This window comes from Pan troglodytes, chromosome 1 (assembly GCF_028858775.2).
Source record: "Pan troglodytes isolate AG18354 chromosome 1, NHGRI_mPanTro3-v2.0_pri, whole genome shotgun sequence".
NCBI classification, from domain to species: domain Eukaryota; kingdom Metazoa; phylum Chordata; class Mammalia; order Primates; family Hominidae; genus Pan; species Pan troglodytes.
In genome coordinates this window covers 28,168,432-28,231,684 of record NC_072398.2, presented here as the reverse complement: position 1 = coordinate 28,231,684, position 63,253 = coordinate 28,168,432, and the positions used below count along the sequence as shown (strand labels likewise).

The following is a 63,253-nucleotide window of genomic DNA, read 5'->3' as shown; positions in this document are numbered from 1 at the left end:
TAACTACAGGTATTTGGGCTAGGGAGGATTTTTTAAAATCCGAAATTTTGATTTAACTCATGCACTCATCTAGCTCACAGCCTCCATTTTTGAGGTCATGATGAGATTGGCTGGCGTCCCAAAGACAAACTAGTTGGCTTTCTCTGAAGCTTCCCTTCACACACTGGGATATTACAACCCACAGTGCCTACCCTCTGCCACAGCCACTCTTGGGGAATCCAGACTGCTTACACAGGGTGGGGAGCACTTTCTAAGATTCCCTTCAACTCAGGTTCTAACAGAGCAGCAGCCTCCACGAGGATCCCTGGGCCCTGAGGACAGGTGAGCTTAGAGAACCCCTGGCCCTTTAATCCCTTCCCTGTCTCTGCCCCCTGTCATTTTAGAAATCAGGAATAGAAGTCTCCACAGGTATGATTGTTCCCAACTCCCTCGTTTTTGGGTTGAAGTAACAGAGGCTGAGAGATGTGAGAATACTTGCCCAAGGTGCCCTGGAGAGTGAGTGCAAGGACCAGGATGGGCCTTGGGTCAGGGCCTCCTGCAGTACACAGGAACATGAAAGCTGGTGCCAGACACTCCTGAGCAACCAGATTCTGATCCAAATTATCAAAGCTCAATGGGTTTTCAAAAAGAGCATGAGGTTCAACCACTGCCTGGGATGTTGGGCTCCCATTAGCTCCTTCTCTTTCCCCTTGGTGGTTCCTGAGGGGTCTGGGAGTCGCAGGTCTGGGACTCCATTGGGTTGATACCCTGCTCTCCACTCTGCACTGACCTAATAGCAATGTTAGCCTTGCTAATAGTGTGTAGGATCCCAGCCACACTGTGCTCACGAAAGGAAGCGACATCCATGGTGCTTTTGAACTTCCATTGATCATTGCTGACACTTAGGATTCTGGGCAGAATGTGGAGATCGAGGCCCAATCATGCCTGCGTGGCAGCCCCTGCGCTGGATCCTTCTTTCTTCCTCTAGCCTCTGATTCAGCTGAAGCCATGGCAGATAGTAAGCCTCACTCTCTAGCACAGTCCACCCTGCGCAACACACGAGGAACCAGAAAGAGACCTTGGAAGTGGCAGCGGCAGCGTCGCCTGACATGCGCTCCGAACTTGCCTCTCTGGAGACCCTCAACGACTCTCTGGGTTGGGGGGGTTATTCGAGGAGACCGGCAGGAGGAGTGTGCAGGAAAAAGCAGGCCTGATCCCAGCCCAGCATAGGAGGTCTGAACTAACCCCAGAGGCATTCATTCATTCATTCCCTCACCCACCAATAACTAGCTACATGACCTTGGAAAATTCATCTAATCACTTGGTTTGTTTTCTCGGTGAAATGGGATATAATCAAAGGTACGTAACTCATAAATTGGTGTAAGACTTCATGACAGTTAAAAAAAAAGCCAAAATGAGAACAGTGGCTGGTATGCAATTAATGCTATAGGCTTAGATGTTACTGCATTCCTTCATCCATTCATTTTTTTCATTGCAGTATTTATTGGGATCCTTGTGAGTGTTTGCACCATAGAGAAAAAAAGAATGCAAGACAACCTTTACTCTCCAAGAAATTATATCATTAGATGAAAATGAGGATGCCTTGTCACCAGGAAATCCTTTAAGGAGTAGCCCAGAGAGTTAGGATGTGCTGCCTGGCTAGGTCAGGGGTTGCTGCATTTGGAAGGCCTTCTTCATCTTGATGCTCCTGGCACTATGCACAGGAGCACCTCAGTCTGCAAATTTCACAGCAGGCAGGCCATACAATGCTTGTGGGTGTGGTGGGGACTTACTCATGGGAGTTAGAAAGGAAGAAGTTAGTTTTCTGATACTTAGTTTTCTGGAGCTTAAGCAAGTGTCCAGGGGCACAGAAGGGAAAATTATGTTCCAGCTGTTGAGATTATGTTGGGACAAATAGCACTTGGGGAGTTTTATTAAGTTTTTAACTAATCACAATGAGGGCGGGCCCTCGAAACGGAAACAGGAGATTAACGATTCCTTCGAGGAAAAAGGCACCCTCGGCTTCTTGAGAGCAGGGCTGGACTCTGCTGCATGGTTGGAGAAGCTCTAGCACCTAGCTCAGTGCTTGGCTCAGGAAATGCACCCCCAAAAGTGTTTACTGAATGAACGACAAGTATAATTATTGTGGCCCTTGTGGTTATTTATAGCATCGCAGGGTAGGTAGCATTATAAACACAGTAGGAGGCTGTGCAACAGGACCCAGAAGTACCAGGTAGTAACCCCGGGAGTGGACCTGGAGCTGCGAATCATCTGGTCGAGGACCCATTAGGATCCCCGATGCTAAGGTCATCACAGAGGGGCAAGAGAACGCGTTCACAAGCAGGACTCGATGCAGGCGGCCGAAACTCTGGTCTGCGTACCATTTGGGCGTCGTTGTAGGTGGAAACCAACTGGTAGAGAGGTTGAATGACTTACTCAAGGTCACTTCCCTAGTGGTCAACGTCAAGAACCAGGACAGAAGTCCAAAGCTTTCTGTGCTTTCTCCAGTCCCTCACTTATGCGGGGGTGCGGAGCGCTAAGATCTGCCCGAGCCTCTCTTGGAACACGGAAGAGCACCGCAGAGCGGGTAAGAATGCTAGGCGAGTTGGTCTTAGTGCGTCTGCACCCCGCCGCCTCTCTCTGCGGAGCAAAAGTGCCTGTTCTGCGGAATTCCCTAGCCACCCTCAATCCCCACTGTCCTCGACCAGAGATTTCCCAGTCTGCAAATTTTAGCCTCGTTTTAATTTGTCGGGACTGTTTATTTTTGTTTCTCAGAATCCGCGTGACGAGTGCACCCAGCACGTGGTAGAAGCTCAAGAAATGAGCAAGTGAACGAAAGATCAAAAGAATGAACTAATGAGCGAATAGGATCCCCTATCTGGCAGTCCCGACTTGCATCCGTCATCACAATCCGGCCACTGTTGAATTTCACTACCTGCTGAAATGCGGGCCGCGCACGCCTCCAAAGAGGTGTCCCTGAGACTCTATACGCAGCCAGGCTCTCCTGGTCTGGGGCTCAGATCTCGCTCCAAGGCCTCCTACCTTCGGGGGTCACAGGGTCTCGCCCCGTTCTCAATGGCTTTGGGTGTAGCAGAGGAAGGTCCTGGGTCTTCCGTGGTCTCGGATCCCCAACCTGCCCGCCGAATATTCATTCAGTTCACGGTCAGCGCGGGCCCCTTGGCCCCGACCTCCCCCAAGCTGATCGCTACGTCAGTCGGTTGCCGGTCGGGAGCGCCCAGGAGATGACTCTTTGAGGCCACTTTGGGTCAGCTGCAGCGATCTAAGCCAGGTCTCCTTTTTCTTGCCTCCATCAGGGACCCTGCAGCCTGTGCTGACTACTCTTCCAGGCCAAGAGCACAGTTTTGTAGCTGAAAAAAATGGGGGTGAAAAGCTATAAAGAAAGAGTCAAACTAAAGACTTGCTGTGTGACACACAATTTTTAAATGGAATGTCACCTGTAATTTGAATTTTCCCATATCCATTGGTCTTCACTCTCCCTTGCTTTGTATGTCCTCACCATTTCTCACTTTTCATTTTTTCCTCTTTGCTCATTGAGCCCTGGGCTTCCTTTCGTCCTGGTACTGTTCAAGATTCCGTTCAGAATTTTAAGAGGAACGGGACTCCCCTGGCTTGGTTCCAGATGACCACCGTGGAGGACATGGAGGACAGAGTGTGTGACCTGAGACAAGGGATGACAGGGCTGCCAGGCAGCTCCAGAGGTGATGGAGGACAGCCTATTAGCTAAAATGTAATGAAAGGAAGAGATTTTTAAAAATTAGAATAGATCTGCATAATTTTTTTTTTAAAGCCCACAGAAGTGCCATCCTCCTCAAAAGCATTGCTCAGAGCCAAGGGAGACATGCTGGGGACAGAAGGGCCACTCACAGCCTCTATGTTACTCATCTACAGATGTGCACATCATTTGAGCCTCTACTATATGCTGGACCGGTTCTGGGTTAGGGACCGTCAAGGGTCTCCAGCTGAAACGATCCAAAGGTGCTCTGACACGTGCCCTCCAAGCTAAAAGTTTTAGCAAAATCAAAAACTTTCTTTCCCACCTCTTTCCTCTTATTTCTCTTTTGCTTTCCTCATCGCGGAGGAATGGTGGTGAGGAGACCATCCCACCTCCCTGTGTTCTCTCCAGCTAGCTCTCCAACTACGCCTTCCCACTTTCTTCTTGTCAGTTTGTTCAGCAACCCAGAGGCAGTTTTTAGGTTAGGGGCGCATATCTGATACAGGGCACAGTCACAGACAGAGTTCTGGCAAACAGAAGGCGCTCAGTAAGTGGAGATTGTTATTAAACTATTACTACGATGACACTGCGAGTTCATTCTGGCTGGAGAGAGTGTCTATACTCGTTTGAAATCACCTATGGGTGCGTGCAAGTAAAGAAGGGAGGAAAGAGACACAAGTCTTTTCCACTCTTTGAACAAGAGGTGAAAGTCTTATATCTCATGTAACCATCACAGCAACTCAGGGCAGAAGATATTCTTCCTCTCTTACAGATGGCCATTTTGAGAAGCAGAGGGGTTGGGTAACTTGATCAAGGTACTTGGCGGGTAAGGGGCGTGGCCGAGCCTCTGACAGAAATCTGCCTTTCTTACTCCAATCTCCGAACTAGTGGTCTGCGGCGATTTTCTACAGTCAAAGATAAAAAAAGTTCAAAGAAATGATTTGTTCTTTTTGACGAATTATTCTGATCATTATTTCAAATATTCACCTTACAATGTTAGTGTAGACCCAACCATAGAGAAATCTATTAAAAGTCATCTCGCTGCATCCCCAGGGAAAGCGCATTCATGGTATGCCCTGTATGGTATGCCCTGTACGGTATGCAAGGTTCACAGCCGAAGGAAGGGAGGGCCCAAGTGCAAAAACATCTTTAAGCGAACGTCGGTCGCCACGTGCACTTACTGTGTACCTCCCACCCCAAACCTCAGGATAGAAAGACACAAATGGGTCCAGAAGCCACAGAAGCGTCTTCCTCCCTGCTCCTAGTCATCCTTTTCGCTTTCCATTCTCACCTGGCCTCCCCCAGGCCTCGCCTTCTTCCCTCTTTACTCCATTCCCTAACTCCTGCCTCGTAGGCAGTGGTGGGGAGCCGCAGGCTGCTCCCCGAGTCCCAACGCTACTAGGGTGCTGTAACAGTGATGAGGCGGCGTTGCAGTCTGGCTAGGCGCTGCAGCGGGCACCAGCTACGTTTTGCTGTCGGCGGCAGTTACCCGGACGCGAGTTAAGGGGTAGGCGCGCAGAGGCGGGTGGAGGCGGGCGGCCGGCCCCTGACCTCGGAGAGCTGCGCCGAGCAGGGCGGGAAATTTATGGTCTGTGTACACTTTCTGGCTCCAGAGCCCCGCGCACCAGAAGGATGGGGCCCTGCGAGCATGCCCGAGGCCGCGAGCTGGGGCCGCAGGCGCCACGGCCATGTATAGTGCCCACCCGACTCTGTTCTGCAGCGCTGTGGTCATAAACCTTCCCTTAGAGGGCGCGGCTGTAAACGAAAGTCCGGGCGAGAGGTGGGTGCAGGCCTTGCCGCCCGGACCCTCAGGGATAATTCTGGAAACTTGCACGGAAGCCTGGGTCCCGCCATCTTCCCTGTTGTGGTGGGGTAAGAGGATTGTTTATACTGGCTGTTTGGAATCCGTGCGGTGGATGCAAGGTGGGATTCCAGCCCAGCGACGCGCCGCGTGGCCGGGAGTGCAGACAGGTCACCGGTCCCCGGGTGTCTGGACCGCGCCGCTTCCTACTGGGCTTACTTCGGGATCTAGACTTCGGCCTCCGTCCTTGCAAGGGCCCAGATTTGATTCCGGTTCGTCGAGGCGGTCTGTAGCAGATAAAGGGCCCATTAAAAAGCTGGACCCTGTGGGCCTTCGGTGCCAGAGGAAGCGAGAAGATGGCTCGGGAGTCAGTCCGGAGGCAGGAGGCCCATTTCGGGTGGAGGCCAGAGGTCTAGCTGCTCGCACTTCATTCCGGTAGTGGTAGTGTTAGCACGAAGCATGTCCACGCTGTTTTCCCCGGCTGGGCTACACCCACACAAAGGAGCTGTAAGTTAAGCTGGGCAGTCAGGGCTACGTAGGTCCCTTTACTCACGTTGTCACCAGAACAGGTGTCACGGAGTGTAGCTGCATAACAGCTTAATTTTTAACACCAGTCACGACTTTTCAATCTGTTCTTAGTAATCGTTGTGCCCATATACCAGGCACTGTTTTCACAACCTTTATATGTATTAGCTCATTTGCCTTTTACCAAATCCCAGTTAGGTCATTACTTACATTATCCCCGTTTTACAGATAAGTAAACTGTGGTAAGAGAGTTAAATTAACTTGCCTAAGGACATGCAGTTAGCAAGTGGATTTGGGAATAACTCGCATCTTCTCTGCACGGCCTAGATAACCTAAATCATCTGTAGCACACTGACTCGAGCATCAGGCGTCCTGCAGGCGAGAGTGGGCAGAATTCCCAAAGAACCTCGGGTCAGTTTACCCACTCGCAGACCTTCTCCCGAGGGGGAGTGCGCCCCTGCTCCGGCGCCGGGAGTAGCTGGCTGTAGGGATCAGCCGAGCGAGGTGGCCGAGTCCATAAACACGGGCCATTTAGCAATTACCCCCAGGGCGTGATAATTGCGCTGGGCAGTAGTGACTGTGAGTCGCTGTGACACTGGCTTCTCGCCGTCTGCTGTCTTTTGATTTACTGTCACACTGGGTCTCAGCACCCAGTCGCTCAGGGCTGCCAGGGTAAGCGGTGAGGCGCTAGCGCGGGTGCAGCTTCTCTCCGACGCCATCCAGCTCTTCTCGCGGTCTTTACCCTGCATGGGGGTGCAGGGGAGTCGCACTTCAGAAGGTTTTAGCCCCTCTAACTGGGAACGTCCAGAGACTTTTCCCTGGGGTAGGGACGTGGCATTGAGGAGTCGGCGATTGATTTGAAAATAGGAGAAGAGGCAGGATGAAAAGGATCAGGATGGACTATGAAAGCACAGAGTGAAAAAAGAAGAAGAAATAGGAACGGGAAGAGGGAAATCATCAAAATAAGTGGAATTTTGAAGCATTTCTCACATTGTTTTAGAGGGCGGGTGGAGTTGACACAACTGCTTTGGGTCTGAGCCATAAATTAATAGAAGATTTATCCCTCAATCAGGAAAAAGCCATTAAGATATTCTTGGCTTCGTCTGTGGGAAAATAATTTCTTTGATTGAGTTGCCCCAGAAGACCCTGCGAAGCCTTCTCTTCTCCGCCTCCGATGGCCTCCTCTTTCCTGCCTGCCGGAAGGAGGGGAGAAGCGGGAGACTCCAGGGAGAAGAGGCCTTTCCATCTTTTCCAGCATCTTGAATTTCACTTTGCGCGTTTCTTTCTACTTTTTGGTTTGATCTGCCTGCCTTGGGGGCTTGGAACCTCAGAGGGAAATTCCTCCCGCAGCAAGCCGAGCTTGCTGTGGCTGCCCTTCTTCCTTCAGGTCCGCTGCGTTGGAGAGTGGGTCCTCGGCCTCTCGCAGGACCCAGCACGTCAAAGGCCTTTGGTCTGTTAACAAGACTACAAACTACCAGGGCGGGGGCGGAGGTGGGGCAGGGAAAGTGGAAAGCCCCTCAAAGTGGGAGGCAGCAGTCCCAGAATAGGGTGACCAGTTGTCCTTCCTGGGCATGGAGGAGCTGAGCTCCCCTTGTTAGTCTGGACTCAAAGTGTGGTCCCCAGTTCCTTAAGGGTCCTTTCAGAGGGTCCCTGAGGTCAAAACTATTTTCATAATAAAAGGTTGTTGACTTTTTAACAAGTGTACAATGGAGTGTTCCGGAGGCCACATTCGGTGTGGTGATGTCAGGGCTCTGATGGCTTAGGGAATGCGTGTGCATATTGCAGTGTTTTACAAATGTTTTGGTTTTGTATTTTACCACAATAAAAATGCATTTTAAAAATGTGTTTTGGGGCCTGCACAGTGGCTCACGCCTGTAATCCTAGCACTTTGGGAGGCAGGTGGATCATCTGAGGTTAGAGGTTTCAACATAGTGAAACTCCATCTCTACTAAAAATACAAAAAAAAAAAAATCTGGGCATGGTGGTGGGCGCCTGTAATCTCAGCTCTCCATAAGCTGAGGCAGGAACATCACTTGAATGCTGGAGGCAGAGGGTGCAGTGAGCCAAGATCATGCCACTGCACTCCAGCCTGGGCGACAAGAACGAGACTCCGTCTCAAAAAAAAAAAAAATGCATTTGGTTTTATAGCTCTACCTATCTTATCTGGTTATTCACGTGTAAATTAATTAATATGAAACAAAATGAAAAATGTTATTTCCTCAACCACATCAGCCACATTTCAATTGTTCAATAGCCATATGTGGCTAGTGGCTGTCATTGGACAGTGCAGACACAGAATACTTCTATTCTCACAGAAACTTCTATAGAACAGCACTAATCCATGCCATAAATATAAATAGATATAACCAAGCAAACAACATTTAGCATCCTCAATAAATTTTTTATTATACTTTAAGTTCTGGGTTACATGTGCAGAACGTGCAGTTTTGTTACATAGGTATACACGTGCCATGGTGGTTTGCGGCAGCCATCACCTACATTAGGTATTTCTCCTAATGTTATCCCTCCCCTAGCCCCCCACCCCCAGAGGCCTCGGTGTGTGATGTTCCCCTCCCTGTGTTCATGTGTTCTCGTTGTTCAACTCCCACTTATGAGTGAGAACATGCAGTGTTTGGTTTTCTGATCTTGTGATAGTTTGCTGAGAATGATGGTTTCCAGCTTCATCCATGTCCCTGCAAAGGACATGAACTCATACTTTTTTATGGCTGCATAGTATTCCATGGTGTATATGTGCCACATTTTCTTAATCCAGTCTATCACTGATGGACATTTGGGTTGGTTCCAAGTCTTTGCTATTGTGAATAGTGCCGCCATAAACATACGTGTGCATGTGTCTTTATTGTAGAATTATTTATAATCCTTTGGGTATGTACCCAGTAATGGGATTGCTGGGTCAAATGGTATTTCAAGTTCTAGATGCTTGAGGAATCGCCACACATTCTTCCACAATGGTTGAACTAATTTACACTCCCACCAACAGTGTAAAAGGGTTCCTATTTCTCCACAACCTCTCCAGCATCTGTTGTTTCCTGACTTTTCAATGATCGCCATTCTAACTGCCGTCAGATGGCATCTCATTGTGGTTTTGATTTGCATTTATCTAATGACCAGTGAGGATGAGCATTTTTTCATATGTCTCTTGGCTGCATAAATATCTTCTTTTGAGAAGTGTTTGTTCATATCCTTTGCGCATTTTATGATGGGGTTGTTTGCTTTTTTCTTGTAAATTTGTTTAAGTTCTTTGTAGATTCTGGATATTAGCCCTTTGTCATATGGATAGATTGCAAAAATTTTCTTCCATTCTGTAGGTTGCCTGTTCACTCTGATGATAGTTTCTTTTGCTGTGCAGAAGCTCTTTAGTTTAATTAGATCCCATTTGTCAATTTTGGCTTTTGTTGCCATTGCTTTTGGTGTTTTAGACATGAAGTCTTTGCCCATGCCTATGTCCTGAATGGTATTGCCTAGGTTTTCTTCCAGGATTTTTATGGTCCTAGGTCTTACATTTAAGTCTTTGATCCATCTTGAGTTGATTTTTGTATAAGGTGTAAGGAAGGGGTCCAGTTTCAGTTATCTGCATATGGCTAGCTGGTTCTCCCAACACCATTTATTACACAGGGAATCTTTTCCCATTGCTTGTGTGTGTCAGGTTTGTCAAAGATCAGATGGTGGTAGATGTGTGGTGTTATTTCTGAGACCTCCATTCTGTTCCTTTGGTCTATATATCTGTTTTGGTACCAGTACCATGGCTGTTTTGGTTACTGTGGCCTTGTTGTAAAGTTTGAAGCCAGGTAGCATGATGCCTCCAGCTTTGTTCTTCTTGCCCAGGATTGTCTTGGCAATGCGGGCTCTTTTTTGGTTCCATATGAAGTTTGAAGTAGTTTTTTCCAATTCTGTGAAGAAAGTCAGTGGTAGCTTGATGGGGATAGCATTGAATCTATAAATTACTTTGGGCAGTAAGGCCATTTTCACGATATTGATTCTTCCTATCCATGAGCAAGGAATGTTTTTCCATCTGTTTGTGTCCTCTGTTATTTACTTGAGCAGTGGTTTGTAGTTCTCCTTGAAGAGGTCATTCACATCCCTTGTAAGTTTTATTCCTAGGTATTTTATTCTCTTAGTAGCAATTGTGAATGGGAGTTCACTCATGATTTGGCTTTCTGTCTATTATTGGTGTATAGGAATGCCTGTGATTTTTGTACATTGATTTTGTATCCTGAGACTTTGCTGAAGTTGCTTATCAGCTTAAGGAGATTTGGGGCTCAGATGATGGGGTTTTCTAAATATATAATCATGTTATCTGCAAACAGAAACAATTTGACTTCCTCTCTTCCTATTTGAATACCCTTTATTGCCTTCTCTTGCCTGATTGCCCTGGCCAGAACTTCCAATACTATGTTGAATAGGAGTGGTGAGAGAGGGCATCCTTGTCTTGTGCCAGTTTTCAAAGGGAATGCTTCCAGTTTTTGCCCATTCAATATGATATTGGCTGTGGTTTTGTCATAAATAGCTCTTACTATGTTGAGATACGTTCCATTGATACCTAGTTTATTGAGAGTTTTTAGTATGAAAGGCTGTTTAATTTTATCAAAGGCCTTTTCTGCATCTGTTGAGATAATCATGTGGTTTTTGTCGTTGGTTCTGTTTATGTGATGGATTACGTTTATTGATTTGCATATGGTGAACCAGCCTTGCATCCCAGAGAGGAAGCCAACTTGATGGTGGTGGATAAGCTTTTTGATGTGCTGCTGGATTCGGTTTGCCAGTATTTTATTGAGGATTTCGCATCGATGTTCATCATGGATATTGGCCTAAAATTCTCTCTCTCTTTTTTTTTGTTGTGTCTCTGCCAGGTTTGGTATCAGGATGATGCTGGCCTCATAAACTGAGTTAGGGAGGGTTCCTTCTTTTTCTATTGATCAGAATAGTTTCAGAAGGAATGGTACCAGTTCCTCTTTGTACCTCTGGCAGAATTTGACTGTGAATCCGTCTGGTCCTGGACTTTTTTTGGTTGGTAGGCTATTAATTATTGCCTCAATTTCAGAATCTGTTATTGGTCTATTCAGAGATTCAACCTATTCCTGGTTTTGTCTTGGGAGGGTGTGTATGTCCAGGAATTTATCCATTTATTCTAGATTTTCTAGTTTATTTGCGTAGAGGTGTTTATAACATTTTCTGATGGTAGTTTGTATTTCTGTGGGGTCAGTGGTGATATCCCCTTTATCATCTTTTATTGTGTCTATTTGATTCTCCTCGCTTTTCTTCTTTATTAGTCTTGCTAGCAGTCTATTTTGTTGATCTTTTCAACAAACCAACTCCTGGGATTCATTGATTTTTTGAATGGTTTTTCGTGTCTCTATCTCCTTCAGTTCTGCTCTGATCTTGGTTATTTCTTATCTTCTGTTAGCTTTTGAATTTGTTTGCTCTTGCTTCTCTAGTTTTTTTAGTTGTGATGTTAGGGTGTTGATTTTAGATCTTTCCTGCTTTCTCTTGTGGGCATTTAGTGCTATAGATTTCCCTCTACACCCAGCTTTAAATGTGTCCCAGAAATTCTGATACATTGTGTCTTTGTTCTCATTGGTTTCAAATAACATCTTTACTTCTGCCTTCATTTCATTATTTACCCAGTAGTCATTTAGGAGCACTTTGTTCAGTTTCCATGTAGTTGTGCAGTTTTGAGTGAGATTCTTAACCCTGGATTCTAATTTGATTACACTGTGGTCTGAGAGACAGTTTGATGTGATTTCTGTTCTTTTGCATTTGCTGAGGAGTGTTTTACTTCCAATTATGTGGTCAATTGTAGAATAAGTGCGATGTAGCATCCTCAATAATTTTTAAGATTGTTTGAGATTCTTGCCTTAGAACATTCTCTAGATTGTGCTCTTGACTAAGGCATTGGAACTAGAGAGGCTAAATATGTGTCTGGACTCTGCACTTGCTAAATATGTGTCGGGACTCTGCACTTGCTAGTTTCATAATCTTGGGCCACTTTTTAAATTCTGAGCTTCAGTTCCTGCTTCTGTAAAATGTGTGTAATGGTTCCTGATCATAAACTAGAGAGAGGCAACAGAGCTTCTTGGGAAGAGTATGAACTTTGGGGAGAAATTGAATAAGCGTTTATCTCAGCTCAGCCCAGATGACCCTGGGCTAGTTTAACAACCTCTCCATGGCTCTGCTACCTTATCAGTGAATTGGAAATATAATAAGAGTAATAATAATGGTAATATCTCCCTCAGGTTTGTTATGAAGGGTAAATCAAATAAGTGAAAAACACTTAAGAAATAGTAACTGGAATATTATAACTACTACTATATGTGTTAGATATTATTACTATCTAAAGTGTAAACCTTACTGGGCAACAATAAAATTTAATTCCCCTCCCCTTTCAGTAGTATCTATATCTACATCTATATACATATCAATATATATAGTAGTCAAATATACATCACATAAAATGTACCAGCTAAATAAGTTTTAAGTTTACAGTGCAGTATTGTTAAGTATTGGTTGTATTGTTGTGTAACTAACATCCAGAGCTTCTTTCATTTTGCAAAACTGAAACTCTACCCATTTAACAACTCCCTCCATCAGGAATATTTTTATGTTGATGTGAATCAGACTCCAAGCTTTAGATCAGAAGTATTTGACTAAGCATTAACCATTCCAGCTAAGAGATCAGTGTTCGTCATTCAGAATAGCTGAGGTGGTTGGTAGAGGACAGCCAGTATTCCCCAAATGTAATCAGGTTCCAATGAATATACAGTTACCATTTATTCCTCTTCTTTCCCCACTGTGAATCCTAACAGCTCCTCCTCACCAAGCAGTGAGTACACCCTTGGATTCCCCAAATGATTGCTGATTATGGGTCTAGAGAGTCAATGATGGCTGGCGAGTTAGGTCACTGAGTCTTTGAAATGATGTTTTCTGGGAAATGCCTGAAAGGTTGATGGTACAATAGTAGATAAAAATAAACTCAAGATTAGTGTCTGGTTGCATAGAAAGTCTTGGTGATGGTGAGTAATCAGGAGGACAAAAATCAGAACAAGTCATCCAGGCTCCTCACTTAGCAATTCTTTTCATAAGGCAAGCAGGAGGAGAGAAAAAAAAAATCCCCTAAATAACAGTAGTCACTAAAAAAAGCATTAAGTGCTTCTTTTTGGTAGAGTTTATCCCTCTCCAAGGATGTATTTTCCTGTAACTTTTCCTATAGGTGGATTTTGAAATGGAGACTATTAAATAAATACAACAGCCATACTGCATACGATGCTTTCAGATGCAAGTAAAAGAAAACCCAACTGAAGATGGCCTACTGAATACAGAAAATTATTGTATTGTATGATTGAAAATAATGAAGTGGTGGAGTAAGTTTCATGCATGGTTGGATCAAAGTTCTGTCTGTTTTCTGTGGGGTTCTTACCCCTGCAATGTTCTCTGCATCTATTTTATTCTCAGCCTGGCCTCCTTCCTGGTGTCAAGGTCTCACTCCTGTGCATACTATACCATCTAGAATAAAAAGCTGACTGTAAACCTGGAATATCTAGAAAAAGGCCCAATTGGATTGGTGTAGTTCACTACTTTTCCTTGCTGCAGTCATTACAGGCAGGGGAATAAAACACCTCGATTGCCTTAATCTCAGTTGCCTGTTCACTCCTGACCACAGAAATCCCTGGAAGGACATTGGGAGCTTATCTGGAAAGGAGAACAGGGAATGGAAACTGAAGATGCAATGCAGGAGTCCACTACAGTATGTATCTTCATTTAGAGCACAGTTAAGGTGTAATTTTATTTTTCATGATTAGATCACTTACTTTTGTCACCTTATCATGAAGCTGTATGCTGCATGGGCACTGGAGACAGTGCTTGACCACAGCTGGAAGAGCACACAATTGGAGACATCTTTCTAGTCCTGAGATGATGGCTTTTTTTCACATCATTAACACTGTTGCTCTTGTGAACAACCCCCATGTTTTTTTCTTATCTTATACAATTTGTGACTCATCTAATTCATCTTGGATATTTGTTAGAATCCAGATTCTTACTGCTTCCCTAGTAGGTTCTGATTTGACAAGTCTTGGATGAGGTGATGACTGGATATTTCGATGTTTGGCAAGGTATTCAGGTGATTCCTATTATCAAGCCAGTTTAGGAAATAGTAAACTCTAATTGATCATGCTTTTTAGTGCTGGCTGCTAGGGAACTTAGAGTGGAAGCTGCAGGCTAATTCTTGAAAAGTGTTCAGGCCTGTATGGCATGAATTATGGATACTAATAATTGTTTTGGCTTCATATTTTTTTATCTTTATTTTCTTTTTCTTCTGCATTTTCTCATTAGGCACAATTTTATTGTCTCGTTAAAAAATATGCTATCTTACATTCTTTTTGGAAAGAAGTAGAATATCTCAGGATTCCAGCAGAAAACAGAAGACACACTCAGTGAGGATTTTTGAATAGACTTTTTCATAAAGGACTATTTACAGAGGTGTGGGAACCAACAAGAGATGTTGCCATGATCAACAGCAGGCTGGAGAGGTTTATTAGTTTCCTAGGCTGCTGTCACAAATTGACACAGACTTAGTGACTTAAAACAACAGAAATGTATTTGCTTACAGCTTGGGAGACCAGAAATCCAAGGTGAGTTTCCCTCGGTTAAAGGGAAGATGTTGGCCCGGCTGGTTCCTTCTGGAGGCTCCGATGGAGACTGTTCTTTGCTTTTTCAGCCTCTGGTTGCTGCTGGCATTCCTTCGTTTGTGTTTGTGTCACTACATTCTCTGCTTCTCTGGTCACATGGACTCTTCTTCTGCATCCAGTTTTCCTCTGTCTTCCTCTCATAAGCATGTGTGTGGTAGCATTTAGCGTCCACCCAGGCAATCTAGATTAATCTCTCACCTCAAGCTCCTTAACTGAATCACATCTGCAAGTCCTTTTTGTCATATAAGGCAACATTCACAGGTGCCGGAGATCAGGAGCTGGCTATCTTTGGGTGCCGTTATTCAGCCTCCCACAGGAGGAATGTTGCTGCTGAATCCTGGAGCTGAGGTTGAGGCAGAGAAGGCACCCAGCTGTGGCTGTGGGTAGAGGGCACAGCCACTGCCATAATGGTGTCCCTTATCACCTTAGGGAGGGAAAAGGAGGAAGAAATATGCTCTTTCCTCAGCCACCTCCCACCACCTGCCCCAATCTCCTGCCGGTGCATCCCATCAGCTAAAGCAGAAGATGAGATCCACTGAAGTCAACCCCCTGGGTACAGCGTAGGTCAGAAAAGAGCAAAGAATGGATCTAAAGGAAAGCCAGTATGCGGATGGGCATAAATACCAGACCACTGTCGAGCTGTGGGCATGATCACAGTCCTGGGCTCTGAGCAGTGTTTCTCAGAGGAGCATCCAGTGCTAGAGTTGGCTGCTCGGTACACAGACACATGCTCCAGAGTTTTCATGGCATCTTGGGTCTGGGCCCTTCCAGTTAGGAGGAGACAGTCTGAGAAATTGGAGGCCGAGTTTCAGTCCAGGTTTTGGGTTTCTCTTTGTTATCCCCAGTGCCCCAGTCTATGGTGGAAAAGGCTATTTTGTTGATGCTAAAGGGAATGAGCAGTAATAAGATCCCAGGCTTTCAGGAAACTACACTCTGAAATCAGCACCAGCTCTTTCTGTCAGAATTTTCCATTCCCAGGAAATTACACTGGGAATGTACACTTCTTCAGGAAACCCATGCTGTTCTCGAGGCAAGTGGAATTGTGATATCTTGCATGCCATAGCTGCCATCTCCCTATAGAAATTTTAAAAGGGAGCTTGCATCAGCAAGGGACAGGGATCCGACCGTGATAGTGCTGGTGAGCCCAAGGGCTGCAGGCCCAGTCTCTGTCCCGAAGCTTTGGTCCACTGAGTCCACAGCTTTTCTTCCTCTCTGGCACTTCCTAACATGCACCCCCTCCCTTCCTCTCCTAGGGCCACCTGTCAGCCATGCCTGCAGCCATCAGTTCAGCCCTTTATCTCCTCCTCCCCCATATCTCTCCCAGTTGAGACTTGATAGGCCATTCCTGGCAAACCCAGCTGGGATTGACATCAGGTGTTTTGGGAAGTGCCCATGTCCAAATTCCTGCCTTCTAATGATTGCCCTGATTTTTTTAAATAGACATTTGAAACTAAAGACAAAACCAGCTGCTTCTTGAGAGCAAAAAAGCAAAACATGAAAAGAATCTCCCATATAACTCCCTCCCCCTAAAGCTCAAACCAATAAAATGAATCCAGCCAATAATTCAATCTTCCTGCCTTGTTCACTGTGACTAAAGCAGACAGAAGCAGCACAGCAGGGACCCCTCATTGACGAGGAATGTATCATTAGTAATTTTATTAGCTTTAATATAGCCAACAGGGGCTACTGATAGTTTCGGTATTCTTTTCCTGAGGGATTCCCCCCCTCCAAAGGACAAATGCTCTACAGCCCTGACATTTAATTGCCTTTATACTTTAGTGTAGCTTGGTTGAATGAAAAACTTTTCAAAATTCCATCACTGAAAAAGGATTCAACAATTTGTAATATATATAAATTTGCCACTGGTACTTTTCTTTTACAAATTTCTCGGTGCTTAGAAGCATACGTACTATAGTTATTATAATAATTCTGGGCAGGGAGACACTCATTTGTCATGGTTGAAAGCAATTTATTTTCAGTGGGAATGCTTTAAAATGTTTTGTTTGGACAGAAATGGCCATCCATTAATTGGTAATTTAAGCAAGTTACTCAAAGTCAGGCAATTAGGTTAATGAGAAGTTGGCCTTTGAAGTTGAATAGGAGCAGGGATGACCTCACCACTCCTTAAGAAGACATCAAATCAATTTGGTGTAAAAGGTAGAGGGACTGAGTCCCCTCCTCCAGTTTCAAGGAAAGATCATGCACATGCATATTTAGCTCCAAGCATGGAAATTAGATGGTGGGCCCCTCAGGCTTTCTGGCAACCACCCCTCTACTATCGAGGAATAAGCAACAGCTGCCCCAGCTATATCACAGGGAAAGATGACAGCCTGGATTAGGCCATGCATGGAGGCCAGAAACCGTTGAGGGAGCAACTCCAGAGAGACATGACAGAACCACAGACACATGGAGTGCCCCAAATTGAAGCAGATGGAATTGCTGATAAATGAGTTGAAATGGTAGAGGTCCCTACAGTGGATTTACTTGAGAGCTACTCCATGGAGGGGCAATTTCAGGGGGGCCCGGCTGCCTTTAGATGTTAATCAGAGGTATTCATATGTTCTGTCATTCACCTTTCAAAGGAAGGTGTCAAATGTCTTGATGAAATGCCTCCCGTGCTTACCTAGACACGGGGAATCAGCCACTCTGTTGACAAATGACTCAGGGCGAATCAATAGAATGAGGGTCAGGCTTGGCTAGACTCATGGTCAGAGGGCAAGAGTAATTATGTCATAAGAAGTCTATGGGGCAGAACCCAGCCAAGGCCATGGTCCACTTTTGAAGGTAAAATCTGGAATCAAGGGATTGTTATAAGGGATGGGAGTATAGGGGTGAAGAACTCAAAAGGACCAGACTCTGTTATAGCAGCCAGCTCTTGCCAAATCCACTTATTGCAACAGTCCCACCACCATGTATAAATGCCTGGGTATAGTAAGTAGCAGAACTGCCTAATACCATCAGTGCCTGCAAAATACAAGTGATCTAGCAGTGTGGGAGGTTTCCTGGGAGAAATGGGCCACCTAGGTCATGCTTAGCTGCAGGGAGGGGTAAGCCCTGTGGGGAAACAAATGATGGGTGAGTTCACATTATTAAATAACTGGGCTGAATTTAAGGAGGAGGGAAAAATATTACTGCAGAAACCAGGTTGATTTTGAAGTCTGCTACTGGCAGTTGCCACATGCCTGTGACGTCTCTCATGCACCTCAGAATAGACTCTCCCCTCTGGAAGGCACCATCGTGCATCCTCTAGATTTGGGGAGATAGATTTCTTTATGTTGCTGATAGGAGGAGGAAGAAGAAGCTGCTGTGAGGGAGGAGGTAGTTACTTTGGCAGGCGGTGGATGCTAGAAATGCCTGGGGCCACGTACAAATAGTTGGCTGGTGCTGCCAGGCCCTCCATTGTGGGTTACTCATCTCTCCCTGCTTTAATCCTTTCCTTTCCTCCAAAAACTGCCCAGTTGACTTCTTTCCCACTCTAGGGCTATCCTGGATGCCTCTTTTAACCTGATGTCACCTGGAACATGTGGAAGTGCCCAATGTGACTATCTAGGGCTCTGGGCTCTGAGTCCTGTGAGGGTTAATCCTTCATGCCTCATTCCTTCATGATTTTCTCTTCTTTTTGTTGGAGTTAGAGAATCAGGGTGAGCTCTCCCTAGAAAACGATTGTGCATGGCCTTGTTTATCTTGGTCAGCCTTGTGTTTGAGGCACCATACCCAGTTCAGTTACCCAGGCTGTTCAACATATGGAAGCATGCTCAGAGTGTGGTGTAAGGTGTGGGATAACTTGGATCCCCATAAACCTATGGCAGGTGGAGATATTGTGGCCAAAGTCGGCCCTGCCAAGATGGTGCTAGACTGAACGACAGCACTACTCTGGACCAAAGAAGTGTCAGAGGCAAGCTTCAGGGAGCTGAGGTGGGCACTTCTAGGGGAGCTACCTCCCCTCCTGAGTTGCTTCATTTGTAGGCTACTCAGATTAGGGTTTTTAGGACATCCTGCTAATTTCAGCTTAAATCGTTATGGACCTCTAATGTGCCAGGCACTGTACTAGGTTCTTGGGAAATAGCAACCAACAAGAGAATCATTGTTTCTGCTTTCATGGAACTTAGAGTCAAACCTAGATACAGGTAAGAGGACAACAAATCATAATGCGATGTGGTAATACATGCTAGGACTGTAAGAGAATTACTGAATGCTGCAGGAAGTCAGAGAAGACTTTTTGGAAGATGCCATGTCTCAACTGGGACCTTTAGAATATTTTTCAGGCATAAAGAGAAACATCTTTAAAGATCTGGAAGAAAGAGAGGGCATAGCACATCCCAGAATGTAGAGTAAGGTTGCAGAGTAGAGAGCTGGGTTAGAAACTTAACTGCATAATACAACCTCTGATCCCTACCAGCTGGGAAAATCCACTTAGCCATGTACGGAGCCTCTTCCAGGTACTGAGCTCTGAGTTAGGTATTGTCAGGATCCCCAAGATGGGTCAGACAGGACTGCTGTCTTCAATGGGCTCTGCCCATTACCCATATGTCTGAGGAGAAACACATTTCCACCCTTTCTGGAGCTCTACAGGGAGGGACTGCTCTTTGCTAGAATGATCTTACCTGCCTCCAACACCTGCCCATTAAAGCAAGCCCTGAACAAGAGGCCGACATCCAAGTTAGAGATGTTGTGCTTTGAATACTACCAGCTGGTTGTTGCAACCTCCTAGTGAGTGACTTACACCCAGTCCTCCCTCCTTGTTCTTCTGTGATTAAAGACCCTAAAGGCTTAACAGGCATGGCTGGGCTAAATGTTCCAGTTGACATTATTTGCCACCAGGACCTTCCTCTTTTGCTTCCGACTTTTTTTTCCAATTGTGCAGAAAATTGTTCTTCATTCTTTCCAATCTGTCCCCATCCTTTTTCCTCCACTTACATTTCAAAATAAGGTGTACCTCTTCCAGGAAGGTTGCCCTTGTTAATTCTACCCATCATCCTGGAATGGCCAATGGCCTCTATCCCAGAATAATTGTTGTATTTTTTGTATGATGCATTCAGTCATTTGTGTAGTTTCATTTTGCAGTTTCCTCAGTGGAAGTTGTATTTTCACCTTTGCTGCCGCTTATGCAGTTTTGAGACCCGTACACCAGGGGGTGGTAGTTTCCTCATGCTCTGATTGTACATTCTGAATAATTTGCAGAGGAGGAAAATGGAAGGGGTGAGCTAATTTTTAATCAAGTATCTTTCATGTGCCAGGCCTCTGCACAATGTTTGATTTAATCATCAGAAATAATCTATATGAGGCAGATATTGTTTTCATTTTAAAGTTAAGGAAACTAGGTTTTGGGGGGGAAGTAAAGTAACTTCCCCAAACTCACCATCCTTCATGGTGAAGTTGGAATTGGTATCAGGTCTGGGCCCTCCAGCTTTGGTTTTAAGACGAATACATGTATGTCTTTTCTATGTGGTTATACAAACAATAATGAAGTCAATCACCATTGCAGAGCAACTGTTCTAACAACACCTCAGGTATAATTTGGTATCTTCTTCACTAATTCTTGAATTGTGATAATCCAAGTATTTGTAGGTGGGCAGAAAAACTGACATGAACAGTCCTTCTTGGAAGAGGAAGAAAAATAAAAGCCTTTAAAGCATCTTATATCCCGAAAGTATGTTTCCCTGCAACCAAATTCTCTGTAATTTCTAATTTGCCATTTGCTTTACTTCGAGGAAGGAATTCCCTCTCCCAATGAGTTGAGAGCTGGGAGACTTGGGTTCTAGACCCAAGTAACTGAGTATATTCCTTGAAGTATGTCTCTTCTTTCCTCTGGGTTTCAACTCCCCATTTGTGAAATACGGAGGTTTTAATAACACCATTGCAACCCTCTTCTGTATCTGGTTGATTATTTGGCTGTTGTATGGCCACCACTTAACTCACTCAAAAATATGAAGACATGGCACCACCAGGCACTGCCTCTTCTGGGGTTGGTTCATGTGGTACTTCAATAATCAAAATAATCAAGCTTCCTCTAAAAGAATTTGTTTCACAACTGACGATAATTTTCTGGATATCCTACCCAAGTCCCCCTCCCCCAGTTTTGGCACTTTGTTTCCATGATCAAATTGTGTCACTTCTCTGGTGAATACCTTCCTTGTGTTTTTGGTCATTCTCAGACCAGGGAGAGTATGTATGTATGCATTTGTTCATTCATTCATTCATTCAGTCTTTACAGTTATGTTCTCTATCTTGCAGCAGGAGTGTCTGCAATTCTCATTTTTTCCCTGTCATTTGACTATGAGTTCCTATCCTCTGGCTTTTTTTGTAGGGATTCTTGAACATACCAAAGGGGTTAACTGCCTCAATGAAGCATCACACTGGCCATATACCAGCCTCTGTGCCAGGTGCTGTGGGAATTAGATGTGTTTTTTTGCTTTCCAGGGGCTCAGAGCACAGTGGAGAAGAGAGATGAGCAGACAGCTGATCATAGCACAATCAGTGAATGCCACAACATGTGGGGGTTGTGTAGTGACTGTGTGCCTCAGGGACACTAGTCAGAGCTGCAGTGAAATCTGCTTGGCCTGTGGAGAAGCAGAAAGGACGACGGTGGCTTCAGGGAGGCGACATGGGCGCTGGGCCTCAGAGGATACGAGGTACTGCTGACCAGGTGGATAAAGTGTGGAATGGCTCTAAGTCACCTGGGGGGTCTGATTAAGGCCTGCGTCTTAGGCTGGGTCTCTATGTCATATGAGTAGACGGGACAAAAATAGATCCGTATTATGAATTTGCTTTATTTTCTGTCGAAAGGAAGGATACTCAAAGTGATGGATGCCTCAAATACTGACTTGATCATTACACATTCTACATATGTAACAAAATGTCACATGTACCCCATTAATATGTAAATATTATTAAAATAAAAAATAGTTATTTTTATGTAAGAAAAATAATCACAACTTCTCTTATTTGAATATCACAACCAAGAAACATTCTGCTCCCAGTAATATTTCCTGTCACATTACTTCCTAGTTACTTCACAAAATTGACGCATGCACCTAACAAAGATAGGATGCTAACACAAAAAAACTATATCCTGCATAGATTCTGGTATTCCGTACAGATCATTCTGTACTAAGGTATCAGTCAGAGAAGAAACTTTATTGAGTATGATTCTGAACATGAGCTGTATTTTCAGGTTCCCTTGCTGGTCCTTGGCATAATGTTAAGGAGAAGGGCTTCAGGTGATGAGACACTGGAGACCAATCTGGCAGTTCTGGCTGAGCTATGATCTCCTGCTTGACTTGATTCCTACACAAGGCTTTGTGTCTAACCATGCTCAGCCCTGACCCATTCTGGCTCTCTATGAATGCTGTTCAGCTGGCCCACCCTACTGTAAGAGGAAGGGGCAGGTCTGAGCTCCGCTTTCCTATAGTTGGGGAATAGAGGCAGAGAGAGAGAGAGAGAGTCCAGGAGACCCCTTCAGGGGCATATGCAATGCCAGGGGCTGGGGGCTATGCAGAGACTGGAATTGGCTCTCAGGCTTTCAGTTCCTGGGGCCATAGTACTTGAAAACCATGCAGGTGATGGGACTCACTCAGGTCCATTCTTCCTTCATCTATAATCTTGCATGAAGGCCAAAGTGTGCAGTGAAGCCATTGGTCCTCAGGTGTGGCAGTTATTATTTCCTCCCTTTGACAAGTCACTTAGACACCTTGAGCCTCAGTTTGCTCATTCTCCCCCTTAGAGGGCTCTTGTAGGGTTATACAAAATAGTGTCCATGTAAGCCATTGTGGAGATGGACATTTTCTCAGTTTTATTAAACGGAATTTGTTCAAAAAAGTTTATTATTAATACAGTATGACTTCTTTTTATTAGCACTCTATCTTTGTTAGGTGTATGTGTCAATGTTGTAAAGTGACTAGGAAGTAATGTGTTATGACTTGAAATATTACTGGGAGCAGCATATTTCTTGGCTAGTGGTATTCAAATAAGAGAGGTTGTGATTATTTTTCTTACATAAAAATAACCATTTTTATTGATATACAATATTTTACATATTTATGGGGTACATGTGACATTTTATTACATACGTAGAATGTGTAATGATGAAGTCAGAGTATTTGAGGTGTCCCTCACTTTGAGTATTTACCGTTTCTATATGTTGAGAACAATTCAAGTACTCTGTTCTATTTTGAAATATACAATACCTTATTGTTCACTGTAGTCACACTACCCTGCTGTCAAACAATAGATCCTATGCCTTTCATCTAACTGTATGTTCATACCCATACCTCTTTTTATCCCCCCTCCTATCTACCTTACCCTTCCCTGCCTGTAATATCTATCAAAAATAACAATTTTTGATTATAAACATAACACATATAATTCACAGAAAACTTTAGAAACTTTAGAATAGACCCCACCAAAAAAATTCTGTGCTTCCATTACCTCATTACCAACTTCCATTTTCATGTGAAGGTGCTTGTGCTATTTCATGACTTGCTTGTTTTGCTTGTTCCGTTTACCACTAAGGTGGGGAGCATTTCTCCGTAGGAATATTTGCTGTGTAACAACACTGAACAGCTATACTATCATTTAGCAAACATTTAAAATTTATCAAACTTTTAAACTTCTTAAACAATGCTGCAATAAGTATATTTATAGATAAATCTTTGTATTCATCTTAAAAATATTACCTTAGGGTACATTCTGTAAAATAATATTATGGCCTGATAATATTATGGTTTTCTTTTCTTTTTGCTATTTTGTTTGCTGTGAATTTTTATTTTCTGTTTTCTGGTTCTAGCAGGAGCTTATGAATTGCACATGTTTCCAACCTCTCCCAAATGCTTGATATAATAATGAGAAAAAAATATTTCCCAATATGATAGGCAAAAGTGGTGAAGGAGATCTCATTTTAATTTGAATGTCTTTTGTTACCAGTGAGGTTCTATATTTTCATATGTGTATTAATCGTTGGTATTTTTATTTTATTTGAATCAATTTTGAGCTAATGTCTTCTGCACATTTGTGATTGGGGTGTTGTTTCTTTCATGATTTCTTGTAAGTTTCCTATATAAATTAAGACATTAACTCTTCATATGCAAATACTTTTTCCAGTGTTATTTCTCCTTTAATTTTATGTTTTTTTAATATTCAGAAAATGTAACTTTTTATGTAGTCAATATTTCAATTTTTTTCTTTATGATTTCTGCTATACAAAGTTCTTCTGAAGCTGACATTATATAAATATTTATTAATAGGCTCTTCAGATTTTTTAATGAAGTCCAGTAATGATTTACCTTATAATATGGTGAACTGTCATTTATCTGGAATTTATTCTGGTGTGTAGTACTGAATCTTATTTGATATTTTCAGATAGTTATTAGATTATTTCATCACTTATTGAATAATTTATCTTTCTTTTACTGATTTTGAATGTCACCTTTAAGAGATTCTATTTTTAAATAAGAAAAACATCTTCATTGCAGAAGCGCATTACTTTTTCAATGTTATGAAAAACATGTTTTTAGTTGTTGAGATATATGGAAATAGTGAGAACATTTCTAGGAAGGAAGGAAGAGTAATGGTAGCAGTAATAACAATGTTAACACAGAACCAACTGAAATCTCAGCAAAGACCCAAAATTCTACTTCACTGGTTCTGACAAGTTCATCACGCTAAGGTCTATCTGTTAGAAGTACACATTTAGTTCCTTGTTGCCTTTATTCTAGCAAACATATATTTAGTGACTACTTCTGGACTAAATTCCAGAGGGGTCTGAAACATAAATAAAATATAGTCTCTGTCCTTGAGTTTCTCATCAACTGGTGGGGAAGCATATTATCTCGGAGGGCTTTTACCTCCAGTAAACAAAATGCTCAACTAAAAATGGCTTCAACTAGATGTGTGGTGGAATGCAGTTGCTGATGCTAGTTTAGCAGCTTAAAGATAACAGGGCTCTGGGTTGTCATCTCTTGGATGTTTTTGGCCTTCTCTGTCTTTACTGCAAAAAAGTTGCAGCTGCTCTGGTCATCACACCCTCATTAATCCATGATGGAAAGCAGGGGACAATAAGCAATGTGTGGCAGGAAAGTTTCCCCTCATGGTGCTTCCCTCTTATCATAGAGGAAAATCTTTCCAGAAACCCTCTAGCTGACTTCCTCTCTCATCTTATAGATCAGAAATGGGTCATATGCCCATTCTTAGACCAGAAGTTGTGTCCACTTCCAGACTCCAGTGCATCTCTGGCCATACTAAATAAAATTCTGGTTCTGTGACTAAGGGGGCTAATGACTTTTGAAGAGGCAAGTAATAGTGTCTGCCACAGAGAGATACACACGTATACAAATCTCTCTCTCTCTCCACAAAAACGTAAAATAAGTACTTACAGAGGGATTCTAATATCTGTTGTGCTTCCTGCTGCCTTAGTACACCTAAACCCTCTGAGTCTCCATTTTCTCACCTGTAAACTGGAGAAATTAATAACTTTGCCCAGACACAGGGCTAAATAAGAATCATTTTAGATGAGTGCTTTGTGAATCATAAGGTGTTAAACACTTATTCCTGTTAGTGTCTTAATGTAAACACTGTCCCTTATGGGACAACCTGTGTGGTCCTGCTGATCTGTAGTTTGGCATGGTGAATTTGGGCATGGAAATGGGGCAAAGGACAGGGCCTCAACAGGGCTGGGACCAGGGTCAGTTTAGGCACAAAGCTGGGACATTGGAAAGAGCTGGAAGCTGATCATTACATTTCTGTGCACAAATCCAGAGCCGGATCAGGAACTGGGAAAGTGGTTTTCCTCGCTGGCAATGGTCTGTGTATGGTGGATGTTGACAATGAGGAATGGTGAATTCGCAGGCATTTACTTGATGCTTTCTCTGCTGGGTGTGGGCTTCTGAATAGAAAGCTCACCAGAGATAGATAGCCTGCTCAAGTCCTTCCGCAGGCTGGTGAGGGTAGTGGCAGAGGACTCGCCTCCCCTCAGACAAAGTGCTGTAGCTCAACCTTTAAAAACAACTTGGACAGGAGGAAAAATTGAGTTAGTTGGAATGGGAGGTCTGTCAAGGGAGGACTCAAAGGGGGACCTTGGTGATTAAGTTCAACCGTTTCCTTTTTGTGGGTGTAGGAGAGAAATATTTCTGAATTTGCCCTGACCTTTTAAACTTTAGCCTGCTTGCTAAGCTGGTTGAAGCCCAAGTTCCTCTTCTAACCACAAAAGTCCTTTGCTTTCTCCCTGGAAATGTGGAGCCCTGCCATTACCCACATCTGCCAGAAACTCCCCTCTGTAAACCTTGCTTGAACCTTGGTTCACGTTTAACCAACCCGCTTCCATTTACTGAGGCAGCTTGGTAAACAGACGGCCCTGGGTGCAGTTAATAATCTTGTCATTTTTACCTTGTGGTCTCTTATATCTACCTTACCCATCCAGTTAAATTAAATTACCATCAGTCTCTTCCCCACTAGGGTGAAGATTAATGGGCCTTCAGCTGTCCCCTTAGAACATATGCAATTGTCACGTACTGAAGAGAAATGCAGGGGCTAATAAATTATGTGCTGTCATCATAGAGGCTGGTGGGCAACCCCAGAGTCCTTTTCAGTTCACAGGGTTTTGAGCTAGGCATGTGCAGGGTCAAGGATGGGCACCTTGTTACAGTACCCATGAATGTTGATACCTCTGAGAGGTGCAGGAGAGGCTGGGATATTGTGACCATAGGAAGGGTATAGACTGTAAGCAGTTTCTAACGACGAGGCTCTGGGGGACTTGGAGGCAGATAGGTAGATTCCCAGAATGGATGACCTCTAACTGGTTTCTAGGGAACAGCCACTCATTGCTACTACCTATCCCAGTGACTGGAAAAACATGGTTTCACCTGTCCCAGGGACTTGTCTTCTGATTCCCCAGAAGGCTTGCTCTCTCTGCCCTTTAAATGTGGCTTTCTTGATCCTACCAATTCATTGAATCCTGAGTCCCCACCTAGCACCTGTGAGACTCCCAGGAGTTTTCCAAAGAATCACCATATCACAAGCTCCTAACTGGGCTTGGAAAATGTGTGGTGATCCCAATGTCAGTGTCCCCCCAACACTCACCTATCCCCACCCTCTCCTTCTGACCAGTTGTTGGGAAAGCTTGCAAAATCATCAGTGGAAATAAACCCACTTCTATACAGAACGGATTTCCTTTGCAGTTGTCCATTCTTTTCTTGATGGATGGAGTTCTAAAAAGACATAAAACATTTTAAAATAGAAATCTTATTGATACCAAATATCCTTTCTGATGTCCCTAAGTAAAACCAGTTGGTAAAGCAATTCTCTTAATTCAGTTTGTGCAGTTGAATGCTTTTCCTCATTTCCTCTCTTGATTGTTAAATCTCAGGGAAACACTGACCTTGGCTAATGACATACTCTCTCTGTTCTGGGAACCATTTCCTCTGCTGGTTGAGTCTCTCTGAAGGGAAAACTGGTTCCTGCAGGGAAGCAACCTTTAGTTACAAAACTGAAGAACAACTAGCTATTACTTTATCCGTTACTCATCAACAAATAATATTATGCTATATAATTTTAATTAGAATGTTCCTAATGCTGTATTCTGGGGTGCTATGTTCTTACTACTATATTCTGAGGAGCTATGTGACATTGAGTAAGTAACTTTGTTTTATTTTTGACCTTTAGTGTCTTCATATGTTAAGTGAAGATAGGAAGACCTGCCATATTTCTTCACAGTTCGGTTAAAAAAGTTGTGAAATCCTATCTAGTCACAGCATCCAGTACTAGCGGGATACATGGAGATTTTGAGGAGCTGTCTTTAGTTCAGGGGTTTAGTAGCATTTGAATAGCAGATTGCCTTGTACAAAGTGGTTATATGCATTGTCTTATGTTAGTTCTGACATTACCTATTTGTTGTATGTATGATTCTTTTACCCCCTTTACATAATATTAATTACTTTTATTGTTTTCTAAATGCCAAGGATTAGTTGAAACAATCTACATTTCAACCCATTTAATCTCCACATCAACCTTGTGAGGTATAGGTACTATTTTGATTCCATTTTGTAGATAAGGACATCAAGGCACAGAGAGGTTAAGTGTCTTGCCCAAGATTATACAGTGAGTAAAGAGGAGAGCTGGGAATCCAATGCAGGTGGTACAGCTCCAGAGTTCTCACTTGTAAGATGCTAAATTATATAATTAGGGTGAACCAGATGGTAAGGGAGAGACTCAGATCCTAGCTCAAATCTCAAGCTTTTTCTCTACTCATGCTACTTTTTCTTGACCCAATATCCGGGGCATTTATAAATAGTTTTAAAAATCGTTATGGAAACTATATGTACAGATGGCACATAAACACACACTTATCTCCATATATTTAGACAATGTCCCTCAAATATGTTTGTACTAAGAACCCAGAAGACACTCCCAATTCTGATTAGAACAGGGAAAAAAGTGATAAAATATCTCAAACTGGAAACTTCACCATCTTGACAGTCACCATTTATGCTGAAGTGTGCACTGTTTTCAGCAAGAAGTATGATCCCGGCTTTCAAAGGTCAAATAAATCACCTTTAAAGTCGTGAAAAGGTAAACAGACTGATGCCTGGGCAGCTTTCCTGAGTTTATGAGGTCTTCTGGCAACAGGGATATACAAAAGCCCCATCAATCACCCCCTCCCCGCCCCACCCCTGACTCCCAAAGCGTTTATTTCTAGAGGGGATCAATCCACCATCCAGGGTAATTTCCCGTAAAACTATTATTAGGAAATATTAAATCAAATGAAAATGGAAACCCCCAGAGTAAACATACCTTTACAGAAAAGCACTTTCCCTCTAGCCAAATTTTAAAACTGTAGCTGTGATTCAAAGGAGGCTGAGAGGATAGGATGGTAGGAGCATTGGGATGGGGAAGGGGAGGGAAATGAGGAGAGAATGGTAAGGAAGAGGAGTGGGGAGGTATCTAGGGCAGGCAAGCGTGACATGACATAAACAAAATAGTTGTCACTGATGACAAATAATTTCACAGTGCTTTGCAAGGCATGTTTGCCTGCCAGTCATTTTTCACATGCCTAGTATCATCTTTTAAGGTCTCTAAAAGGGGCCTACAAGCCTTCTTTCAGCACATTCTAAAGTTATACACATATATAAAAAACTCACTGTAAATCTATAAGTCATCCTGGAAATGACTATTCCGTACAAAAAAATAAATGTCTTTTAAAGACCTTTTTTCATCAGAGCACTTAAATTCTGTGTTACTATTTCACCATCATGTAATGAGAGCCTGCTTGGTGTAAACAAAAACCCTTTAAAGAAGTGATTACAGTTGTGCTTTGCAAGCTGCCGAATGGATCCTAGACTGTCCAGCCATATTAAAGTCCACACCAAGACCCCTCAGTGATTTAGTCTCTCCTGTTTTTCTTCTGGGTGCAGTAACAGCCCAACACCAGCCTTTCCTTTTAAAGAAGCTTCCCCAACCTTAGATGTGCTGAGGTGTTTTCTGCAACTCTAGATTTCATGGGAACGTTTGTGGAGGAGGCATACTGAATGCTTTTGAATTTTATAAGAATCTGATTTTAGAATTTTATTTGTTTATTCATTTATTTTTAAGATAAGAAGAAAAGTAAAGAAAAAATTTGGGAAGAAAGATGAAAACTCAATTTCTTTCAACTCTTGCTCCTTTTGAAATCAAGTAATGTTCTACTGAATCAATCTCATTTAAATTTGATTTTTGATTTCTTTTTTTTTTTTTTCGTGTGAACTTAGCCTGGAATTTGTCCAAGTCAGGCTGGAGAGACCACCAAGTGTTCTCATCAGCCAGAGACCTAATTGTGGTCATTTATTATAGTCACTTATCTGATAGTAGTTTCATTATCTGTGATAGTTTTACAGGGACAAAATCCACCAGGCATCCAATGGAGTATATAAACGTGTTACCTTGTGGCAGGGTGTCTGTTACTTACTGTCAACACTAACTGGCCCTAGCCACCTATCTGCAGCTTATATGAAGTAACGATGAGTTTAATAAGCTCCAGTGAAAGCTGCAATGTAAACATCACATCAGGAGCATTTGCCTTGTCAGGCCCCTTAAACAAATAAAGGTGATGGAGAAGTACAAACAGAACAAGATTGGAGCCTAATGAGATTCCATTGCTGCTTCAGTGCAGACTAAGTTATCATTACAGACAATACATTAGAAGGGATGCTGTCCAGAAAAATCTCTTCAACTGAAGTTCACCCCAAATTCTGATTTTGGGACTTGAGTGAATTTGCCATCCATTTGGGAGCAAATATATACTTAAAATGGGTACTGATTTCTCAGGATTATTATTTTTAGATAATACTTAGTACAGTAAATCACTTGGTTTTGAGAGCACCATATTCCAATGGCATCTTCCGTTGGGCATTATACAGCCACCATTACATGGACCCACGTTTTTCATTAGAAAAATTTTATTTATGGTGGACAGTAGGTTTCTGTTTAAACCTACTGGAATAAAACCACAAACTGAGCTATTAATAGATGGCAATGCATGTGGGCTCCACAAATCAGCATATCCAAAGTTATTTTTATGTAGCTCCATTCCATAGCTGTGCCTCCATGTAGATATGTGGCTGTTTGCATATCCTTACAACCTTAGCTTGGAGGAGGATAGGAGGTTCCCTTGCCCAAGCAGGCAGAGCTTTCCTTGCACTCATGAGGAGAGGGGACTGTGATCTGAAAGACATAAAGGAAGACTGACTTCCCCAAATTCTCTCTCCCTGGCTTTTTGAAAGTCTTCCCTGATTCCCATTAGTGGGGATTAATTTCATTCTTCTGGTATTAAAGTATTTTTTCTCTTTGACTTTAAAATGTAAACAGCTCTGGGGAGGGGAGTATATTAACTTCTTGTTTACAGAATGGCTAGTATTAAAACAGTCATTGGAAGATCGGGGGCTTGAATCCCAACTGAAAACCTACTGCTTGGGTAAGACTCAAGGCAGTTCCTTACCTTCTTTAAGTCTCAGTTTGTTCATCTGTAAAATGAAGACTGCTGTCTTTTATTCCATTGTATTTTTGAGAACAGGAACTAGTACCAAACAGACAATCAATGTGTGCTGTTATTATTAGCTCAGCATGTCATGATTAGTTCAATTGTCTAACTTTATCCTGACAGAATGAAACATACAATAGGGGAAATTTGATGGGGGAGAAGATCAGAAGAGAAAACTCTTCTGCAGCAGTTTCTCAAAATGTATTCTGCAGAATAGCAGGGTTTTTTTTTTTTTTTTTTTTTGCCATGATTAGGTATTATTAAAAAAGAGGGCTGTGGTCCAATGCATTTAGGAAATTAAGGTTTAATAAGTTTTTCTAATACAGGACTTCTCAGAGCCTTTAATAAAGGAATGTGATGAGTAAATTCTCTAAGAAGAGGATCTAATATGTAAACTTACTTAACTATGAACTCTCTTTTTTTCCTTAATAATTTTTCGAAGATAAGTAATCCTTAGAGCTTGCAGTTGGAAATTCTGGCCTAGAGCATCAAGTTTTCGGTAGAAAGCACAGGGCCTGGTGGTCCTCTTTATCCAGAGTCTAAGGTAGCCAGGGGTAGAATGTAGGTAGAGTTGATGCATGGTGGACGTCAAAAGTGAGGAGCAGTACCTAGGAAGAGAAAAGAGGGAATTGAAGGCAAACACTGTCTTCTTTAGAGTTATAATTAGGCCAGTTTAGTGACCTGGCTTGAATTCTTGGAAACAAGTCAGCAACCTCTAGAAACCACCCACAGGGCTACGCATGGCCTTAGGAGAGAAATGCATTTGGAAATAGTGGAATAGATACATTTCTTTATTGAAGAATTTCTCTTTGGTGTGCTTTTTGAATCTCTGAGAGGGACACACAAATCCTCTAAGGCATAGTTAAGTGAGAAGCAAAAGAGAATAAAGGGAATGAGGAAGCAGGGAGAGGAAGGGAAGGAAAATGAAGTGAGTGACCTAGGAATTGTGGAGAACCTGGTGGACTCTTCAGAGACATCATTGCTATCATTTCCCTGATTGACTCCTCTACTGGCACGTAAGCTTTGCCTTATTCCTGCTCCAGAAAACCGACTTGTAAGTATGGTTCCATGGTCAACAATCTTGAGTGTAGATGGCTCAGTGAAAAACTGCCCTAGCTAGTAGAGAAACCCTAAAGTATTCTACATGGCATTGATGGGCTGGAGGTGGAGAATGCCGTGGTGCTGGATACAAGGCAGTTGCACAGTTCCAGGATGGGTAATTGCCATTTGGATGCACTAGTCTGGTTCTGTGCAGCTTCCAAGCACAACCTCAAGACTCATAGGGTTTTGGGTAGAGAGAAGGAAAGACCTTTTAGTGTGGCAAATGATCAACTCCCTAAGCCTTTGCTTTGTCAGTGCCTAGAATGATCTTTGGCCTGTTGTAGCTGCTTAGAAAATATTGGCTGAGTTGAACAGGATATATGTGGACTTTGAGAGGCAGATGTAACCCTAGCCTTTTCCTCTCCATGGCTTTGGAGCACTATTTTTCTTTAAATGAAAAAAAAATGGAGCTGTACAAAATAACTCTAAGAATAGAATCACCAATGAAGAGCAGGTTGGCCTTGTTTTAGTAATGGAAGGATTCCCAAAAAGTAGGGTACAACTCAAAGTTCATCTTTGTCCTGCTTTACTATTTTAATTCCTCTTTATGTTCATTTCTAATAACTCTCTGATGGGCGGGTATCTCAAACTCTTCTCACTCAAATATTCCTACCTCTCTTAATTTGTAAAACATGTTATCAGAGAAATTCTTTGATAAAGTGACAATTCCTTTTAAATAATAAATCTGAATACTGATAAAGAACTCTTACAAAAGCCTGTGACCACAGAGGAGGTGAAAACTTGAGTTCAGGACTTCTAGTGAGCCACAGACCCCAGGTCACTATGTCTTGTGGTATGCAAAACATGCTAAGGATGACTCTACCCAGGGCATGGAAAGCAGCTTCAGATAGAGTTAGCTCTTTACCAGTGCTGTGGATTGAGTTGTTTCTCCCCGAACTCCTAGTTGAAGCTTTAAACCCTATTGTGACTATATTTGGAAAAAGAGCCTTTAAGAAAGTGATTAAGGTTGAGAGAGGTCATAAGGGCCCTAATCTGATAGGATTAATGTCCTTATAAAAAAGATACTGGAGAGCTGTGCTCTCTCTCTCTCTACCCATTTCTTTCCCTGCCGTGTGAGTACACTGCAAGCCAGGAAGAGGGCCGTCACCAGGAACTGAATCAGCTGGCACCCGGATCTTGGATGCCCCAGCCTTCGGGACTGTGAGAAATATATTTCTGTTTCTTAAGCCATGTAATCTGTGGCATTTTGTTATGGCAGTCTGAGCTGACTAGGACAAGCAGCAAAGCTGCAGTTTGCTTTTGAAGTTTGCCATGAAATCATCAATTCTGAAGACCCTTCTTCCTATCAGTGCTGGCCTTGAATGACAACAGCTTGAATGATAATGGACCACACTGGGCTGCACTTTGCTTGGCCTTTCCCCAAATTCTTTCTCTTACTTTTCTCAGTTCAGGAGACATAGCACCGCGGACACATACCCTTTTAGCCTGTGAAGGAGAACTTTTTCCCTCCATCTGTTTCCCCTCCTTCCGTAGTCTATTTTTCCACTACTTTCAATTATATCAACCCCCCTATAGTAAGCACATAGGAGAGAATATGCCAGAGACATATGGATGCTTTGATGTATGGGTAACATGCCACGTTTTTAGACTGGCAATAAAAAAACATGTGTGGAGGCTCTTCCCTGACAAGTGGCAAACTACCCATCCTTCCTAGCAGGAAGCCTAGGCCGAGGTCGTGGTTTAAAACTCAGGAAGGACATCTGTGAAGGCAGAGCTCAAAAAGCAGATGGTTTTTTGAGTTGCTGGGAGACTGCGTTGATTATTTATTAGGTAAAAAAGTATATATTTGTATATGTGGAAATGGTCAGTTTTAAAAAAATTTATTAACAGCAGCAAGTATACACCATGCTCTGCAATTTGAATAAATAATTGAGCTTGACATTTTCTTCAGGGTACTTGTATCTTCTTAGGTCCTTTGTTCACCTCATGCTTGGTCAGGGAATTTGGGTAATAGTTGAAGATCTGAATCAAGAGAGAAATGCCAACATCTCCAAAAGTTTTTAAATTTTTTATTATTTATTTTAATGGCAGTGGACAAAAAGAAATTCAAGATGGCACTCAATGCCATCTGTTTCCACATAAATGTCAGGTCAGGGTCCAAATGGCTTATTTTTAACAGTGCAAATTGTTGACCTGTCTCCAGAGAACCAGAGTTTTCATCGGAATTCTCAGGAGCAGGGCTTAAGGAGGGGGAGGGAGAGGGGAAGACTGGATGTCCTTGGCAGCTGAGCTACCACACCAATTTAGACTTTGGAAGCCTTAAGCAATTAGCAGATCATCGTGCCATCTGCAGGCATTAATTGGCTTCCCTGGCCACCTGCTGCTGAAGGTTCGCTTTATTTGACAAGTGGCAAATGAGAGTAGGTTAAAGAACAGTGATGACTATTACTAGCTTCTCATTTACTGAGTGTCTACAGCAGGCCAGCTATTGTACACAACTTTTGTCTAAGCTTTGTAACAAGATTTAGCATTGTTATTACAGTGTTGTATAGCAATGTAGGCATTACCATCATGCCCATTTTTATTTATTTTTGAATTCTTTCAAAAATGCTTTATTTTAATAGTTTTGGGGGCAGAAGTGGGTTTTGGTTACAGGGATGAATTATATAGTGGTGAATTCTGAGATTTTAGTGCACCGTTCACCTTAGTGTTCGTTGTACCTAATGTATAGTTTTTTTATTCCTAGCCCCCTCCCATCCTTCCACTTCTGTTTCTCTAAAGTCCATCATATCACTGTATGCCTTTGTGTATTCATAGCTTAGATCCCACTTATAAGTGAGAGCAAAAGGTTTTTGGTTTTCCACTCCCGGGTTACTTCACTTAGAATAATGGCCTCCAGCTCCATCCAAGTTGCTGCAAAAGATATTTCATTCCTTTTAATGGCTGAGTAGTATTCCATGATGTATATATACCACATTTTCTTTATCCACTCATTAGTAGATAGGCACTTAGGTTGGTTTCACACCTTTGCAACTGTGAATTGTGCTGCTATAAACATGCATGTGCATGTGTCCTTTTCATAAAATGACTTCTTATCCTTTGGGTAGATATGCAGTAGTGGGATTGCTGGATCAAATGGTAGATCTACTTTTTAGTTCTTCAAGGAATTTTCATACTGTTTTCCATAGAGTGTAGTAACTATTCACATTCCCACCAGCAGTGCATAAGCGTTCCCTTTTCCCCATATCCATGCCAACATCTATTGTTTTTCTACTTTTTACTAACGACCATTTGTCATTAGGAGTAATGTGGTTTCTCATTGTGGTTTTAATTTGCACTTCCCTGATGATTAGTGATGTGAGCATTTTCTTCATATGTTTTTGTCCATTTGTATATCTTCTTTTGAGAAATGTCTATTCATGTTTTATGCCAACTTTTTAGTGGGATTATTTGTTTTCTTATTGGTGAATTGTTTGAGTTCCTTATAGATTCTTTATGCTAGTCCTTTGTTGGATGCATAGTTTTCAAATATTTTTCCCATTCTGTGGATTGTTTGTTTACTCTGCTGATTATTTCTTTTGCTGTCATGCCCATTTTTAGATGAGAAAACTGAGGCTCAGAAAGTGACTTGTCCAAGACTATGTGGCTAATGAGTAACAAAGCTGGGATGAGTGCACCAGTCTACTTTTTCTACCCTGACACATTGCCACTGTAAATAAGCTGAATGACCTGTACATTATTCACTATTTTAACAGTGCATGAAATAATTAAAAGTCCTGTTTTTTTTTATTCTCCAAAGTTTTCAGACCTTATGGAAACAAGATCCACTTTTATAAGTATAGTATAGGAATATTTACATACAATAAAGACAATTGCCAAGTCGCAGAGTCTAACAACACAGGCACTGGCAGAAGCGACACAGAGCATAGGATGAATAAAACTCATTGGGTGTTGGGAACTGAAAGCCATGTGGTCACACCCACAACATGTAAATTCTATAAGGGCAGGGACCTCGTCTTATTCACTAATGTAAAATGATGTAATATATACAGCAGATGTTCAAAAATTAATTATTAAATGAATGAGTATATGAATATAGATGATCTTCTAGCTGATTCTTCAGTTGTCTTGATAGCATTTTGTTTGCATGAGTAACATTTACTACAGTGTCGAGCTAGTGCTCAGTCTTTCTGTGTTTGTGGTACACTCCGGAATACTAGAATATTTGGCTGTACACTTGAGGGGATTGAATGTTTTAAAACCACATTTGATGAGCTAGTAATAATTACTACACAATTACTACTATAGTACAACCAAAACAGTGTTTGAATAAGCATCCACAATTTCTGGATACTTCACTTACTCAATATGCAGACATTCTTGGTTACACACTTTTCTGGTTCAACTCATCTCCCATCTCCTAAAAATTCCAGACACTTGTTTTCCTTGAACAAGTGGCCTTGAAACTAGGACGTGGCCATATGGTTCAATATTGGCAAATGATATGTTAGGGAAATGTGACTCCATAGAAGACACTCATGGCACATTGTTTGCTAAACGTTACCATGTTTACCTGGGACTATGGCAGCCATTCTGTAGCCATGGAGATAGATGCTTAAGGACTAAGTCAATGTGCTTAGGTTTAAAAATTGAAAAAGTGGAATGAACCAGGGATTTAAGGACATAATTGAGCTGCTGAACCAATATTGGAATTGCCTTCCTCAAGGCATTTTGTTATGGAAGATAATAAATGTTCTTATATTTTATCCCTTCTAGTTGGGTGTGCTGTCAATAACAGACAAAAAGTACCCTTGGGTACTTTTGCTGTTTAAACAGAACTATTTGTGGCCCAGTAACGTTTTCTTATGTGACATTTTCCAGTAATATGTGATTTTTCTTTGGTGCAAACTTGACATTTTTCCTTCTTTATACAATATTGTCTCTCTATTCAGCTCAGTGATTTAGCTGATGAACATAGCTGTTGGAGTACTTATGTTCAGTGTAGCAAACATTCCTATTGTCCATTGTTCACAATGGGACAGTGTACCTTTGAAGCGCAAGACGTATATCAGTGTGTCATTGCAGACTGATTGAGAAATACTGCTGTGTTGAAATGCTCTGCTTCAGTCTTCTCTTCCATAGATTGCATTTTCCTAGAGGGCTGGAGGATAACTTATTGACCATTGCATCCCCAGGGTCTAGCCAAGAACCCACTGTGTAATCACAATACTGACCAATATGTATTCAGTGTTTATTTTGGGTCAGGCACAGTTTTTAACCATCTTGGATGTATTAATTCACTTAACTTTACAACATCCAAAGGGGTGTTGACCCAGGATGTGAACGAGGCAGAATGGCTCAGAGCTCATTCTTGAGCCATTATACTTCACCTCTCACTAATAAAAGCTCCCCAGTAAATCTTTGCTGAATTAAGCACACTGACATGGCTCCTTCACGTCATGCTCTCCATGTAATAGGCACTTGCTAAATATTTGTTGGTTGGAGTCCAGTCCCTGCTCGATTACTCAGGATAAACCAGAGAAGAGTCTCTGGAGAGCCTGTGCTTTGAGCAGGGCTCTGAAGGAGACAGCTGCTCCTGGGCATACTGGAGCCGTTTCCTTCAGGGTCACCAGCTCAGGTTCAGCCCGGGTCCTGACTCAGCAGACCGGGATGACTATGTGGCAAACCAGGGGGAATAAGTGGTGACTTTACCCTAGAGCCTAATGGAAAAAAAACATCTTTTGGCAAATCTAACTTCTCTGCTGGCAGCCTGATCAGAGGGCAATAAGAAATAGACAGTTTTCCCTGTTGCCTAGGGTTGGGATTTCTTTAAATTCAACTGAAGTGTGCTCTCACCTTTTTTGTCTATGCCAGAAGGCTGGGAGAGAGCTATGGGTGAGAGAGAAGAATAGGAGAGACTCTCTCCTAGTGTACCCTACTCATAGCATCAATGGGGAAGGTGGCAGGGGCTGTGTGTTCATACTACAGCAACATAAGGGCAGAGTTAGGGATGGAGAAGCAAGGGCTTTATTCATTTTGTTTTTGGTACTATATTTTGTATAATACTAATTAAATGTCATACATGGGGGCTGAATTTTAGGAGCTTATTATACAAGGCAGATAATGACACAAGGAGGATAATGACACAAGGTACTTTAAAACACCTATAGGAAAGATAGATATACTATATTTAGTTGGAGAGTATTTATTAGAAATAAGATGGAGGAGGTCACACAATGGTCAGTGGTTGACTGAGATGGAGAAAACTTGTTGCTAAAATAATACATATTTTTACTCCTACCTCCCCATGTCTGACAAATAGAAGTTGTCTTGTACAATTTTATTTTTGTCCTTGGAGGGTGGGTGGCATGCATCCTGTCATATGGTTGCACAAGTCAACAAGATGTCCCTTCTATGGTTTGAACATAGGGATGAGTAAGCCCCAAAGGGGTCCTATTATTCCCTCTCCATTTATTATGACCTCCTTAGTGCCAAACAGCTTTGATAGCTCTTCCATTTTATACATTACTGGAATGATTTAACACCTTTGAAATATGTGACAGTGGATCTAGCTACAAGTGACAACCCCCTGAGCTGGTAAGTGATTGCACTCGTAGCACTTGAGTGGTTGGGGCTGTTTTTCCAGGACGAACAGTACATTTCTATTTCCAACACACCGTCCAGGCAACCCCCCAGTGGGGACTGTATAGGCACAGGTGATTCCAGGTGCTGACCGGCAGCCCTGCTTGTGACCTTCCCTGCTGGGCTATTGTTTCCTCCCCCATGTGACCACAGCCTCTTTCTGTCTGAAGCTGATAACAAGACCATAAATCTCCCTTCTGGCTGCAACATGGCACCTGAAACCTCAGCCCAGGCTTGATGTGAGAAAACAAGATAAGACATTATGATGGGGTATTTTCAAGTTATCCAAGGAGGTACCAGGAAATCTTGGTAGGTTGCAGGCAGCGATAGCGTTCCTCAAGGCACTGTCTATCCTGCCAAGTAGATCTCTGTGTGAGATGAATGGCATTATTTGTTGATAGCATCTACCTGCTGGCACTGCATTGGCTTTCTAAGCTTGTCAGCAGGTCTGTGGATGCTTCTTCTTGAAATAATATCAGGCAGAATCAGAGAACTTGCATGAACCTGTGCTGGCCTTGCAGAGAGCTGGGGGACTGATGGGTTGCTACTACCTACAAGATGCAGTCCAGATGTCTTGACCCAGTCTCTAAGGACCCTCACCATCTGGCCTCTTTCTACCATATTCAGAGGAAAAACTTCTAGCAGCCAGGGCTCTCTTTAATGGTGTTGGCTGTCTTTGATGGCTGAGTTGTTCAGGTAGAAGTCAGTTGCTTATTTTTCAGGGTAGTGCTGGGAATTCATGGCAAAGAAGGGGGTGTTGAACTGGAAAAGTAGTCAGAGGCTTTTCTGTTGTGAGATTTCATGACCTAATTCTACAGCTGTATAAATCTTGAGGCCTTCATTAGCCTTTCTCAATTAGGGTTCAGTGAGACAACTAAGCCCTGATGTGTAGGGCATACATTGTATGCAATGATGCAATTTCTTTCCTATGCATGGAGAATAGTACTAAATATGAATAGTACTAATTAGGTACTTTTCTTGAAAGAGAGAAAGTAGTCACTCAGAGCTACTGTTTCTGCTCTGTGTTGTGTATTCCAGAAGAGGAACCTTGATTAAGAATGTCATGGTCTTTAGGGGAAAAGGCAAAGCTTTATCAAAAAGAGGAATTGTTACCAAGGATAGAACTTCTTGTAAGAGCCCAGTTGTATGGGATGGGTGTAGATAGAGAGAGAGAGAGAGGAGAGAGTAAAACTATCTTTAACTTGGAGGTTGTCTCAGTCTCTGAAACATAAACACACACACACACGTAGTCGTAGAGTTTGATGATCCCATTCAATGGCAAAGTATGGTCAGCAGAATAGCCTCCTGGTGGGTTGATTACTGCTGAATGTGACCAGCAAAGATTCACTAAACTCCAGGTCATGGCATCTTCTCATGTTAATACTTACTGTTTATTCCTTCTTCCCACTGTGGGTCTAGCCCATCATGACAAATAGTACGTTGACCTTCAGAAAGGGAAGCTAATGGCATGCCTCCCAGCAGGGCTGAACCTTGAAGTTATTTGACATCTTCATCTCAACTAGGTGAAGCCCGCAAAAGTAGTGTCAAAGGGGAGCACACCCAGAATGCTTTGGGAGATTATGATCAACACTCCTGATCCTTTGCAGCTGGGCTCATCATCTGTGCATTTCACAATAAAATTTTATGATGCATCCAGACACCCAGCTGCTTGTGTTCACAGGACAGCATTTCCTCTGCTACACCATCAGATCTGCCGCACCTGGGGCTCATTTTCCTTTTCCACCAGCCTCTTTCAAATGGCAACAAAATTTCGTTATCACACAGCTCCTAGGAGAGAATTTGAAGAATGCCATATCCAAGAAAATATTCTACAGAGGAAACTTCATTTTATTAGACAAGAAGAAACTGTCCCATGGTACCCAAAAAACAGCAGAGCTAAGTTGGAACTCTGGGAAGCATTTTAGAAAGGGCCAACAATCGTTTTGTTAAGCACAAAAACCCCAAAACATTTCTAGTGGGCAGAGTGCCCTAGCTTCTTAGACAATGTAGCATAGTGAGCAACAGAGTGGACTTTGAAATGAGACAGGCTTGGCTTCATAGCTCAGCTCACTACTTATTCTGAACTTGTTTTTTTCATTTGTAGAATAGAGATAACTATACATACCTGCAGCCTTGTGACAATTGACCAAGAGACTGCATATAAAGAACCTAGCACAGTGCTGGGCACATACTAATGCTTGTTAGATTGTGACTATTGGTATTATGTACTGGATGGTTATGCTGTATTCTAAGAATGAAAAACTAAAGGTTATCTAGTCTACCTTTATACTATGTACATGGCATCTCTTCCTAATGAAGAATTCTTGAAGTGAAGGCCTGATATTTTTGCAATGGGAGCATGCACAGTGGCCTTAATCAAAACATGTCACCCTGCCAATATAAAGATACAGTCCTGCCCCAGATCATCTCATAAATTCCAAGAGTTGCTGTTTCCCAGCAGCTCCAACTAATAGCCTTTCTTCTTTTACAGAGGTAGAAGGAGGTAAATTTTTTTCCTTTAAAAAATTTTTGATTTTTAATTATACAAGGTGTACATGAATATTTTCTCCTTGAAAAAAAAACAAGATATTATACAAAGCAAGACTATAATCTCCCAATACCTTCAGTTCTTCCCCCCTCTTGCTTTTCCTCTGCCCTCAAACCCAAGTTGAAAATTGTTGATAGATTAGTGTGTATCTGTCTGCACATCTTCCTTTTGATTTACATGTCTGGTGTTGTGCTCTTTGCAAGTGTTCAGGGTTTTTGTGTGTGTGTGCATGTGTGTGTTATGTGTTTTAAGCAAATTGGCTTACAGTAGAATGTGTTATTTGTACTTTTTAAAAAAACTTAATGTGCCTTAGAAATCTAGCCATCTTAGTACATAGTGGTTACTTTCATTTCAACTGCTGCATGCGACAAGTATTCGTAAGTATGAGTATATACGTTTATTTTACCATTCTCAGTTGATGGGCACTTAGTTTGTTTCCAATCTTTCAGTATTATAAACATCACAGTAACCAACCTTCTACATGCTTTCTTACCTTTATTATGATCTTATTCACTTGCATGTTTTCCAGGGGAGAAATAGAATTACTAGGTTATATAATAAGATCATTTGAAATTCTAAGAGCTGTAGTAAAATTATTCTCCAAAATTGCTCTACCAATTTTACTCTCATTGGCAGTATGAGTGTCTGAATCTTCTTTTATTCATATTTAAAAGGAAATGTAGCTTAAATCAGGTTTAGAATTAAGCTATGCAGAAGTTACAGCCATTGTGGACCCAACTGCAGGCATTTCTCTGGAACCCACTGTTGATCTGCTGACTTATCATCAGTGTATTGGATGACAATTGGAAGTCTTATTGGCTGACTGTGGCAGGAATGAGGATATAATAAACAAAATCCTTCCTCAGCTCCAGACTGTCTGAACCCACAACATTCTCAAGTTTTGCAACTGTGTTTTGGTGGAAACCAAACCTTGGCAGGTGGAAGGGGTGGATGAGTATGTAAAGTAGAATATCATGGGATGTTGACCCAGAATATCATGGGATGTTGGGGTCTACCTGGGGTGCTAGAGCTGTTTGGGGATTCAGAGAGGCCTTGAAGCCCATGTGCAGAGAGGCCAGTCATCTTGACTTTCATTGATCTGTGGTAAAACCAAACAAAAATAAGATCAGAAAACAAATGTCTGAGTCATGTAAACATTTGTTACATTTTCTCATCCAGGACGAGAAACCAGTTAGGTTTGAGTCTGCTGCCTGAACCAAGTATTTTGCACTTTTATTTTCCTCTGCATGATTCTCCACACAGGAGAGCAGGGATTGCAAAATTCAGATATTCCTGCAGTTATGCTTCTTCTCATTTCTATTAATTAAGTACTTACTGAGCACCTTCTCCGGTCCAGGCACTGTGACCAGGACTGGAAAACTCAAAGGTGAACAGCATACACACCAGCTGTTACACAGCTACAGTCAAATGGGGTGTGTGTGTGTCAAGATGATGCAGTACAATGTTATGGGTACAATGCATAAGAGAGGTACTTCTCCTAGGGTGTGGCAGGTCACTGTCCCCTGTCCCTGTCCACTGTCCCCTGTCAAATTCAAAAAATTTGAATATTTCTTTTTGTTAATTGTATACATTTAAGGGCTACAAGTAGAGCTTTGTTTCATGGATATATTGTGTAGTGTGAAGTGGGGGCTTTTTGTGTAACCATCACCTAAATAATGTATGCTGTACTCATTAAGTAATTTTTCATCCCTCAACTCCCCCATAATTTGAATATGTCTATCCAGTGTTTATAACAATGTATTAGAGCTGAAGCCCTCTCAACCTCTGACCCAGTAAAGTACTGTACCTTGGAGAAGAGAGGCAATGGGATTTTGGAGGAGATTCAGTTCTCCTATAAACATAGTTAGCAATAACATCTCACTTGGAGCCTGGACAGAAAGCTTTCAGAGGGTATTGGCAGTTGTCATGGCTCTTTCTTTCCTGAGGAGACTCAAAAGGTATCTCTGGCTAGGGCCATATTCAGAAGGGCCACAGTTCCCATTTGAGAAAACTTTCCTGTACTATCATTTCATTGCTGGAGATGCAGGCCCTGCTGAAAGAGTTGTAATTCCCTCCTAGGTCAGAACAGGAACCCTGGGTTCTCTTGGAAATACCAAGAGTGACTGAATTGTAAAGGTCAGCCGAAAGAGAACACTAGCCCAAGAGAGTCCCTGTGTCCATGGGGCTGGGGGTGGGGGGAAAGGGTGGGAGGTTGCTATGTTCTTTTCAGCATATAGGAGCAGGCAGAGCAACTTGGCAGCATAAAATCAGGGAGATACTGAGCACTGCTGTGAAGGAGGTGAAACACGATGAGTGCCTCTTGATGTATGAACTACCTGGAACAAAGTTAAACAAGCATTTCATTAAAACACCAGAGAAAGGAGTACTGGGAAAAGGGTCATGGTTCTCAACCAGCGGTAATTTAGCTCCTGAGGACGTTTGAAAATGCATAGAGACAGTTTTGGTTGTCATGACTGAGATGGGTGCCAACAGTATCTAGTGCGTAGAGGCCAGGGATGCTGCCATGCACCCTACATTGCACAGGACAACTCCATACACACAAAGCTTATTCTCCCAAAGTGCCGCTAGTACCAAGGTTGAGAAACGTGGTCTAGTGAGAAGATGGTACATGAATATTTACATTTGTGGTACTAATGATTAGCAATTTGAGATATTTAAAAATTATCAGTTTGAGATATTAAAAAATCAGTTTGAGATATTTACAAAATTTCTTTCAGTATGAACATATTTGGATAATTTTTTTCTTCTTTCTGTTTCAAAGGTTCTTTTGGAACCTCTGTCTCCCAGTCCTTTTTCTGGCTTAAAAAATGAAAATTTCTTTCTCACAGCTCTAGAGGCTGGGAAGTGTAAGATCAAGGTGCCAGAAAGGCAGATTTCATTCTCAGCCCTCTTCTCTTGGCTTGTAGGTGGCCACCATCCCACTGTGGGCTCACATGACCTCTTCTTTGTGTGATCATGGGGAGAAAGAGAGGGAGCAAGCTCTTTGGTGTTTCTTTTTGTAAGGACACTCATAGCATCATGAGGGTCCTACCCTTATAACCTCATTTAACCCTGATTACCTCCCTAAGGCCCCATCTCCAAATACCATAACATTGGGGGTTAGGGCTTTAATGTATGAATTTTGGGGGGATATAAATATTCAGTCTATAACAGTAACACAAATATATATTCTTTTTTTCTTGGTCTAGCATCTTTGAATCAGCATAATTAATTCAAGATTCCTCTATGAACTTGCATATATTAGTAGTGCATTCATTTTTATTGCGGGGCAATAGACTATTGTATTCATACAACAATTTGTTTATCCATTCACCTATTGATTGACATTCAGGTTATTTCTAGTGTTTGGCTTTTACAAATAAAGCAGCTATAAGCATTTGTGTACATGTCTCTATATGACTCTTTTTTTCCTAATAAGATTCTAAATTCTTTTATTTTCATACTATCAGGATTTTCATACCATCAGGGTTACAAGAATTTAATCCTTGCAATTGGTAAAGAACTACTGTTTAAGAACTGTGGATGAAAAATACAGAGCATCCTGTCTGAAACATTGTGGTCAGAGTTTGGAAGACAAATGTCTACCCATTGGGCCATCTAGTGAAGAGATTTTCTTGGGAGTTCAGATCAGCATTATTGTAGCATTTTCACAAAATAATCAGATTTGTCTTGTGTTGTGTACATGCCTGTCTCAACTCAAGTGTATGCAGGTATTCAGGCTCTGAAAAAACATTTTTTATAGGCCATTTCTCACCCTCTGCCTCATATTTTATTTTAAACACTTTTCCAATATAAATTGAAAGAGTTTTACAGTGAACATCAACTAGATTAATTTGTCTTGTATTTGTTTACCACCCATCAATCCAGCTCTCTGTTCATTCATAAATCCATCTTATATTTTGATATATTCCAAAGTAAGCTTCAGACATCAGTTTACTTTATTCCTACATACCTCACTATGCATCTATTGACTAGAATGCAAGGCTTAAGGTCTAGTCTGTTTTAGTCGGAGGGTGAATTTTGCACACAGGCAAAGGCAAAAACATTTAAGTGTGCCATTCGGTGAATTTTGAAAAATGTATACACCTGTGTAACCGAAGCCCCTGTCAAGGTGTAGCTCATTACCATCACTCCAGCAGATTCCCTCATGCATGTTCTCAGTCTCCGCCTCCTACAACTTCTGATTTTTTTCCACCATGGATTAGTTTTGCCTGTTCTTGCAGGCCATTTTTGACAATGCAAGAGTGAATGCTGTCTCTTGCTCTGAATCAGGTTGGCTACGCACGTCAGTACCCTTACATGGAAGTCCCTCCCCACTGGGCTCCTTCTCTCAACTCACCACTGCTCTAGAGGTTTCTTTTGGCACCGTCTCAGAAATCATGGGCTTTGTTTCCTGTCCACAGAGCATTGGCTTTGCATCTATTCTTTTCATTTATATTAAAAATTTTTGGTTTTTACTGATAAATAATAATTGTCTATATTTATGGAATACAATTTAATGTTTTGATACATGTTTACAATGCATACATTCTGGCTTTCCACCCTGTTCCCCAACCACCTCCTTCCTATTCCACCTTCATAGAAGGAGTACAGCCCTTCAGTGGCCTTCTTTGGCCAGATCCATCTCCTCCCTTCTCCTAGCTCCAGTTTCTATTGTTTGAGCCTGGCTCATGTACCCAAGAGGATAGTTTGGCAAGCGTGGTCTCAGGGCGTTCTGCATTGCTCCTCTGAGTAGGTTAGGGAAAAAAAATGCCCAGGACAATGCTAGGGCACACAGGTTTCTGGGGAGGAGAAGCAGCACAGACCTCATTGACTAGATAGGCTTCAAGTCCTCATGCACCTGCCTTCCCTGGCTGTGACTGCCTCTCCCCTATCTGGAGACTCAGCTCGTTTAAGGCATTGGGACCAATCCTGTCCTTAATCACAGGAAATTTAAAGAGCCCAACTTCTGGACCACCATGACTCAGTATTAGCCATCTTTGCTGCTGGACCCCCTCCAACTCTGATTTAATGACTTGGCAAAGTTGCTCTGACTGAACTGTTTCTTCATTTGTACAATAGAGATAATAGCTGTCATCATTGTATATATGGTTGAATGTCCAACCTGTGCTTGGTGATGGCATGCATATGAACTCATTAAATCTTCACAATAGCCATGCCATCAGGTACTATTATTTTACCAGTTTTACAGGTGTAATAGTTGAGGGTTAGAGGTTAAGTCATATCTCTTGTGCTGTGTACCTGACAAATGGTCATAAGAGTTAAATAAGATAACATATATGAAAAGACTTTGTGAACAGTAAATACTCCATAGATATAAGTTGGATGATTCCATCTGATTGGGCTCCAAATTGGAGAGCAAGGGAGAGGAAAAGACCAACGAGTAAACTTGCATCTTGAATTGATTGATAGATCATAAATAAGATCAATTTCCATACTCTGTTTTTCTTTTATATTTTTATTGGCGAAGAATCAAAGTATGCAAAATTTTGACTTTATTGTCTCACCTCATTTTTGACCTAATACTGTGGTTCCTGAGGATGTGAACTTTATCCACTAGATTAGCCTGTGTTTTGGTTGTTAATAAAAGACAAAAACAGGAATCAGGCATGGTGGCTTATGCCTATAATCCTAGCACTTTAAGAGACCAAGATGGGCAGATCACCTGAGGTCAGGAGTTCAAGACCAGTTGGGCCAACATGGCAAAACACCGTCTCTACTGAATTAAAAAAAAAAAAATTAGGCGTGGTGGCACATGCCTGTAGTCCCAACTACTCGAGAGGCTGAGGCATGAGAATTGCTTGAACCCGGGGGGGCAGAGTTTGCAGTGAGCCGAGATCAGCTGTTGGCACTCCAGCTGGGGCGACAGAGCAAGACTTTGTCTCAAAAAAAAAGAAACAAAAACCAAAAACCAAAAACAAACAAACAAACAAACAAAAAAACCACACACAAAATCAAATGAGCCCCTGTAAGAGAGAAATCTGCTCTCCTTTAAGACATTCTCAAGACTCAGAGGAAATCCAAAAGCAGCATCACCAGAAATTAGTGTAGTCTCATAAAGGATTCATGATGAAGGAACAACACTCACTTGGGTATTTAAGTCCAAATATATTATAAAGACAGTGAAATTATTTTATTTCATAATTCATTTTTATTGAAAGATAATTGTGATGATATTTCCCTTAGCATTAACAATTTTTTTTAACAAAGTTGGGATTTCTCCTTTAAGAAACACTGTCTGTGGGTCTCCCACATTGGCAATTTGAGGCTCATTGGCCAACATGATGGCAGATATCTGAGGGCCTAAGTGTCTTGAACCAACAATCTGAGGATTGGAAATCTTGGCTCCTTTACCAAGCAGAGGCTGGAGGTAGTTTTCCTACCCTAATCCAATTTCCTTCTATATCTGAAGGGTTCTATGAGCTTCTAGCTATCTATCAAGGAATCTCACTTGTGCTTACTTAGACCTCGTATCTGGGCTCCTTCCCTTAGTGTCTTAAGTGGTTTCATTATCCTCAGTCTTATCCCCATTAACGTCATCCTTCACTCTTCAGCCAGGATGAATTTTATAAAATGTAAATACAAGCATGCAACTCTCTTGTTTAAAAACCTCTTTGTCAGACATGGTGTTAGCCTACTCACAAGCCAATAGTCTACGTTCCTGTGGCAGCAGCATCCTGACTTTTTCAGGAATGAGACAGAACTGTGTTCAGGGAAATAGGTCTCTGCTCCAACTCCAGCTCATCTAAACCAGTCACAGTAATTCTCTTAGCCTATTCCAGTGATATGATTTGGAAGTGGGGTAGTGACCCAATTCTGGTCAATGCAATCATAGAGAAAGTCTATTGAGGACTTCTGAGAACTGTTCTGATGGAAACAGAGAGAGAGACACACACAAATAGAAGCTCTTCCTGTTGACCTCTGGCTATGATTGTGTGAGGATGTAATTTTTTAAATTATTATTTTATTTTTTATTTTTTTTGAGACAGAGTCTTGCTCTGTCTCCCAGGCTAGAGTGCAGTGGCATGATCTTGGCTCACTGTAACCTCTGCCTCCGGGATTCAAGCAATTCTTCTGCCTCAGCCTCCCAAGTAGCTGGAATTACAGGCACCCCCCACAGCGCCTGGCTAATTTATGTATTTTTAGTAGAGACGGGTTTCACCGTCTTGGCCAGGCTGGTCTCGAACTCCTGACCTTGTGATCCACCTGCCTCAGCCTCCCAAAGTGCTGGCATTACAGGTGTGAGCCACCACACCCAGCCAAGGATGTAATGTTTAGAGCTGCAGCAGACATCTTGGAACATGAGGAAATAAGCCTGAGGATGAAAGCCATGGGAATAGAAAAGAAGATGGGAAGAGACTATCTACAATGATGCCACTGAACTGTTGAACCAACCCTGGAGACATTTATCTCTGCACTTGCTAGGCGAGGTGTTTAAAATAACATTGTGTTCCCAATTGCTTTTCTCCTCTCTTTAAGAGGACGGTACATTGCCCACCCACTGCCACCTGATGTGAGTTGCCCCCATGTGGAGGAGTATACCCACCTATACCTCTTCTATAAGGCTTAGTTATCTCACTTGCATTCACCAATGGAATGTGCATGGAAGTGATACCATATTCATTTTTGAACCCTTTAAGAACTCTTGCATGGTTCCACCATTTCCCTTTTCCCTCTGGCATAAGAGAGGCAGGTATGTTGTAAGAATGGAGAGAAATCCTTCTTCAGCCTAGATCCTGGGATAAAGAAGCTACTTGGTGCAGGAGAAGGGCTACTGTCAACCGACAGCTGATATATGTGAGCAAGAAACACACTTTTCTGCTGTAAGCCACTGAGATCTTGGAGACATTTGTTGCTGCATCACAGCTGACTAATATGTAAGGCAATAGATGTCCTTATGATTTGAATAACTCTAGGATTACCCTTTTATACCTTTTAACCAAATATAGGTTCTCTATTGTCTTTAGAAAAACAAGAAATAATTTAGAATTAAACATAAGGCCCTCCTAGATCTAATATCTGTCTACTTCTCCTCCTCATCTCTTAGCCACTCTCCTACACCCTATATATATTCTGGCAATTACTGGTAATTACCCTAAAATGCCAAGCTCTTTCATACTTCCATAGCTTTGCATGAGTTAGACCCTTTGTCTGGAATATGAAAAGGAAAACAAGGTAATCTTTTCCTTGTTTTCTTAGGTAATTCCTATTCTTACTTCAAAATTAACCTCATGCATCACTTAGTTCATCTAGGATGCTAGAGAACTGAGAGAACTGAGAACTGTCCTGATGGAAACAGAGAGAGACACATGTACAAGTAGAAGCCCTTCCTGCCTACCTCTGGCTTTGATTGTGTGAAGATGTAATGTTTACAGCTGCAGCAGCCATCTTGGGACATGAGGAAATAAGCCTGAGAACGAAAGCCGTGAAAGTAGAAAAGAGAAAGATGGAAAGAGGCTATCTACAATGATTCCACTGGACTATTCCACTTATAAATGCACCGATACTATCCTGAAAGGATAAGCCAGTCTGATTACCTCTAAATCTGTAAGCTCTGGGAGAGGAGTATACTTATCTATACCTCTTGTATAAGGCTTAGTTATCTCACTTGCATTGGCAAAGGGAATGTAAATGGAAGTAGAGCTTCTTTATCCCAGAATCCAGGCTAAAGGAGGATTTCTCTCCATTCTCATGACACACCTGCCACTCTTATGTCAGAGGGAAAAGGGAAATAATGGAACCATGCCTGAGTTCTTAAAGTTTCTACATGAATATTGCATCACTTCCATTCACATTCTATTGGCCAGTGCAAGTGACATTAACTTAGCCTTATACAAGAGGTATAGGTAGCTATAATCGTCTCTCAGAGTTTACAGATTTAGAGGTAGCCATTATTATAAGACTGGCCTGTTCTGTCAGGATGTTATCAATGCATTTATACATAGAATAGAAATAATATTGTTTAAAAAAATCATAATGGTTGTAATATTCTATTATCCTGCAATCAAGTGCGTGCATAGTCTCCAATTCACTTCCCATATGATCCATCCCTGAGCTGCTTCCCTTGCATCTTTGGGATGTGGTTTGGGCACAGCTTGCCTGGGAGAACAATGAGGAAGAGAGGTTTCTGTAGTGTTTCCATCTTCATAAGTAAGTCAATTTTGGTTCTTGGCCCCAAATGCCTTTCCCCTCTGTATTTTCTGACTTCTTGAGGCTGTAGAAGGTGCTAACTAATAAACCACAAGGAAATTGGATTCGGTGACAGCATCAGCAGGCTAAGGTTTTACAGCACCCAGGAAGTGGATGATCCCGAAAGGCTGCCTGACAGTTACCACAGAGGCTGGTGGAGCTGCCCCTCCTCGGCTGCTGTCTCTCCTCTCCATTGGGCCCTGAGGCCCAGAATCATCTCCTCATACCTGCTCTGTCTGACCTGTTCACACAGCTCCAGGAGATCAATCTCACCCCCTTGCATCTGGCAGTTTCTTTTAAGATAAAAACAGATGGTCAGAAATAATTTTTTTCTATTTTATTTCATTATATTTAAAAAGCAACTACTTTGGACACTCAGATACTGCTATCTACATCTGTTCGCATCATTTAATTTCCTGCCAAAAATGTGTATGGTAAAATGATTTTAATGGGTAAAACCAAAGCTACAGTCCTCTTTCACACAAAGCTGTTTGATGACATTCATTTTCCACTGTCTCTTCTCCATGCCTCGGTCAGATGAACCCCATCTAAGAGTTCTCTGGAGGGAAAACTCTATTTTTAAAATTTTTAATAGAAGCCCAGGGCTTGAGGAAAACCAATTGGTCTAAGAGTTCTGGTTTGATTTTCTTCTTGAACTTGTTTGCTTACTTTGAAAATTTCTTAGAAACATGATTTTTCAGAAATATGCATGCTTATTAATATTTAAATAATTCTATTTAAATATGTTTTATAACTTCCTGAAGTTACGTAGATGATGGGGGGCTGGATGAAGCAGGCTTGCTGGGGATACTCCCATGCAAGCTATACCCAAACCACATCCCCACGGTGTAAGAGAAGCAACTCGGCTGGATTTTGTGGTCAGTGAATTGGAGACTACGTGCACACACTTGATTGAAGAATAATAGACAGAATATTACATCCATTATGATTTTTAAAGCAATATTATTTACTACACTCATCGTTGCCAAATTACTAAGCTTTCATCTTATATGGCGGCATCTTTAGAAGCCAACAAGTGTAGAAGACCTCCATGGTTCATCTGTGTCTATGGTAAAATTGTACTTACTAATTTAAAGCTCAGCCACCCTAGCCAAATACTTCTTTAAATACAAATCCTTAAACAATTGTTAACTTTCAGCCACACTTTTAGTGTTGTAGAATATCTGCCTCTTCCAGTGAGCTTTTCCTGAAGACCCTCAAGTTCAGTTAATTCTTTATGTCGTGCTGCAGTGGATCTGATTCAAGGTATGTTAAGTTCTCAACCACTGGATTTGAAGAGCTTTCCAGAGGAAGCTGGAGTGAGGAAGGGACTTTGAGCTGGGGAAACTGACCTAGATAAAGAAGAGCTGATTTTAACAAGAAATAGAGAAAGTCCAAACTTGAACATACAACAGAGACAACAAGTACAGGAATAATTCAAGGCAATAGTCAATTGTGGGGTCAGGGGCAGGTTAGCACTATCGCTCTGTCGTGCACCAAAGGAGGCTGGAATGGTGAGGACTGAATCACTAGTCTTTCAGGTGGTTGGGCCCTAATGGTAGGAACTCAGTACATGACAACATGTATTTTGGAGTAGGTACAGGGAGCAGGATATAGCTTTTAGGTGCAGGCAATTGGGATGATGGTGGCAGGTGTGGTGGTGGGGTGGATCCAGTTGCTTCAGGAACTGGAAAACTGGATTCAGAGAAATTCTCTTTAGAGTGGTTGTCCAGGAGCAGAAATGAAGAAATGTTTATTAAAGTATTTGGTTTATTTGTGTAATATTTTTCCTAATAACAAAATTGAAATCAAAACCTAATCAGTGCATATAGCTTGGAAAAATCTTATAGAAAAGCACAAAAAGGAAAACTTCACAATCCAATTAACCAGAAATAAACATTGTTCACAATAGATACATGTCCTTCAAATTTTCTCTCTCTCTGTCATTTAAAGATTGATATTGTATATATAATTTTAAGGTCTTTATTCACTTAGCAATACTGTTTTTTATTTTCCCATGTTAACAAATATTCTTTTTCAAAATTATTCTAATGATTTCATAGTATTCTTTGCATCATATAGGTAGTCCATAATGTACTTAATGAATCCATTACTCTCAGACATTTAGTGGCTTTTCCATATTATTTATTGCTAAGCAAGTTTTTAACATACAACTTTATACACATCACTAATTATCAGATTCTATTTCTTTAAGTATAGAAAATTTTCTCTATCAGAGGGAATACTTGTGTCATCCAGAAAGGTTATATGATTCTACATCTTTAGAAATAGTGTCCCCTTTGTCTCTGATAGTGCTTTCCTGAGCATGAGTCCACTGGGGACCTGGGATAAGATCAGGACGCTTGGGACTCGGGAAGCTTGTTTTGCGAAAATTCTCCAGGCTGGGGAATGAAGACTCCCTGAGGCTTCTGGTCTTGGCTCTGGTCACCTGATATATGACCTTAGGTGAGGAAATATTATTTCCTGGGTGTTGTTTCCTCGTCTGAAAATAAGGTGGTTGGATTTGATAATTTCTAAGCTCTCTTTAAGCTGATATATTTTCTTATTCCCTGTGGCAGTGGTAACAATGAGTGAATCCCTCAGATTTGGAAGCCAAATATTCACAATGACTAGTTAGTGAACTTGGTTTGTATTCCAGAAGAATCCTTGCTGTACAGATCAAGAAGAAGGGCAAGCTTTGGATTCTGGAAAATAAAGCCCACTGTCCCCACCAGACCTGAGATGCCAAGTAAGTGTGCTCAGTAGCTGTCAGACTTTCAAGACTGAATTACGGAATGACCATTATCCTTCGTTTGTCTTCCCACCGATGCGGATGAGACAATACATTCTTACTTCACGGATTTTTTTTTTTAAATTCTAACTTTTATTTTAGACTCTGGGAGTACATGTGCAAGTTTGTTACTTGGGTATATTTGCATGATGTTGAGGTTTGGGGTATGATTGATCCCATCACCCAGGTAGTGAGCATAGTACCCAACAGTTTTTCAGTCCTTGTCCCCTCCGCCATCTAGTAGTCCCTAGCGTCTATTGTTGCCATCTTTATGTCGATAAGTACCCAATGTTTAGCTCCCACTTATAAATGAGAACGTGCAGTATTTAGTTCCCTATTCCTGCATTAATTTGCATAGGATAATGGCCTCCAGCTACATCTGTTGCTGCAAAGGACATGATTTCATTCTCTTTCTGCAAAGAACATGATTTTGTTCTTTTTCATAGCTGCATAGTATTCCATGGTGTATAAGTACCACATTTTCTTTATCCAATCTACCGTTGAGGGGCACCTAGGTTCTGTATCTTTGCTATTGTAAACAGTGCTGTGATGAACAAATGAGTGCGGGTGTCTTTCTGGTAGAATGGTTTATTTTCTTTTGGACGTATACCCAGTAATGGATTGCTGAGTTAAATGGTAGCTCTGTTTTAAGTTATTTGAGAGGTGTCCAAACTGCTTTTCACAGTGGCTGTACTAATTTACATTCCCACCAGCAGTGTATAAGTGTTTCGTTAACTCTGTAACCTTAATGGCACTTGTTATTTTTTGACTTTTTTTTTTTTTTGAGAGAGTCTCGCTCTGTCGCCCAGGCTGGAGTGCAGTGGTGTGATCTTGGCTCACTGCAACCTCCGCCTCCCAGGTTTAAGTGATTCTTTTGCCTCAGCCTCCTGAGTAGCTGGGACAACGGGTGCATGCCACCACGCCCAGCTATTTTTTGCACTTTTAGTAGGGACAGGGTTTCAGCATGTTGGCCAGGATGATCTCGAACTCTTGACCTTGTGATCTGCCCACCTCGGCCTCCCAAAGTGTTGGGATTACAGGTGTGAGCCACTGTGCCCTGCCTATTTTTTGACTTTTTAATAATAACCATCTGACTGGTGTGAGATGGTATCTCAGTGTGGTTTTGATTTGCATTTCTCTGGTGATTAGTGATGCTGAGTGTGTTTTCATATTTGTTGGCTGCTTGTATGTCTTCTTTTGAGTAGTGTCTGTTTATGTCTTTTGTCCATTTTTAAATGGGGTTATTTTGTTTTTGCTTGTTCAATTGTTTAAGTTCATGAAATTAATTTTTAAGGTCTTTTATTTTTCTCTCTTATGTGGCTGCCTCATATAAACAGATGGGAAAAGGGCAAAAGAGAAAACAGAGAGCAGATGCAAAATCATAAATGTGAAAATATGAATGTGGTATTTGATGAATGGATACAGGCAACCAGAGGGGTTGGGTTGCTGCATGAACTCAGGGAAGTGGCTAAGCTGAAACTGACCACAAGGAATCATGGAGGCACCTTGCATTCTGGCTGTCTCTTTTGTTCAGTGCTAGTCTCTTTTGCTCTGACTCAAACACGAAGATAGTCTCTCAACTTCTCATGATGCCTTCTGCAGAAAACAAGGCACATGGTACAATCTGGTAATTGAATCAGTTCTTGGTTGATTGGGCCAGCAGATGAACCATGAGTGGTTCTTTCCTCTTGGTGCAGATAAGTTGCTGTTAAAAGATGCTTCTAAGCACTTAGAATAATGCAGTATGTAGAATAAACCAGTGGGAGCCTGGTGGGAAGACAGCCATCCACATGGCTAATTTATTTCAAATCACACCCAGGAAATCCAGCTTATCTAAACAAATCCTAGGCCAGAAGGGAGGGCTGAAGGACAGCAACTGGGGAGCAGCCATAAAATGTTAAGTATTGCATAGCTGGATAAAGCAGGACCCAGAGAACCAATGACTGTTTAAATTATTGTAGAATGTAAACTCATCAGATGACATCTAATCCAGCCATATTTCCCTCAATTATTTCACCCCAGTAGGGTTTGCTTTCCCATCAGTACTGGATCACAGAGCTGTCAGCTGGCGTTTTTTGAAGGGTGATTTGTTGCTCTAATGATGATACTGAAATCTGTTTATGGTTGTTTATCTAAGGGTCATCTTTCTTCTGAGGCATCTTCCTTCTCTCGGGATTCTATTTGGGTAGCTCTCTTCAATTCCCCAAACAGAACAACTGTTAGTATTTCACAAAGGGTAAGTATCCTGTCCATGTTAATTTTATGACCTATGAGTGTAGCATAGTTATTGAGCCAACTATGTTAAAAATTATGCCTTATATATTTAAGAGACTTTAAAGAGTACCCAGCATGTGCATATGTACTATTTTCTATGCTAGTTATATATAGCACTGTAATTATAAAAGTACCAATCATATGAATGGTTAAAGAAATCATTTTATATATCACAACGTTTACAGTATGCCAGACATTGTTCTATAATAAGTAACAATCCCAGGATGTGGGTACTATTATCATCTCTATTTTACAGGTGAGGAAATCAGGGTACAGAAAGCATGGGTAATTTGCCCAGAATTAAACAGCTGGTAATTTTTGTGCTACCCCCTAAAGGCAGGAGAATGAGAGCAGCATGGTGTGGAGCAGTGCTTAACAGAGTTTTTGACTAAAGTCTCCATTAAATCAAAGGGGAATGAATGTGCACTTCCAGGGGGAATCTGGCACCAAAATCAGCAGTGCCAGATATTATTGAGAAGGCTCAATATTTTCTCTAAATTGTGTGGGTTTTAAAAGATAATTTTTTTTTTGCAAAATCAGCCATCTAATCTATAATATACCTGAGTTTGTTTTATTCCAAATCTGTGTCAAACTTCTGAAGAAAATGAATGCTCCGGGATGTGCCTGGTTTATGTTGGGGTCTCTGGTTGCCCTTATATGCCACTCATTTGCTACTGTGGAAGTATGTGTCTTCCAGTTTGGGAAATCCAGGTATCATAGAGAGATCACTGGGCTGTCAGTCAGGCAAGAACTAGGGTCTGGTTCCAGTGTTGCTGCTGGGCACATCTGAGACCATGAACAAGTCACCTACACTTCAGGGCTTGGAATTCATCTTACGTAAAATGAGGGGTTGGGTCAGCTCCACTGTTCTTCAACTAAACTCCTGAAACTCCCTGGGGCTCTAGACAGAAGAAGAAAAGAGCGGAAAGTGAGGCCGCTCATCACCTTGGTTACATACTTTCCATTTTGGACTTTCCAGTACAATTTTGTAGAACAATTGCATTCCACTTATTTCAAATACATAATTCAAAATGTTTGGGAAAAGCTAAACAACTGAATGAGATGATGTCTAAGGTCAGCCCAGTCTGTAAGTCTAAGGAGAAGGGCCCAAATTCCAACCCTTCTTAGGAGCCTATGCCTACCTCTCTGCTTGATCTAGGTTCACTTGGGAAAGCTTCAATATATACATGGCCACTGAGTCATTTTGTCTTGTCAAGTTTTAGGCAGTGTCCCCTGAGATTTTCTTGTTACACCCAACCCTAGGCTATCTGGTTCTCCTTTTTGACTTAGGACTGGGAATCCATTGGAAGCATCAAGAAAGGTTACTCTCATTTTGATTCTCATACTTGTGTCTTTTGAAAATAGCACATACATTAGTGTGGGATGTATATCTCTCTATTCACTCTCTTGATTTTTTTTTTGTTTGAAGTAGCCTCATCTAATAAAAGTCTTACTGACACAAAGGTTATAAGGCTGGTGACTAAATTATGGGTCCTTCAGTGAGAGATAGACAGTGAGCTTTCAACAAGTGCCTGACATCGTGGAGACAAGAGAGAACCTATTGGAGGAAGCTTGGGGGCCAGGATTAAGTTCCTTGCCTACTATAGGCGTGCAGACCTTTTTAAAGGAGAATGCTTAAATCTTAAGGGACTTTGAGGCTAATTGCCATCCACTGTCCTGGGATCAATAAAAAATAGGCAAGAAGGGCCCACATTTAAAGCTTGTTTCTCCCAACAGACTTTGCAGAGAGGCTTATTTTATTTACATTTGCTGTACTCTTGTTCCTACTAAGTTGGGAATCCATATGGTCTCTAAGTGTGGGGCAGTCCTGGCTTATCCCTGTTATCTCAGAGTAATTATTGCTATTACCCTCTTTATTTTATAAATGTCCTGGAATGGACAGTGAGTTGCATGGTTACCTTACTGCTGAGAGAAGGGGCCGTAGGCAGGCTGTATGCATCGACAGTCATGTTCTATAACCAGTACCATGTCAGTTTGACTCGCTTTTAGCAAGGCTTCTCCAAGGGAGTGAAGAAAGACACAGCCACAGTGAGAAGAGATGAACTTTCTGCTTTTATCAGGGAAGACAAACACATGGGCAGGAAAGAGAGTAGCCAGTAGTGGAATTGGCCTCACTGATCATTTGGAGGAAATATTCCCCTTGATTTAAGAATTTGGATGGCCAAGAGGGTTTTCAGGAAAATAGGCAATGGGACAAGAAGCAGGAAAGAGTTAGGAGGTTTACATAACTCGGTACCCAGTATTTGGTCTGATAGCACCAGGAGCAGAGTGGATTTGAGTGGGATCTGACCTATGCTTGGAGGATTCCATTCTCCATTGGCAGAGGAGCTTTGCTTCATGACCATGCATCTGAGTTTGCATGGCTTTCAGGGCATTTATGAATCCATGAAAACTGTAAACATTTTGTTGTGTATGTATGCATATGCTCCATAATTTTCTGGAGAGAGGATCTATAATTTACAGTAGATTATCAAAGCATTCATGACTCTAACAAGTTAATACTGAGACTGGTGACTAATTTACATTGCCAGTTAATAGCTGAAGGAAAGGGGTGGGGCTTGGGAATCTTTGACACCAATAGGTAATTCTGGTGTCCGTTGGTTATTTGCTCTTTGTATCCCAAAGATAATTTTAAGCAAAAATCACTAAGACTTTTATAGTATTGACAAAATGAAAAGCTGACATTTATAAAATTTTATTGCTTTTTTCTATAAAAGTGTTCTACTTTTTATATAAAAAAGAATCGACATTAAAAATTGTTTTAAAAAATTGCCCATTATATCTTCACTTTAATCCAACTGTTTATTATTTTAGTTTACTTTCTTCCAATTTTTTTCATATGCTACTTATTGATACATAATTGTAATTATGATATCCATACAATTTCTATCCTGATTTTTATGTACTAGTACATCATAAATATTTTCCATGACTTTACATAGTCTGAAGTAAATATAACTGTTAATTATTTCAGAGTAATTCACCAAGTTAATGTTCCACAACATCTTATTTTTAATGGGGGTTTTGAACTATAAATTACATTCAGCCAAGTGCACAAATTATGATTGTACAGCTTGATGAATTTTCACAAAATGAACACATTTATGTAACCATCTTTCAGATCAAGAAATAGAATATTACTAGCTCCTTCTTAGTTACTATCTTCCCTTTCTTCTCAAAGGGGACCACTGTCAAGACTTCTAACACCATGATTTCATCATGCTTGTTTTTGAAATTTATATACAGAGAATCATAGGGTGATTCCAAACTCTTTTAGGTTTTGACTTTTTCATGCAACATAATATTTGTCAGATTCATCTGTGTTGTCACATGTAGCAGTAGTTTGTTTATTTTCATAGCTGGATAATATTCTATTTTAAGATTTTATCCAGTTTATCAAAATCTTATAGACATTTGTTGATAGACATTTGCGTTATTTTCAGTTTTAAGCTATTACAAATAATGCTGTTATGACCATTTTTGTACATATCTTTGGTGCACATATGTAATCGTCTTCTGTTGGGAAATATATATGGGAGTGTCATTGCTGAGTTATTTTGAATGTGCATATGTTCAGCTCTAATAGATACCACAGATACTTTTTCAAAGAGTTTACTGATTTATAGCCCCAGCAGTGTATGATAGTCCATCTGCTTCCCATCCTTGCCGTCCCTGGGAATTATTAGTCTTTTTCATTGTAATCATTGTGATAGGTGTATGTTGACATCTCCTTGAGGTAGTAATCTTCATTAGGCTGGTGACTTTTGGTAAACAGAAGTCTTAATTTTAATATAGAACCCACTTTATTGGTCTTTTCCTTTATGATTCATGATTTTTGTGTCCTGTTTAAGTAATCTTTGCCTACTTGTAGATACTATGTTATTTTCTTTTATTGATTCACCATTCACATTAAAGTCTATATTCCACATGAAATTGATTTTTGCCTATGGTGTGAAATACATGTCTAGATTCAGTTATTTTTAATATCTGCATCTTGAAAAAAACATTCTTTCCTTGCAGGTATTCAGTGCTTGCTTCCTTTTTCATAAACTAATGTCCACACATGCATGGGTCTGTCTCTAGACATTCTGTTTTGTTCCATGGGTTTATTTATTTATCCTTGCCAATCTTACACTTTTCACTCACTGCAGCTTTATAGAAAAATCATCATAGCTGGTAGTTTAATTCTCGAACTATCAAGATTGTCTTGGTTATTTTTAGCCCTTCACCCTTCCACATATTTTAGAAATAAGTTGCCAATTTCCTTTAAAAAGTGTTAAGACTTTAGTTAGGATGTAATTGAATCTATAGATTAGTTTAGGGAGTGTTAACATCTTTATAATGTTGATCTTCCAAATCCATAGACCTAGTGTATCTCTTAATTTATTTAACTCTTTTTTAATTTCTAAAATGTTTGCAGCTTTATGTAGAAGTTTGTACATTTTTGGTAGATTTGTTTCTATGTATTTGATTGTTGTTTTGCAAACAGTTTTATTAAAAAAATTAATTTTATAATTGTTGCTGATATTAAGGAAAACAATTTGTTTTTATGTATCATTGCCCTTTTTATTCAGTGATTTTACTAAATTTTCTTATTAATACTCATAATTTATCTGCAGACCTACTGGGATTTAAAAAATATATATCTTTTATTTTCTTCCTTTATAACATTTTTAATTGTGCCTTATTACACTAGCTAGAACTTCCAGTATAATTAAATAGAAATGATGATAAGGGGAGTATTTACCTCATTCTTAATCTCAGAGGGGGAAACTTTAAATATTTCACCTTAACTATGGTATTTCCTGTAAGCTTTTTGAAGATAATCTTTCTCAGAAGGATGTTCCTTTCTGTTTCTCATTCAAGAGTTTATTTATTTGTTAAAATCATAAATGGATATTGAATATTTTCACAAGCTCTTGCTGCATCTCTTGAGATAATCATTGATATTTTTCCTTTATTTCATCCATGTAGTGAATTACACTTTTTGTTTGTTGAATATTAAACCACATCTGCATTTCTTATAATGATATTGTGAATATGCTTTTAGGATATACATATTTGTCTCTCAAATCCTTTGAGAGGTACGTACTGAAATATTTATGGGCTAGATATTTATGGGATTGTCTACAAAATATTCTGGAAGTGGTAGAGGAAGTGTGAGGCTATAGCTAATGTAAGATTGTCCATGAGTTGATACATTTTAAAAATGGGGTGATGAGTACTTGGGGACTCATTATACTCCCTTCTTTACTTTTGCATATGTTTAAAAATTTTCATGATAAGTATTAGCTTTAGAAAGTAAATTCTGTCTTGGAGAAGATAATACCACCCACGACTCAAATTATCTCTATAAATTTTCACAGTATTTGATTTAAAAATGCCAGATAGATTAGATAATGAGAAAGGAGTGGGACATTTATCAGTTTATAGAAAGAGACTGGGAAATCTGGATTTGGAGGTATCACATACATTTTAAAAATTGTGATTAATATGTTCAAGTAAATAGAATTCATTAGTAAAACCATAGGAGTGAAATGTAATCCACAAAAAAAGAGACACATTGACATTTGAGATCTAAAATGAAAATGTCTGAAACTAAGAAAAGTAAACTGTTTTAATAGTAGGTTAAACACAGATGAAGACATGATTAATAAACAAGAAGATTAATTTAGTGGAAAGAAAATTGACATAAGTATGGAATAGAGAAAGAGTAGAAAATATAGAAAACAATGTAATAAATATGTCAAGTTTTTGGAAAAAGTCCAATGTAATTTGAACCTTGGAAGGAGAAAAAAACATGAATGAGACAGAAAAAATGTTCAAAGTGAAAGTTTTGGAAACAGTGGCGACGATTGCATAAGAGTGTGAAAGTAATTAGTTCCATTAAATTGTATACTTAAAAATGGTTAAAATACTAAAAAAAATGTTCAAAGTGATAAAAGGTCTCCAAACTTCCCATACTGACCAAAGGCATCAAGCCACAGATTCAAGAAGCACTACATTCCCCAAAGTGGCTAAATACAAAGAAATCCATTCCTTATCATAGCATGGTAAAACTTAAGAAAACAAGGCCAGGCATGGTGGCTCACATCTGTAATCCCAGCACTTTGGGAGGCCAAGGTGGGCAGATCACTTGAGGTCAGGAGTTCAAGACCAGCCTGGCCAACATGGCGAAACTCCATCTCTACTAAAAATACAAAAATTAGCCAGTCATGGTGGTGTGCACCTGTAATCCCAGCCACCTGGGAGGCTGAGTGAGGCAGGAGAATTGCTTGAACCTGGGAGATGGAGGTTGCAGTGAGCCAAGATCATGCCACATGCCACTGCACTTCAGCCTGGATGACAGAGCAAGACTCCTCTCAAAACAAACAAACAAACAAAAAAACACTTAAGAAAACAAAAGACAAAAAAACAAAAACAAAACAAAAAAACACTTGAAAGTAGCTAGAGAAATCTTGAAAGAATTCTTTAAAGGAACATTAAGACTTGCAGCTGATTTCTCAAGAGAAACAATAGAAGCCAGAAGACAATGGTACATGTTAAATTTTAAAGGAAAATAACTGTCAACTTAAAATTTTATACTCAGAGAAAATATTATTTAAAATCTGTACAAAATAAAGGCATATTCAGACAAAAACACAAGTAATTTGTCATCAGCAGACTGCAATAAAAGATGCTGTAACAAGTTCTTCAAGCAGAGTTAAATTATCCTGGATCTGAAAAATAGCAGAAGGAAATACAAAACAATAGAACAAATGAATACATGGACAAATATAAACTACCACTGTTTATATAAAATAATATTAATAATGTCTTATGGGGTTTAAAATATATTTATTATAAAATATATGACAATACATTTCAAAAAGAGGGTGGTGGATAAATGGAATTTAAAATGTTTTCAAGTCTGCACTTCATTTTGGAAAGTAAAAGTTATAATTTATATTAGACTTTAGAAAGTCAGGGATGGATCTTATAATATGTAAGGTAACCACTAAAAAAATGTAGTAAAGAATGTGTAACTAACAATAGGGGAGAGACTGGATCCCTAAAAAATCTTTATTGATATGTCCAAGAGAAAGCAAGATAAGAAATTAAAAGGAAAATATAAAAAGTGAGATGAATATAAAACAAATAGTAGGATAGTAGTTTTAAGTACAAATATTTTGGTAGTTATGTTACATGTAAATGGAATAAATGCCATAATTAAAAGACTAGTACAACAGACTGGATTGAAAATCAAACCAACTATATCATGCCTATAGGAAACAGACCTTAAATATAAAGACAGAAATTTTGAAAATAAAATGATGAAAAAATGTATAATATGCAATTATAATTCAAAGTAAGCTGGAGTACATATAGTAACACCAAACAAATTAGACATAAAGGCAAACATTACTGTAGCAAGAGGAATATTTGATATTAATAAAATGTCAATCAGGAATATGAAGCAATACTGAAGTGGTATATACTTTATAACATAACCTCAAAATATATAAAACAAAATTTGACTAAATTGAAGGGAAAGTAAAGAAATTCACAAACTTAGGATACTTGAAATTATCCAAATGTAGCTCTTGAGAATGTTGAGAATCAACTATACTTTTTTTCTTGTGTATAATACTTAATGAGGTTTTTAAATGCACAGATAGTGTTTTTCTCTTGAATAATTTCTTCTGAGTTAGAAGAAGTAAGAAGGTGTGTGTGCATGTGTGAGTGTGTGTATATATGGTGTGTATATATGCACATACCTGTATAAAATATATAAAAAATAAGAAGATATATATATCTTCTATATATATATGCATACATAAACATATATCTTCTATATATATGCATATATACAACATATCTTCTATATATGCATATATACATATGTATCTTCTATATATGCATATATATACATATGTATCTTCTATATATGCATATATATCTGCATATATATCTTCTATA

At 40.8% G+C, this 63,253-nt stretch overlaps 1 long non-coding RNA gene across 1 annotated transcript; it reads right to left on the bottom strand.

Annotated features, from left to right (window-relative positions):
- Nucleotides 1-25,452: 25,452 nt before the first annotated feature.
- Nucleotides 25,453-36,353, bottom strand: LOC104004732 (uncharacterized). Its single transcript, XR_677758.3, has 6 exons — nucleotides 36,172-36,353; nucleotides 31,147-31,354; nucleotides 30,705-30,782; nucleotides 27,114-27,192; nucleotides 26,816-26,943; nucleotides 25,453-25,744 (listed from the first exon to the last, which is right to left on the bottom strand). It is a non-coding gene; the product is annotated as an uncharacterized LOC104004732 (long non-coding RNA).
- Between the last annotated feature and the right edge of the window lie 26,900 nt (nucleotides 36,354-63,253).